The sequence below is a fragment of the Nicotiana tabacum genome, chromosome 11 (assembly GCF_000715075.1).
Source record: "Nicotiana tabacum cultivar K326 chromosome 11, ASM71507v2, whole genome shotgun sequence".
NCBI lineage: Eukaryota > Viridiplantae > Streptophyta > Magnoliopsida > Solanales > Solanaceae > Nicotiana > Nicotiana tabacum.
The window spans coordinates 99349085-99421173 of NC_134090.1; positions in this window are offsets into that span (position 1 = coordinate 99349085).

Genomic DNA, 72089 nt, shown 5'->3' on the forward strand with positions numbered 1-72089 from the left:
GTTCCTCATGGCATGACAAATGCCGTCTTTTCTGCATCTTCTTCATCCATTAGAATCTGATGATACCCGGCATAGCAATCCACAAAAGATCCAATCTCACGCTTGGCACAATTATCGATCAAAATGTGGATATTAGGTAGTGGGAAGTTATCCTTCGGACTTACTTTATTGAGATTGTGGTAATCGATGCATACTCTGATCTTGCCATCCTTCTTCGGCACAAGTACGACATTAGCCAACCAAACATGATATCGAGTGACCCAAATGACTTTGCATCTAACTGCTTGGTAATTTCTTTTTTAATCTTCACACTCATATCAGTTTTGAATTTCCTCAATTTTTGCTGGATGGGAGGAAACGCTGGATCAGTGGGAAATTTGTGGACCACTAAATCAGTGCTTAAACCCGGTATGTCGTCATACGACCATACAAAACATCTTTGTATTCGATGAGTGCTTTGATTAACTCTTCCCGGATCTTTGGCTCAAGATGGACACTTATTTTAGTCTCTCTGATATTTTCTGCGTCCCCTAAATTGACGGCTTCTGTATCATTCATGTTGGGTTTTCTTCGAAGTGAATTAACTCCTTAATAATTTCTTCGAAAGCTTCATCCTCATCATATTCTGATTCATAATCACAATCTACTTCTTGAACTATTATTTCAGAATTAGATTGATTTTTAAGACTGGGCTGAGGATTCCTCATGCATGCCATGTCATTAGAACCAGCGTAAAAAGAACTGTACAGAAAAGAAAAGAAAAACAAAAGAAAAACTATCAGGAATGATAAAGAAAGGGAAACTACATTTCATTGAATGATGAAAGATAACAAGGTTTGCACACTTCAAACAAACTAAAAGATAAAAATCTGGATTACAACCCTAGAATAACCCAGACAAACTGAAGGATAAAAATCTGGATTACTCCTTTCGAATAGGGAGAGGAGTGACCTTCCAATTATTAAGCTTTGTTTCTGGCCCAACGAATGAATTTCTGCGTTGCTAGGACCTTCACCACTTTCCACCATGTTCACACCGTCAAACAACTTCTCAAATCTTTCAATTAACTCCTTATCCAGCTCAATCATAGGACTAAGAATTGTTGTTACTGGGTGACTTCTGGTACCAGACTTGACAAATGATTTGGAAAGACGTGGGACTGGCTTTGGAAGGACCCATGCCTTCTGTTTTAGCTTTCTGGCCCTTCTTATGTCTGCGGCAGTGGGCTTGAATCCCAGACCAAATATTCCTAAGTTTTTCAGGAAGGGACACCGGCTGTATGATGCCTTGCAAAGATGATCCCAAACCTTTATCGAGTACAAAACCATTTCTTCAACATCTCATAGGCCACCATGACCGATGCAGCGGTTATCTTCGAATTTGGAATGTATTTCCCCTCCGGAACTTTCTCTACCAACATCGTGTTAGAAACCTGGTAGACCCATGGTCCCTGGTTATCTTCCACTTCAATGACCGGTACAATGGCATTACTGCGAGCACATAAACTGTCTTCCCCATGCACAACTATTTCTTGTCTATCCCATTCAAATTTGACTACCTGGTGTAGTGTTGATGGGACTGCTTTAGCGGCGTGGATCCATGGTCAACCTAACAACAAATTATATGAAACAGCTATATCCAACACCTGAAACTCCATTGTGAACTCAACTGGCCCTATCGTCAGCTCCAGCACTATGTCCCCAACTAAATCTTTACCTCCGCCGTCAAATCCCCGCACACAAATACTGTTCTTAGGGATCCTCTCATCTTCTATTTTCAACTTGCTTAGAGTGGAGAGAGGACAAATGTTTGTGCTTGAACCATTGTCAACCAATACCCGGGTCACCACAGAGTTCTCACATTTCACTGTAAGGTAAAGGGCTCTGTTATGCTCAGTACCCTCTACAGGCAATTCATCATCGGAAAAAGTAACTCTGTTTACTTCGAAGGTTTTGTTGGCTATTTTTTCCAAGTGATTCACAAAGATTGTATCAGGAACGTGCGCCTCATTCAAGATTTTCATTAAAGCTTGACGGTGCTTATCCGAATGGATCAATAATGATAATAGGGAAATTTGAGCAGGCGTCTTTCTTAATTGTTCCACTATAGAGTAGTCCTGTAGCTTCATCTTCCTCAAGAATTCTTCTGCTTCTTCTTTAGTTACGACTTTCTTTACCAGCGCTGGATTATCTTTAGCTCTTCTTAACTCCTTGGGAGTAAAACACCTTCCCGAGCGAGTCAAACCCTGTGCTTTATAGACTTCTTATTTGACTTCTTTCCCTTTGTACATCACTGTTACCCGTTCGTAATTCCATGGAATAGCCTTGCTGTTGATTATTGGTAACTGGGTTACCAGCTTGATAATAACCCGATCTGCGTGGGCACCTTCCACTATTATGACGGGTTTGCTGGTCGCTCCTGGTACAATCACCTTCACCCCTTCCTGTTTCATTGCAACTTTGTTTAAAGACCCCTTCTCAACTGCCACAGATGGCTCAACACTCTTTTTGCTCGGCTTGAGCACCAACTTCTCACCTGCTGATTGTTCATCTATCTTGACTCCACTAGACCGAATCATCATGACGGTCTGTGATGGCTTCTTGGGCTCTCCCTCCGCATGCACTATTTCAATCATATTTGCCTCCTGGTGGGCTGACATTGGATTCCTGTTTATATTGGGTGCCTCGGGAGCTTGAACTTCAATTCTATTGGTATCAATGAGCTCCTGTATCGCACTTTTCAAGTGCCAACACTTCTCTGTGTCATGACCTGGAGTACCAGAACAATACTCACAACTGATAGTATAGTCAAGGTTTTTTGGAGGAGGATTTGGCAGTTTGGACTGTATCATCCTCAGCATGTCCAACTATTTTAGCCCGTGGAACATACTAGTGTATGATTCTCCCAACGGAGTAAAGGTTTTCTTTTTCTGCAACCTTTCACCCTTGAATGCTTGACTAGGCCAGAAACTTGGTCCGGGAGTGTTTTGGTAGGCTCGTGGATGTGGGTAAGTATTTTATGGAATGGGAGCACGCCATTGCGTGTGGGCAGGAGGTTGGTTGTATGCTTGTGCATGATGGACGAAAAAATGAGGTTCTGGTGGGGGATAGTAGTGTTGGGGTGGATTGTGGTGGTAAGTTTGTTGGTGGGATCGAGGTTGATTGTAGTGGTAAGGTAAGCCTCTAGATCCGGACAAAGTTCCTGAATCAATCATTGCCGCGTCCTCTCTTTTCTTTTTCCCAATCCCTCATATGCCGCCCTGAATAGCCTGATTAGTTGCTTTGATGGCCGAATAGCTCATAATTTTATTCAACTTGAGGCCTTCTTCTACCATACCCCCATCTTCACCACTTCGTTAAATGACTTCCCCACAACTGAGACCAGATGGCCATAGTAGGTAGGTTCTAAAGCCTGTAGGAAGTAATCCACCATCTCACTTTCCTTCATTGGGGGGTCTACTCTTGCTGCTTGCTCCCTCCATCGAAAACCATATTCCCTGAAACTTTCGCTGTGCTTTTTCTCCAGTTTAGTCAAGGACAGTCGATCTGGAATGATCTCAAAATTATACTGGAAGTGACAAGCGAACGCTTGTGCCAGATCATCCCATGTGTACATCTTCCGTGGTCTTGGCGGGTATACCATTCCAATGCTGATCCACTCAAACTCTGACTGAAGTAAGCCATTGACAATTCATCTTTTCCTCCTGCTCTCTCATCTTGCTGCAAAAGCCCCTCAATTGGGCTACTGGATCACCGTGCCCATTGTATAGATCAAACTTGGGCATCTTGAAACCGCCGACAATTGCACATTCGGAAATAGACATAGGTCCTTGTAGGCCACACTTACTTGAACTCTCAATCCCCGCATGTCCCTGAATGATTGTTCTAAGCTTTTAACTTTCCTGAACATCTCTTCATGTTCAGGATTTCTGGATGGTTTATCAGCTTCTATCGGGAAGTCAAAGCGAGGAGTATAGGAATGGGTTTCTGGAGCATTGAAAGTGGGCTCCGAGGGATAGTATTGGTTGTTCGGGGCCTGGAACATAGGCTCGCTAGGAGATTTGTGGAGTGTAGCTGGTGGAGGTGCTACAAAGACAGGAGTTACTGGTGGAGGAGGGTATGGAATTGGTTTAGGGGGTGGAGATTGTGGCGTATGAGAAGTGGTGCCCCGGTAGTGTTGGTAAATGGGAAAGCTCGGGGTCAGATAGTGACAGGATGATCTTGAGACTGAGATGGGGGTGGTGTAAAGGTAGGGTTAGCCGGGTAAGCTGATGGCAGTTGTCCTTTAGCCCATGCCTGATACATTTCGGCCATTTGTTGTTTCAATTTGTACATCTCTTCTTTCATGGTATTGACATCCAACTCTTCTCCTTCTCCCAAAGGATCGATGACACTGGTGTCTACATCTGGGATAGACATGATTATTTCACCTTTGGATCTGGTTTGGTATGGGTGAGTTGCCAGTATGCTTAGGTGAACTAACTGCTTGAATTCTAGAAACAACAACAAAACTTGTTAGTGATTAGAGCTTAACAAATAGGCAACCGCACATAGGAATGCAATGCACCTAGGTAATTAGTCATTTCTATCATGTATTTGCTCGGTTGCTTGTGTCATCCCGGCTTTTCCTTTTTATGACCTTTCCCTTTTATTGTTACTCACGCCTATCTTTTATTCCCTTTTTTTTTCTTTTTTCCATTTTATTCTTTTTCTTTTGGTTGTGGTCTAATCCTATGGAGATTGCCTATGTATCATGACCCCGCATGAATCAGACCGAGCGTAGTTCTGGGGCAATAAAGCGTAAAAATGAAAAATATTTTGGGTTTTTCAATTCTTCTCATAAAAAGGAAATTCTTTGAATTACAACGATTCAAAACTAAAAGACTCAAAAAAGGAAAACAACAGACTCCAACAACATAATGACAATATAGATTCACGAACTAACTTATGGACTCAAACTTCGATAGAAAAAGAAAGGTACAAACTCAAATAAAATCAAGAATACATTGATGCTCCTGGTGCCCGTGGGACATCATTCGGTCTCCTCGCGGGCCTAAATGCGAGATCCCCTTGTAGTCGCTCCAAATTACTCATAACTTGGCAGACGAAAGTCATTACTGCAGCAAAAAAGGTGGTACGAGTCATGTTCTCGCACGCTTGGCACTTCATGGTAATGTAGTCAGCGATGGTTCTGATCCTTTCTCTAATTCTGCCTTTTCCCTGAAGCAACCGCCCTATTTGCTGATTTCGGGCTTCTAACACTTGAGAGTCATGAAGGTGTTGATTTTGCAACTGCTGCATTCTTTCCTCCATCTGAGCCATCAGATCATAACAATGCTCCCTATCAACTTTGAAATCTTTAGCCTGCTTGACTGCCTCATTCTCGAGAGTGGCTATCTTTCTTCTTAGGATAGTGATGGTCCCTTCATAGTTCCTCTTCATCTGTTGCATAAACCGTGCCTGCTCTTCTACCTTCTTTGTCCATTTTGCCCGATTTTTTGCTAGACCAGCTTCAAATTTTTCCAGGTCTTCTTGATACTCGAGGGCTTTTTTTTCAGACCGCTTATGAGTCTTTTATTAGCCCGGCTTCTTTCCGGGTTTCTGGCAGCTATTTTTATCTTCTGGATCTGAGCTTTGAGGGCCTCATTTTCCTGAGCTAGTTTTTTCTTTTCTCCCTTGTCTGCAGCGGCTTGAACACCCTTTTCAAACTGAAGCTCCATGTCTCGCCTTTCCAATTGGCTTATTTTGGCCCTGTACTCGTTTTCTTTGGTCAACCAGTCCCATTGCACCTGTGCCCCATCGGTGAATTGTTGGACATGGGGTCTTTTTGCGGGCCTCTCGGGGATCTGGAATCTTTTGCTGAACCAGGCAATGTACTTGGGGTCCATTTCACCTCTAGCTAAATCTTGCACCATGATCTTAGGTTCAAGAAACCTACATTCATTCCATATCTGGCGAATTTTTCCTTCTGGAAATGCAGTTTTTGGGCCCAGTTCAATGGCATATTTACTCAAATCTTCATCATTGGGAACAGTTTGAAATCTTCATAATTGGCGCAAAACCCTGAAAGGAGCATAAGGTTGGATGCTTCGGATGCCCATTAAGAGGATATAACATACTTCAGCTGACGTGTACACTGCTTCGGTGACAGGAAGACATCCGAATGCCCCCTCAATTTTATGAGTAGTCAAGGATCTCAAATGTTTAAGCCAAGCTTAAGTGCCTTCGGGGAATTCAATACCTGCCACTCGGCTTCCGAATTCTTCAATACAGCTAAAATCGGTCAAACCGTAATTCATGTACCTAACCCGGTGGCAGAGATGTTCTTGCATCCATAATTGTAGCAACAGATTGCAGCCTTGGAAGAACTTTCCCCCTTCCCGACAGATAGTCAAGGCTTGGTAGATTTCAGATAAGATTAGAGGAACTACAATGCTGTTGGCTTTCTTGATTGCAACATCGATCATTCGCACAAGACCTATATCTATATTACCATCTTTTCGCGGACAAACCACAACACCCAAGAAGGCTACCATGAAATCTAAACCCCGCCTTGTCTCCCATTTGTTTTTATTTCCGACATGGGTTAGACTAGTGTTTGGCTCTTCAAAACCTCGGGGGTTACCATATCGGTGATACAAGAACTGGAGCGTGCAATACCTTTTAGATAAATTTTCGTCCTAAATATCCCGATTAATACTCAGCAAATCCAGAAATCTATGGGGGGATACCGGTCTTGGTGCCAATGGATATCGACTTCTAAGGTTTCTATCAAGGCCCGCATAACCCACAACTTCCTCCAATGTAGGTGTAAGCTCAAAGTCGGAAAAGCGGAACACATTGAGAGTCGGGTCCCAAAAAGGTATTAAAGCTTCAATTATGTCCAACCTTGGCTTGACATTCAATAATCCAACGAGGCCTCCTAGAACTTTTACCACTGTTTCTTTACTGCCTTTTCCTAGATTATTCCACCACATACGGAGCTTTAAGGGGATCTCATTAAGGACTGTGAAGGATTCAATTTTGTTTGTGCTCATCCTGTACATTTATTAAGGTGATTATTTTGACCCAAAAAGAAAAAGTAACACCATTTTTTCAAAAATTTCAAACCTGGCTTCGCAAATACGGCCTTTCAGCACTTCGGGTAAGAAGATTTTAAGGCTGTGCCTGCTAACCGTTAAAAATGACCCAAGGTGGCTGTTCTTGCAAAAACAGCTTTTCGGCACCCTTTTGGGGACGTTCGGCTTATTTTAAACAAGAATGTCATCACCCGACTTATTTGTGACACAAATTAAAATTTTGTTGTTTTTGGGCTATTCTTGCAAAAAGGGAAAGTTCGACCCGATGAGGGTTGCCTACGTATCCCACATCCGGTGAGAATCAAACTGGCGTAGTTCGGGCAAATAAAACTATTTTTGAAAACAAAGCTCTTTTTTTATTTCATTTTTCTCAAAAAAAAATTTCGGCGGAGTTTCAGTACTATTTGGACATTGGTTTTTTTTTCAAAACAGGTGATTGACTCACTCAACCCTTATACCGCTATTTTCTTTTCCAACTTTTCTCTCATCATTCAAAAGCCGGTCAACATGTGAACCCAAAGAAAATAAATGCACAAGTAGCACATAAAATATGCATCAGTATGGTCTTTTTAATTTGGGTACACCTGTCCTAGACGGATCCAACCCCTATGTTGAGTCCCCAAAGTCAAATGCACATGATGCAATCAAACGTTCCTAATAGGGATCCAGCATGAGGCTTTGTTATACTAGGTTTAAAACCTGGGTTTATTGTTCTAGACCTGGCTTACCCGAGTGGACAGCTCAAGCCGGGAGGGGGGGGGGGGGCAGCGTACCAGGAATACAGAAGCTTCACCGACTTTGCAACTTGTCCGAACCTCGTTCTAAAATTGGAATGACTCTAACAGAAGAGAAGTCACACAAAGTGCACACTCCCCAAATGATTTATAAGACTCAGAGAGAAGAAGGGTTTTATAGCAGTTTATATACAGTTCAATAATATCAAAGCGGTAAAAGCAACATTTAGCACATTAGGTCCAAACATGTGAATAAAACCAGATAATAAATAAAGCCAAATATAACAATTCATCTAAGCTAGAATTCTAAACCCTGAACCATAAGTTCTGGGTTCTTGTCCCTAGTAGAGTCGCCAGAGCTGTCACACCTCCGTTTTTACACCCCTGGAAGGGAGTATATATGAGAGTTTTTTCCAACTTGAAGTGACAATTGAAACGAGATTATTTTATTAAAAATTCAGAGTTGCCACTTGGGATAATTTATGGTGTCCCAAGTCACCGGTTTTAAATATCGAATCGAGGAAAGATTAATTCTATATTACAGTCCGCGAACACAGAAATCCGGGTAAGGAATTCTGTTAACCCAAGAGAAGGTGTTAGGCATTCCCGAGTTCCGTGGTTCTAGCATGATCTTTCAACTGTTATTATTGGCCTAAAAAAAACTTTTGAACCTATGTGCATTTTAACTTTAAACCACTTTAAATTATTTTAAGGAAGATTCAACGTTATTTAAAACACGTCCTTGGATCACGCCACATGAAATGCACCCGCGATCCGTGGCATATTTTATTTAGTGTTGTTAGGATTTGAATTTGGGTCACATGAAATGCACACCCGAGTTTAGGAAGGTGAATTATTGAAACAACGCACCTAAAGCAACTACGCGTTTGCAACTTTGCGAGGGCCATGGAAAATTTGCTAAATGGCGCGCCTCGATTTCTAAGGATAAAAACATTAAATGAGGACCATGGGTTTTGGGATTTTATTTGGCATGACATGCCTTACATTATTCCAAAGGTGCTTTACTCAACTAAAACAAACTACAGATGTTCATAAGTTGATTAATTCTCCTAATAGCTAATAAAGACTCTCCACGCACAAGTTAGTTACTACAGTTTGAAAGCTACAAATTCACTAGTAAATTAATGCATGCTCCCAGCCATATGATGTTTTACGCAAAGGAATGTGTATGCAAACCAATACTTATTCAGAGGTTAAAGATCTTAAATAGTATGAACAGATTTGAACTTTAACATAGCAATACACGACATTCTATTTAGTATATGTAACTAGCCAAAAGGATTTCCAGAAGCAAGCCATTAGTTGGCAGATCGATAAATTGTGCGGAGCTTGGCAATAAAAAGTCGAGATTAACTGATTATGATCAATTGCTCATCCCTTCCTCTAAAATTTATATTGCTAGTAAGATCTTACTAATTGAGGGAAAAGTTACTGTTTTTACATGTCAGTGATAGGGTTCTGCAATCATTCTCAAAATTTAACTTTATTTTTGCATTGAAACCAAAAAGAAAAATCTCAATCAATATTAACACAAGCTAATGCACTAACCCAACGATTGCGTCTAACACGTGACTTGACCCAAAATATTAATGAGATTCTATCCAAAATGTTTTAAGTAACAGACATCGAACAAAGCAATCCAACTTTCCGTGAACTTATAGGAAAAAATGACAAAAGAGCTTAAATCCAACGAATTTCATTGTTCTTCAACTTAATTATACTTTCATACTTTCTGCTATTAGAATATTAGTATCAACATCTCATCAAATCACCTGCTGCTCATAATATTAAAAATCCAAAGGCAATCACATGAGAATAAGTGAGGAAGTAAAGCATCAATAACATTGGAGATGGACATTATGGACGCAACATATAATCAGTACTTCAAATTAATAACTTAACTGGAACACACAAAGTTATAGTTACATACCAATCTATCAGAAATCAGCCTGAAATCCAAAGACCAAATAAAGGCCAAGGACAATCAAGCCTGAAAATCAGCTACAACTCAGCGAGTGTTTAACAACATTAAACAGTCCTAAATTTCACAATTCACAGCATAGTCCTACTTATACACACCATAATAAATTGATTCATTATGCTAATTGAAACATTTTGAGGACTGAACATTATAAATATAAATGATACTGGATAACAAGAATAAGACTCATCATGGTCATTCCATTTCAAATTCCAATTCCAGACTTCAAATACATTTAGATGATGTCCATAAGGCTGAGTAATACCTAGAAATGAGAATGAATGAGGGTAAGATTCAGCAGTAGCAACAGAAATCAACACACAGTAGAACCAATTGAGCAGTGAAATCAGCTCAAATCAGCAGTGAACCATTATTTCTAACAACAAATCTAAACCAACTTTAAGAATATACCCGAAAAACTTTCAATCAACCAAAAACATCAATAGACCAACCAGAATGTTTCAGCACTAAAATATTTTCAGAAATTAACCAAGAGAATCCAATGGAACATCACTTCTTTAACAGTTCTTTTTTTTACTTCTGACTCTATTAAGCTTTCTTTCTATCTCTGTAATCTTTCAATCCTAAATCTCTTTTGTATTCTTTCAGAGTTTTTTTTCTTTTCAGAATCTTCTTATATGAACTCAGTCTATCTATGAACTCCTTCTATCTCTTTTTACTCTATATTTTCAATATTTCAGAGTCTTCCTCTGTGTATATGAACTCAGTGCCTATGTCTCTCTTACATAGGTAATGGGGAATGCCCTTTGATTCACAAAATGGCCTTTCAACATTTAAAAATTTGATTCTACTCAACCCTTATTGAATTAAATTTTCCGGTAGTGAAATCTAAACCCTACCACTATGGAAGCTTCTCAATTAGGTGACCACTTTAAACTTATACTAATCAATTCTTATCAACATAATTAAACAAGAAGTTAAACCAAACTATTGAACTAATCCTAATTATTCTGACTAAGTGATTAAACGAGATACGATTTCAAAGTCTAAAAACAATCTGATATCCCAATTATACGAAACAAATCCACAAAACCAATCTAAAGAAACAAACAGTGAACAAAAATAATTTATACCATTGGACTGATCGAATTTCAATTGAAATTGACCAAAAAGGAAAATGAGACGAGGAAGACGAATATTAGAATAATACTAATAAAATATAAACATAAAAGCATGACATAAACTCACCGGTCAGTAATAATTGAAAGAAACCTTCGAATCTTCAATTTTTAAACCCAATTTTGACTTTAACTGTGTGTTCTTATCAAGAACACACAAATAAAGTCAAAATTAGCTTAAAGTATCAATGAATCATAACTCTGCAGTTTTAGGTTTGAAACTTAAATTCATTATTCGACAAGTTCTGGTTTGATTCGAGGATAACAGATCGTGGATTAGGGAAGAGGGGAGTGAGGTGGCTTCAGGGTGTTAATTTGGGAGGGATTGGAGGCAGCGCCGCCACAGGAATGCTGTGGTGAATGGTGGCGGCTTCTAGGGTTCATCCCTTTAAATCGAGATTCGAACAGTTCTAAGGATGTTCGAGGGAATTGGAGCAGGGATTTGGGAAGAGGAGGTTGTGATGGTTATGGGGTGTGGTTTTTAGGTGGATTGGGGCCGGCGCCGCCACTGGAGAACGGTGGAAAGGGTGGCGGCTACTAGGGTTACTCGTCTTTGAAGAGACGATGTGAGACGAGTGAGAGGAGGGGGTGTTCTGAGGGGGGTGGGTTCTGTTTGGATAATTACATACTGGGGGTGGAATTGGATCCAGGCCGTTCGATTAAACAAGATCAATGACTTGGATCATTTGACTAAATGGAACGACGACGTTTAAATACATTAGAGACCGGATCGGTCTCTGATGCAAACAGGTCGGGGTCGGATACAGGCGATGGGGCGCGTTTTAGACCATTGGATGAAATTAAATCAATGGCTCAGATGAATGGTTGGTAAACGACGTCGTTTGGATGGTAAAGGGGCGGACCGGGTTGGGACGGGTTTTGGGTGTATTTGATTTGGAGTAGGGATTTTGGCCCAAATCTATTTTCCCCTCTTCTATTTAATTCTTTTCCTTTTTCTATTTATTTCCCAAACTATTTTTCAAAATTAAAATTAAAATCCTCAATTAAATTCTAAAACCCAAATTAGCTTAAAAAATATTAATTAACTCTAAATAATAATTATCATAAATAATTAAATACTAAATTAAAAGAAAATCACAAAATTTGACTAAAAATACAAAGATATGTTATTTTTTGTGAATTTTTTATTTTTGTAAAACACCTAATTATTAATTAATTCCAAAAAATGTAAAGTCAAATCCTAAGTGCAGATGCTATATTTTTTGTATTTTTAATGCATTAATAAAATTAAACATGCACACAAACATATGCAAACAATCAGGAAAATCGCACAGTAATTCCTAGAATAACACATAATTAAAGAAAAGACCTAATTTTGGGAATTCTTTTGGAGTAATTCGTGTGAGGTAAAAATCACGTGCTCACACCACCTTTTTGTCGTTAGCTTCTATCATCTTTTCGCCCAATTCAATCCTCTTTGTGAGGTCCTCGAGCATCTTCATAATAGTGGGGTTGGCCGCTGACTCGTTGTTACTCGATCTTTCCGGTACCTATTCGGTTTGAGGAACCGTTCTCGATGCTGCTGTGCTTGGAGTTTTCTGGTGGCTTTTCAGTTGAGCAATCACCAGTTGTTTTGCCTGTAACATCTAAAAAATAATGTGAAGGCTAACCTCTCGTTCCCGTAGCTGGGGTTTTATGAGTTTCTTGTTGGTTTTCTTGGCGTATACTCCCGTTGGTGTGGGAGCTAATGTTGACGTGTTGGGCGTTGTGTGAGACCACGTCTACGGGAATTGGTTTTGGTGCATCCTCGGAGTTTTGTGGTGGTACACCAACACCTGGAACAACTATACCATTCTCTCCATGGTCCTCAAGACCGTTGTTTTAATGTGCGTTTATTGAGTTAGACATTTTGACCTGAAATCAAAGATTCTTGTACAAGAAAAAGCGTGAAAGATAACTTGTGTTATGTAGTAAACCAACAAGAAAACAATCAATATTATCTTTAGCCCCACGGTGGGCGCCAAACTGTTTACCTTGAAAATGGTAATTACAATTAGATTTGATTTTTTGGTTCTAAAAATACGTAATTTATTTTTATGCTAGTTGTTAGGCAATAGATGCTAAGTGTGAGACTAGAAAGTAAGCTAAGAGCTTAAATGCAGTATGTTAAGGAAATCGAAAGGCTGAGAATCGGGGCCTTGAGCCTGGTTATACGGGCCTCGGGGTCGAGCTAAACATTAGGCTATGACCGGCCGATTGATCAGAGCTCTTTATGATCAATAATGAGCAATAAATGATGAACAATTAATGAAACACAATGAATGTAAGCAATAAATATAAATAATAGAATCAAGAGAGAATGTGTTAGAGAGCAGAGAATGTTCTTGTCTTGAATGTTGTATTGAGTATCTCTCTTTACAAAATGACAAAGGTCCCCTTTATATATGAGGGGGGAATTCCAACATAGTACATACGCATTTATTACAAGGATTTGAGGCTGGTAGAACAATTTAATGCCACGGTACGAGCTTGAACTAGCCTAATAGACTTGGTCAACTTTAGTCGCGTGCCTTGGGAACTTCCCGTTAATCCATTATAGCCACTGATTTGCACTGCCTCGAGGTCGATCATTGAGAACCCTTGGGGTCGAACCCCAAGCTGAACTTCAATCCTTCTGGGGGCAGTTTTTACGAGGTGCTTCAACGATCATAAAATCGGACGCCCTGATTTTTATCGTATATAGGTACCTCATAAATGGTTATTGGCTGGAGCCTTGTGTAAAAGCAGTCGTGTTCGTTGAGTTGTTATTTTCTTTTCCTTTATTTGTGTTCACTGGATTTCAAAGTGTGTTACACTCATTCTACTGTGTCATTATTAAGGCATTCTGCTGTTAGTTGTTGTTTCCTTTCTTACAACAATTACCGTATTATTGTCATTGTCATTATGCGTAGTCCTTATATAGATATCACAATCTGTTATTTTCTACACTTATATTCGTTCAGGTTATTTAGTCCAGTAGGTGTCTTGACTGTTCCTCATCACTACTCCAATCGAGGTTAGTCTGGATACTTGTTGGGTACCGCTGTGGTATACTCATACTATACTTCTGTACATGTTTTTGCAGATCCAGGTATTTGATCGTTAGTAGCTGTGTGGATCATTGCTGTGGGGACTCAAGGTAAATCTATTGCTGCGTTCGCAGGCTTTGGAGTCACCTTCTAGTTCTATATTGCACTGTTTATCCTGATTTCTGAATAGTTGTATTTAGAAGTTGTCTAGAAAACACTCTGTAGAGCTTATGACTTGTACTACCGGTTTTGGGGTTGTAATTTTAAAGAGATTTCTATTTCAAATTGTTAGATGTTATTTAAATAATATTATTGTTTTAATTATTGTTAGGCTTACCTAGTCCCTAAGACTAGGTGCTATCACGATACCCAACGAAGGAAAAATTGGGTCGTGACAAGTTGGTATCAGAGCTCTAGGTTCATAGGTGCTACAAGTCATAAGCGAGTTTAGTAGAGTCTTGCGGATCGGTACGGAGACGTCTGTACTTATCTTCGAGAGGCTACAGAACTATTAGGACAATCTCACTTCTTTCATTTCTATCGTGCGAGTTCATTGATCTCGAAGTTTGAACTTTTATCACTCCATTCTCTCACAGATGGTGAGGACACGAGTTGTAGTTACTGAGGATGCTGCTCTCGGAAGATGCAAAGGCCAACGAGGAGCATGTGCCACAGCTAAAGCACCTACCAGAGTAGCAGTTGAGGAGCCTCTAGTAGCTCCGGTTAGGGGCAGGTACCGGAGGCGCCTGCTGTTACCCCCGGATTTCAAGAGACTTTAGCACAGATCCTGAGCATATTTGGTATATTGGCGCAGGCGAGGTTGATTCCAGTTGCAGCAGTTACTTCACAGACCGGGGGATGAGCTCAGACTCCGTCCGCCCACACTCCAGAGTAGCGAGTTCATATTGGTCAGGTTCCAGGTGTCATGGTGACACAACGTGTGTTCCCAGTTTAGCCCATGGTCAGGGCAACAACATCTGAGGAAGAGCAACTTAGACTTTCATGGTTCAAGAAATATGACCCTCCTACATTAAGTGGTTTGGCTTCAAAGAGTGAACATATTTTTTGGAGGAGTGCCATCACATTCTCCGCACTATGGGTATTGTGGAGACGAGTACATTTCTTTTACTACGTTCCAGCTTAGGTGAGCGGCTTATCAGTGGTGGCAGGTGTATGAGTTAGGCAACCCGACCGATACAACTTCATTTACATAGGTTCAGTTTTCGAAGATGTTCTTGAGAGAGTTTCTACCTCAGTCCCTTGGGGATGCATGGCGCATGGAGTTTAAGCAGCTGTGCTAGGGCACTATGTCAGTATAAGAGTATGCCATTAGATTTAGTGATTTGGCCAGACATGCACCTGCCTTGGTTGCTATAGTTAGTGAGCGAGTCCGTAGGTTCATTGAAGGGCTAAGGCATGATATTCGGTTCAGCATGGCTCGAGAGTTGGAGTCGGATGTTTCATTTTAGTAGGTGGTAGAAATCGCTCATCAGTTAGAGGGCATATATGATCAGGAGCAAGAGAACAGGCGGGGCCAGGAGAGAGAAGGCGGACGAGGTCAAGAGTGAGAGGACAAGGAGGCAAGGAGGCCTCGTAGACCGGAGAGATCCACTGGTCCTTATTTTGGAGGTAGGGTACGACATGGTAGGGGTTTTATGGGTCAGCCAGTTCAGTTTGCATTTCAATCTTCACACGGTGTTTTAGGTGCTCATGGGTCTCAAAGTACCCATTCCACGCAGTTCCTACAGTCGCGTCAGTAGAGAGGTTTCTTTGAGTGTGGAGATACCAGCCACATGGTGAGAGATTGTCCTAGACTTTGGATAAACATGTCATAGCGGGGTATTTAGGCTATGAGTTTTACTCTAGTTGTTGCTATACCTGCACCACCATCTAGGGGTGGACGTCAAGCAGGTAGAGGTCGCCCCAGGTATGCTTTCGATTTGTTCTAGAGCAGAACCATCTGTATTTTGTTACAATTCTTCTTATCAGGGTGAGTTCCCCTATTTGTTGCTCCACCTATAGGTGAGTTCATGACTTAGTAATCTGTTTATGTGTTTGCCCTGTCGGGAGATTCTATGGGTGGTAGCCCGTGTCTATCATTTGTTTCTATTCGTTATTGAGAGTTATGGGACTAGTAGTGAATTCCTGTTTTCTATTACGGTAGGCTTGATGTGATTTCTGAGTATTTTGGTTACGAGTTGTGATTTTGATGCTTCACCGGTGTGGGAGCCAGTGCGTGTTGTAACTTTGTTGACGGAATTGATCTAGTGTAAGGTTTTAGTTGGTTTGATATATATTCTACTTGTGATTCAGAGTTGAGGGTGGGACCCTCACGATTTCGTGTGATTTGATGTGTTTGAACCTATCTGTGTACACCGGTGGAAGTTATATCAGGATCAGATCCTTGTGATTTGTTCATATACTTTTATTTTTCCTTGTAAATTGATTCGTAGAATAGTACTAATAAAGAGTTGTGCCTGTCGGACTTGTTTGATAATTCTCTTATGCGTTTCTCCTCACATATTCAGTCTTTTTCATTCTGTGCTGCTTGAACTTTAGCTTGCGGGGTATGTGCCCACCAAGTTATGACTTGTTGATTCGGGTGAATAGTTATGAGGTATTAATGTTTTCTTGCATCGTTGCCAGTGTTGTGGAGGTTTGAAAACGAGTTCTAATGGATATGAGGCTAATTGCCGGTGCTAGATTTGATTTCGGGCAGCTATTGTGATAAAAAATACTATTACTAGGCATATGTGTGATGTGTTACGTCGTGTGGTTGTACCTTGTCGGTGTAGGCATAAGTTGTTACAGCTGGTGGAGACTGATACCAGGTGTGAATGTAAGAAGCGGATCTTTTGAAGATGAACGGAAGGTGAGAATTTTGACTCTAAGGCATATTGGTATTGGTGGAAGGGGTAAATTACAACTGAGATGGTGTCGTCAGACTTATGTGGATTGGGGTGACATGGGGTAGCCCACAGGTGTATGTTGGATGTGTGCATTCAATGATTTGATGACTTCGAGGCGATTCTTGGCAAGTTCGAGGACGGGCGTTTGTTTAAGAGGGGTAGGATGTAACGACCTGGCCGGTCATTTTTAGTTTTAAGTTCCGTTCGGCAGCATAAGGTCTTTAACAACTTCGTATTATGTGTATTTACTTATGTGCGCAGTCGAATTTAGTTACCTGATGTTTCGAAGTCAAATTGGAAGTAAGAGTTTAGTTTTGGGAGCTTAAGTGATGAGAGTTGACCAGAATTTGACTTTTGGGTAAACAGCTCCAAAATGAATTTTGGATGATTTCTACAGCTTTGTATGGTGATTTTGAACTTAGGCATGCGTCCGGACTTGGTTTGGAGGTCCGTAGGTTAATATGAAGCATTTCAGCGAAAGTTGGAAAAGTTGATGTTTGGAAGATGAAGAAGTTTGACCAATAGTTGACTTTGTGATATCGAGGCCAAAATGCGATTCCGAGAGTTGGAACAGCTAAGTTATGTCATTTAGTACTTTTCTGCAAAATTTGGCGTCATTCCGAGTTGATTTGATAGGTTTCAGCACGAGTTTTAGAAGTTGGAAGATTTGAAAGTTCATAAGTTCGATTCATGGAGTGATTCGTAGTTTCGGCATTGTTTGATGTGATTTGAGACCAGGAGCGAGTCCGTTTTAGGTTATAGAACTTGTTTGTGTATTTGGAAATTCGTAAGGTTGTACATTGTGTGTAGAAACATACCTCAAAGTTGTTTATATGAAGATACTCAAGCTCCAAAAAAATAGTTGTATTAATATATATATGGAGTTTTGAGAAAATTATAGAGGTACTTTAAGGTGGTTCTACGTTGGTAACTAGATGTCAATAAAGGCTATGTGGTTTAAAATGAAGCAAAGTGCAAAAAGAAAGACAAATATGAGTAGTGTTCAAGGAGGGTATAGTCACATGTATCCCAAATGCTTATCCTACTCTTTCCTAAACCTACATTACAAGTTTAAAAAGTCCTTATGGGATTTCCAATTGAACGTTCTTGAATAGGCGGCGAATTAAAATAAGGGCAAGCTTATATTATGATATTTTGTAACACTTGAAATTCTTTGTTAAGGGTGAGTGTCTTTGTACATTTGTCCCTTGTGTAGTTATTGTATATATGGTGATTTTGGGACTTTCTTTCTTGTGAGGGAACATGAATTATGATGGATTTTTGACATTGATATATTCCGAATTGAACATATGTAGTAGACTAATGCTTTTGAGTCACTTCTTGAGGCTTGATTGTTGTCATTTGATATGTTGAAACTCCCGTGCATTCTTGAGATTGTTTTAAATGAGGGAGTCATTTGGTTTAGATTCACATGCTTGAGCGTAATTATTAGTACCAACCAAATCTATAAGTATGATGCTTAATTGGAGAATGTGATTTGTGAATGATGACAATGCTACTTGTGCTTTATATGGTAGAACCTCATTGAATATTTGGTTTTGATTTGCTTGAGGACAAGCAAAAGCTTTAAGTTGGGGGTGTTGATGAGTGGTGATTACACCATTTATTTTAGTCTCTTTCTTTTAGTTTTTATGTCCGTTAATTATAATATGAGGTTGTTTATGGTGTATATTGCTAGATTTTTAGGTAAATAATGCCATGAAGAGAGTTGAATTCAATTGAAGTGGTATTGAGAAAAAAAAAGAGTAAATAAATGCAAAATTCCTTCAGTGATTCCGCATCTGCGGAGCACTGTTCGCTCATGCGACATCGCATCTACAAGTGGAAGGTCGCATATGCGGAAATGGGCTACATTGCACTGGGACCGCATCTGCGGTCAGTAATCCGCACTTGCGGAGTCGCTTCTGCGATGATATGGTCCGCATATGCGGAGAAGGAAATTTCACACATATGTCACATTTGGGATTGGAAGACCACTTTTTGCGGCGTCGCACCTGCGATGATTTATTTCGCAGGTGCAATCAACTGGCTTCAGTTGAGGGCAGTGTTGGCATTTCACATTTTCTCGATTGCAAACCCACAAATACATGACCTAGCTTATTAGAAAGACATATTTGGCAATCTTTGGATATTTTTGACACATCTTGACAAGAGAACACAAATTTTGGAACAAGAGTTCTTGCACACACACTTGGGTCTTGAAGATTTAAAGCTTTTGGTTAAGAATTTCTTATCCATTTATGTTCATTTCTTCATTTTCTTGCTTTGTATTGTATATCTAAGTATGTATTATTTATTCCAACAATTGAATCTTATTTATGGGAATATTCATATTTAAAGTGTGAGTTGAATATCTTGTTGTGTTTATGTATTGAACGATTTTTATTTATTATGAAGTGAGTTATTGTTTCTTTAATTATTCTTGTTCTTTAATGTTTTCAATGGGATTAGCTAACCCCACGACTCGCCAATTTAGTTATAATTTTGGGAAAGATAATTTGGGGTCGAAAAAGATTAATTAACAAGAACTTAAGGCTTTAACCCTCACTTTATAGATTCTACCTAGGGATAAGATTGAACTTCTTGTAGCCATATTTGGGTGTGCTTAATTTCTTAATTGTTTAGAGATAATTCAACTAGGAAGTCTTGTTAGTTGGAAGAAGATAATACAAAATTATTACCCAAGGCTTATTAACATAAACTCGCTCATATTTGTAAAATCGTGAAATACATTGGATCATTATTTGAGTGTAATTCCCTGTGTATCCATGCTTGTAGCCATTGATCATTTTACTTGCTTTCTAGGTTAGTTTACATTTTCGAAATTAGTTATGTTGATACCCAATTTTTTCCTATATATTTTTAATATGCATAAATACTTCCAAAATAGCATATATATGCATATATAAGCATGCACAAGGTTTTTATAAATTTTCTCATAATTTTAAGGATTTAAATTAATTTATTTCCTTCCCTTTTACTCATAAAATCCCCAATAATTATCCCTCAAATTAGTGTTGTGGTGATTTAGTCATTTAATTTCTATATTTATGCCAAAATATGGTTAAAATAATTTTTATGCATTTTTATAATTGCATGTTGTATTTTTAAAGCTAAATTGCATATAATTGCAATATTAGCCCCATTAATGTATAATTACATTTATATGCGTAAAATTGATCTCCTATATTTTTAAAATATTAAATATCTATTTTAAATCATTTTAGTACATGAAATTATTTTTTAGAAATTATTTATCATTTATTATAAATTATATAGGGAAAATTGGCTATTTAAAATATAGCCAGATTTGCATTTCAATTGTAGCCCAATTTAAACCCAACCCCAGCCCAATTTTATATTAAAAACACCCGACCCAAGACCTGAACCCGCCTACCCGACCCAAAGCCATATTAAATCCTGGTCGTTGATCTAAAAGATTCATGACCCTCGTCCGTTCTTACCATTTTTAATTCCAACAACCCCTAACCCTAGCTCATTGTTCAGATACTGCCGCCTCTGTATTCTCTCATCTCCCCTCCTCTCTCAACCACTCAACCTAATCCTAGCTCCTTCAACCGCCGACCTTCTTCTTCGGTCTTCTCCGGTGATCTCCCTTCAACTCCTAAGCCTCCAATGGCTCCTCTATTGCCATGCTCGCCTTCCCTAAGGTCTTCAAGGGCCCTTGGCCACGCCGACTTGCATCTAGGGTTTGCTATTTGTCTGTTCTTAGCTACTTTAGTGTGATTTCAAGAAAAATCATACTGTGATTGTTACGATCCTTGGGATTCTAGACAGGTTCTTTCATCTCTATTTTCTGCCTACATCTTCCAGATCTGTACAATTTTAAATCGATTTGAGTTTGCTTCTTTAGTAATTTACACTGTTCTTAGGACTCTTTTACAAGAATCATCGATTTCAAAGCATTTTCACCTTCTTCTAAAATTAGGGTTTTCGGAACTCCATTTAAAACTTTGTTTAAACTGATCTCTTATGTTTAAAACTTCCATCTCTTACATATTTCGACTGATTCTATGATTTTACTATCTTTTCAACTCGCCTATGTTGAAAGCCCTAATTTTCTAGACTTCTTCGTTTGGTTCTGTGTATTAGCATGACTGCTCGTTTCTTGTTTGAGTTTCTATGACTATCTTGCTTCGAATATGTTCTTACTGAGTTTTTAGCCTAATTTATATCACCTCTATGTGCTTATGTTCATCTTGATTGTTCAGACTTGCCTTTTTCTATCGATAATGTTTAACCTGCATGCTTGCTAGGTCTGGTTATTCTTATCTTCTCTATTTATATGATGAATACAGAATTGTGACTCCCTCTTTGATTGATTCTGGATTCCCTATTTTTTGGGTTTGATTGAAAGACCTTCCTTTAACCCTCAATTTCTACCTCTTCAATTCAAATTAATTGATTCGCCTACCTTGTATGCTGTGGTACTTTATTCTTACTGGCTATTTTCTTAATTAGAATGTACTGAACTTAGCCCTAATTGTTTACCTTATACTTACTGAATTTGAATCTTTCCTTATTAGTCATACACCGATTTCTTTCCTTATCTGTTACTTGTTCCTACCGTTTGAATTAATTCCCTTAACTTAAGGGAGTACTTGTCCTGATTTTGCTCTAATTGATTCTGAGTTTTATAATTACTATGCTACTGTGATTCTTACCTTATTTTTATCTAATTTCGAACTACTATATATACACACTCTCTCATTAACACAAACAGACGAACACATTAGTTCAAAAGCTCTCTCTCTCTCTCTCACTTAAACTTTCTGCTTTCTCTCTTTTGTGCTACTTGCTACTATTCTAAGTTAGCCGGCTGCAAGCCAAGGCTAATTATTGTGCTCTCCTACTCTTTCACTTTTTCTTACTATTTTCTTTACTGGTATGTTCTAATTTCAGTTCAAGTTCCAAAAATAATATGGTTCTTTTATTACTTTAGTTCATCCTGTTTCTAGTTTGGTTTTACTTATGGTTTTGCTGTGAAACCTGCAGTTAATATGATTACCTGATTAGCATGTCATGTACTACCCTTCCTTAGTGTAAACATGTTACCCCCTCTATGTCTGATCAATTTTTTCTGAGCATGTCTGTACCAATTACCTTTGTCTGTTATGTGTTTACAATCATGTGCTTTATGTATCCCCAATCCCCATCACCCCTGTGTGTAGGTTTGTTTTGGTCATGTAAGTATTGCTAATGTATTTTTAGACTCCCTGTTTGATCTACTGTTGTCTAATTATGTAACTCTCTCTTTTCAAAGTTGTTTTACTGCATGACTCTCTCATTTACTCCACAAACTATTTCAAACAAACCTCATTTTTATACTATTTTCTTGCTGAAACCTTTCAACTTGTGTCAAGCACTTTCACTCTATTCCTAAGTCAATAAGTTCTTCCCCATCCAGTATGTGTACTGCCTTGAGATCCTCTTGAGAATCCTCTGAACTCTGGCATACTGAGGCTGGCCCTTCCACACTGCACTCATTCAATTTGGTTATTAAGTCTAGGTATAAGCACTGCTCGGGATCCTTGCGATTCTTAGGGAATTTTGATGAACCTAGACTATGACATTGTCTATGGAATTGAGTCAGTTGAGGCTATTAGAGGCTTTGGAAACTTGGGCCTATCTGTAGGCTCCCTATAGAATAACTTCTTATTTTCTTATTTACTTATGTAATTCATTTATATGGTCTGTAATAATTTATAAACGAATATTGGGGTAACTAGTGAAAAGGGGTGGGTAGTTACATGTTTGGGGGGTAATTTGGGTAGGAACCATGCCTATAGGACTTTACAATTTGCTGTGTTTGCCATTATAAGAAGAAACCATGCCTATAGGACTTTATAATTTGCTGTGTTTGCCTTTATAAGTAGAAACCATGCCTATAGGACTTTTGTATCTTGTTATGTTAGAAATCATGCCTATAGGTCTTAATTGATTCCATAATAGAAATCATGTTTAATAGGTCTTAAATCAGTTTCACAAGTAGATGCCATGCATATAGGATATAATTCAATCTAGCTTCTGTTATAACAAGTGTTTACATGCTTTTCATTTGTCATCATGCCTACAAGTCTCTGAAATCAATATTAAAATTAGATATCATGCCTATAAGGAACAACACCAGGAATTCTGCCAATAGATCTAAACTAGCTTAGTTTTAAAATAAATCAATCCAATTAACGATTAGCTCACTTCTAAACTAGTTTGATTAATGGTCTATTTTCCTGAAATGAGTTCTTTCAAAAACGGCCTCAATTTATCATTAGACAACATGCCTATAGGGATTAAAGAGTCCATTTCAAAACCTGTCTTGTTTCACTATATAAAATGTAGTCATTAGTATTCCGCGTATAGGCAAGCCTGTAAGATGTTTTCAAAACTTGCAATTCTGAAACTGTTTTTGTGACTTAATGTTGTTTTGGTTTAAACAAGCTTTAAAATCAGTAGGCAACTGATAGGGTTATTACTTCTGAGTTTATAAAACAAACTGCCTATTTTCTGTACATTCACTTAGACATCATGCCTTAGGATACTGTTTAACAAAAAAGACTTTATTTGTGTTTGAGTCGTGCTGTTTACATGCCTTTTTTGTGGAGGTAAATTGAGCCTCTTATTTGCTCCTTCCTACTCTTGTTTGCTAAGAGTCCTATCTGTTATTTCTTGTCGCGTTAGTATTTTCACCTTTTAAACCTTAGGGGTTTGTCTAGAACCACCTATAGGTAGAGGTCCTAAATCCCTCCAGGACCATTAATAAGGGACGGGTAATAGCATGCAATAGAGGTCGCTGACCAACACTCGCTTTAAATGACCATTGAGGGGATGAGAAGGGTAGATATGAGATATGATGACTACGCGCTAATGTCACGTGCAACCCCTCATTGTGGAGTGTTTATCGGAAATTGTGTGGGGTGATCCTATAGGCTAACCAACTTAGGACTCCTCCTTTTCCAAAATTCCTTTTTCTGTTTAAAACATTATTTTATACAACTTGTTCAAAAAATCTTTATCTTATTATTTGAGTTATCAAACATGCTTTACTTGCAACCTATTTGATTCAACTATTTATTTGTAATGGACTAATTTGTGAATATAAGTTCGGCTGGGACCCACAGCTATGGACCAAGAGGGGTGCCTAACGCACCATAATCTGTTAGGTGGTGACTCTTCAAATACCCAATTCCCAAAAGGAAATGAGTTATTACCCCCATGAATGTCGAAACCCGAACCTCTCTCCAAGAAGAGAGAAAAGGGGGCGAGACAACATGGCGACTCTGCTGGGGATCTTTTTACTAATTAGTCCAAGCATGCTTTATCCCATATCCTTCTCCCTTATCTGAATTTAATTATCCATTTGTTAAGCATTTATGGTTCTTTATCTCTGAAACTGACTTTTTTCTTTGTTTTCTTTTCCTGTAACCGTCTTTCAATTATTTAAATACTGTATTCACTATTTTCATACGTGAAAATACTTGACTACATGTTATTAATTTCTGCATAAATCATGCTCCACATCATATTCCACTCGTGCATATAAAATCCTATAGCAACGCTTTAATGAGTGGTTGCGCTCTTCCTATTTACTACCCTTAAATTCGGAAAGGCTTATTTGCGGTAAAATCAGATGATCAGCGGTGCAGTAGACGGTTTCGTGCCTTCCCCCTCGAGTTGTTAGCTTGAGCGTACCAGTCTAAAACCCCATAGAAACCTTACTCTGGTTAAATTGTGCATGCATCATGGTCAAACCTAGTCAGGATCAGTTATGTTGTCCGCATAATGATCCTTTAAGATAAGCCTTATCTAAAGTCCATCGGGTTTTCCATAATCCCAATGGATGCAACCACGTTCTGTGCATTAATTTGGAGAACTAAATGCCGATATGTTGATCATAAATGTATAAATAGTCGAGTCCGGTGGGGGTAAGATCCAACCCTTTTGTTTTGCAGAAAATAAGGCACGAGATCCCCAGATCGGTATGATTAGCAACATCCCACAATTGCTGCTAGATTGGTGGGAGGACCTTTCCTCAAGAGACAAGAAGCATGTGAGAAAATACCTGGGTAACCTGCCTTCCTTGCTAGATATTGAGCCAAACAACAAACTGATCGAGCCTGCCACTTTATTCTGGGATAGTGAAAGAGCTGTGTTTTGTTTCGGTAACATAGAAATGACACCGCTTTTAGAGGAAATAGGAGGGCTTGCGGGATTGACTTGGGACAGTCCCGTGCTATTGCTACCAGAAAATCGTACGGGTCGGAGATTTTTGATGATGATGGGGCTGAAGAAGAATGTCGACCCAGTGTGCTTGAAGGACTCCTACATACCTTTCGAATACCTATACGAGAGGTATGACCATAGCATGTCTTTCCGTACTTACCATGATGAGATCTCTCTCACTTCTCTGGGTCACATCCACCGCATAGTGTTTGTATTCATTGTATGCTTTCTAGGCCTGATAGTGTTCCCAATGAAAAAGGGAAGAATCCACACTAGGTTGGCCATGGTCGCCAAAACTCTGATGTAAGGGATTAATGGACAGACATATACCATAGTCCCCATGATCATAGCCGACATCTACAGGGCTCTAGAGCGCTGCCAAAGAGGGGTCAAACATTTTGAGGGTTGTAATTTGTTGCTGCAGTTATAGTTGTTGGAGCATTTCCAAAAGGGTCGCTATCGTCAAGAATTTCCGCGAAGGGCTTGGAACGACCATATTGCCTTCCATCACCCTAAGCAGATGACTTACATTTCAGACAAATTTTCCCAGGCAGAAAGTGCCAAAGAATGGGTAGAATTCTTCGACAGTCTGACCGAGGAACAGGTACAGTGGATGTTTGAATGGTTCCCAATAGACGAGTTTATTATCAGATCCAGGGATGCTCTGCACTTGGTGCTGATTGGGTTGAGAGGGATATAACCATATGTCCCTATGGGAGTTATGAGGCAAGAAGGCAGAAAACAAGTTGTACCAAGGGTTGTCAAGATGAGTCATTTCAGGGTAGATTTTCAAGATGACGACGTCCCTTACAAGTGCCAAGCTCAACACATGTGGCACTGCAAAATTATTATGGAGAAAAACACCGTTGAGCCAGACAGGTATCACACAGGGTGCGAGCCTCTCTATTCGGCATGGTTGGAATATAATCTGAAAGGAATGGTGACACCAGGGACCGGTCGAGGGAACATAATCATAGATGAGGAAGCTGATGCTCAAGTCAAATACAACAGGCTGCGCAAGAGGGTCCATGACTCTAAGAATGAGCACAAGAAAATACATGAGAGGAATGTAAGGTTGATCGAGGAGTGGAAAGAGATGGCAATCACTTCCAACAGGAAACTGGAATATCTGGAACGAGGAATAGTAGAGCTGGAAGGCAAAGTCATTAAGAGAATTGAAAATTTCCAGAACGCTGAAGGAGCTGAAGGAGGACATATGGCTAGAGCCTACTTACTACTGGGACTATGCGAGCTGGGGGATCTATATGATGGAGTCCGGAAGATCGAATATGGGGAAGGTCCTTCTAGGACCAAATAAGCTAGATTTACTTGCTTTTCCTAAAATATAATAAGGCCAAGTGCTAATAGTGACTTAGTTTATTATTATATTAGTGTCATTTTGGGATTCGACTATTTTTATATTATGAAATGAAGCATTTATTTGCATTAAAAGCTCTCCAAGTTTAGCATAACGAGGTTCCAAAATAGGACATGAGTTTACATTTCGCAATATGTATTTAAATACTGCAAACGTTTCAGAATCCTCGCTTACTTGTTATCTTTTGTTTTTCTTTATTTTTGATTATTCCCATCCCCTCAGATTGATTCACTCATACTGGCCTCGTAAGCATATCATACCAGATCTAGAGGCCCTCCACTTCCTCCTTCTCCAAGCAACACAAAGGGCAAAGGAAAGACAAAGATGGACGACTTAAGTGGAATCCGAAAGGAAAATGTTGAGAACACAGAGACTTCAGATGACCGTAGTACTCCATCCCCAAATGACCTGGTTTTGAGACTGGAACAAAAGATTCTGGAATTGGTAGGAAAACTTGAGCAGGTTCGCAACTTGACATATTTGTCACTCACCCTCAATGTCCTCGATATCCATCAACAAAACACAAAGAACGTGACACCTCCTCAGAACACACAAAACCAGCAGGCACAAAATCCTACTGCACCAAATCAATACGCAACCCCACCCCAAAATATCAATCCGCTACTAATACCAACTCCACCATAACATCACCATCACTAATTCAGTACCCACCAACCACCACTTACCACACTCCCCAAAACACACAACCCATTCCCGATCCACAAAACTCCACCAATGACCATCACTACACCCAAGTTCCTGGCACCCACCAAAGCAACCCCATATATGTGGAAACTATACCTATTCTACCCAACCAATCTCCTGTGCACCGGAATCCTCCGAGAAGGACATGCTCATTAAGAACATGGCTAAAGAACTCAAGAAGTTGACAAGCCGAGTTCAAGGTGTTGAAGGATACAAAGGAATATAGGGTTTGAACTATGAAGATCTGTGCATACAACCGGATGTCGAACTAGCCGAGGGGTACAAACCTCCCAAATTCGAAATGTTCGATGGTATAGGTAATCCCAAGGTTCATCTAAGGACCTATTGTGACAAGCTTCTCGGGGTCGGGAAAGATGAAAATATCCAGATGAAGCTCTTTATGAGGAGCCTTATTGGGATGCTTTCTCTTGGTATATCATCCAAAATCCCAAGAAATGGTCCAATTGGGTAAGCATGGCATCAGATTTTATGGACCGGTTCAGGTTTAACACAAAGAATGCACCTGATGTTTTCTACATTCTGAATCTTAAGAAGAAACCTACTGAGACTTTTCATGAGTATGCTACTTGTTGGAGGTCGGAAGTAGCCAAGGTTAGTCCATCTTTGGACGCAGAACAAATGAACAAGTTCTTCGTCAGAGCACAGGATCCTCAACACTATGAAAGGTTGATGGTTATCAAAAATCACAATTTTTCTGACATCAGCAAACTTGGAGAAAGAATCGAAGAAGGAATCAAGAGCGGGATGGTAACAAACTTCGAGGCACTGCAAGACACAAATAAGGCTTTTCAATTAGGTGGCATATCGAAGAAGAGAGATGTTGGGGTAGTAATGGCGGCTCAGGACCCAAAATCTCCACTTACCTATCAAGCACCTCCATATCAAACACCTCCACCTCCATATCAAACACCTTCACCCACATACCAAGCATCATCGCTTACATATCAACCTTCATCTCCCAGATATTCCCAACTAGCCACTGTCTACCACACCTATAATTCCTAACCATCCCACTTCCAATCACCACCAGCTCGCCAACATTATCCAAGACCAAGACCTAATTTCGACCGCAAGCCACCCAGACAGTACACCGCCATTGCTTATCCCATCGACCAACTGTATGAAAGGTTAAAAGCTGCAGGTTATGTCAATCCTGTTCCCACTGTAACATTAGAAAATCCACCCCAATGGGTCAATCCAAACAAAACCTGTGCGTACTATTCTGGTATGAAAGGGTACGCCACTGCTGAGTGCCGAACATTGAAGGATAAGATCCAAACACTAATTGACAACAAAGTCATACAATCAAAAGAAGTTGCACCTAATGTCCGCAACAATCCCCTCCCTGATCACAGAGGTGATGTTGTACATGTGATAGAAACAAATGAAGAATGGGACCCTGAGGGGTCAATCAGGCTTATTCGAGAAGGCGACGACTTTAAGGTTGAAGTCACACTTACTCCCATTGTGGTTCAGACTCAGGCACCAATTGATGTTGAGGTAACTACACCAGTCCCATTCGAGGTGGAAGTGGCTCCGCCCGCAACCACCTCCGTTCCCTTCGAAGTAGAAGTGGTCACACCTTTTACTATGACGGTATCAACTAAACCCCCATTCAACTCAAATGAAATACCCTGAGATTATGTTTCCGAGGCTCGATAGAAAGGGAAAGTCAATATAGAGGAATCTGACACTGCACAAGGGATGACTAGAACTAGAAGAGTCTATACACCTGAACACCTGGGAGGTTCAGGTAAGGAGGCCACTACTAGGTAGCCTATCATTGAGACCGGGCCAGATGATCTGTGGAGGAAAGTACAGGCAAAGAGGTATTCTGTTGTTGACCATCTAAACAAAGTCCCTACTTAGATATCTATCCTGTCACTATTGCAGAATTTAGAGGCACACAAGAACGCTCTGATGAAAGTACTAAGCGACGCTTGTGTACCCAATAACATCACTGGTGGAGAAATGGCCAACATGGTTGGGCAAGTATTAGAAAGTCGTAAGATTATCTTCCACAAAGATGAGCTACCGCCTAAGGGTTTGAATCATAATCGAGCATTGCATATCAAAGTGCAATTTGAAGAATAGTTCATTGCCAGGGTCCTGGTGGATGGAGGTTTGAGCCTAAATATTTGTCCATTAGACACTCTGAAGAAGTTGTACAAAGGTTTCCACGAGATACGGGTAGGAAGCATGAATGTGAAAGTTTTTGATGGGTCCTAGAGGGCCACGATCGGGGAAATCAACCTTTACTTGCAGATGGGGCCAACTTGGTTTGACGTTAAATTTCAGGTGCTTGACATACCAGCCTCATATATTCTTTTATTGGGCCAACCATAGATCCACACTGATAGAGCTGTGCCTTCATACTACATCAAGCAGTGAAGTTTGAATAGAACTACCAGGAAGTAATCATTCACGGAGATGGAAGTAACCCCATCTACACTAGTCAAACCATCTCGGCCATTGGACATACAAGAAGGCTAGGAGGGGAAACCTATCATCACACCGAACGGGTCAATGCCGTGGATAAGGACAAGTGGTGGAGTAACAAAATAGAAAGCATACAAGCATGGTCCGGATATGAATCCGGCAAAGGTTTGGGAAAGAACCTCCAAGGCATCACCAAACTGATACAGCTGAAAAATCATGGTACCACTTTTGGGCTCAGATACCAGTACGCATGGCAAGAGTACAAGAATTGGTCGCCTCCATGGCGTGGACCATATTACCCTCTTGAGCAGCCAGTGCCATGTTTGGAAAAAGCTTTCCACCAGGCCGACACAATATGGGGGACTGCAGAAGAAGAAGCACTAGTTGGGTTGAAGAATTTGTTCTTAGAAGACAAGGACATGGACCGCGGTGCCATAATTGAGGAGGAGGAGGAAGAAGGCCTCACTATTCAGTCTGTGTTGAAGGGAGCTGTTCTCATAAACTGGACCGCTACACCATCCCGAGCCCGCCGAGTCCTTGGGTAGATTTGTAGAATTTACTTCTATAGCCGTTCTAGGCATTTAAAATTTCCTATAGTTTCATTTTAATCTTTACTTGTTTCAAAATAAATGCTCGATTCATCAAGCCGTGCTTTGTCTGAACAATCTTTTTCAATCTTTTAATCAAATGCATTTGCTCTTTATTATTCACTACTATCTTTACGCTTTTTCTCTCCACAGTGTTATTATTACTTTTCCTTATGAACCAGTGATTGTGACATGTAACGATGCAACACAATATGAGAATAGTGATTCAGAGAAAGAAGATAAGATACCCAAGGAAATCATCAGGGAGGTTGAAAATTTTGAAAATAAGCCTAAGTCTAATCTGGACGAGACCGAAGCAGTAAATTTGGGAGACGCCAAGACCGTCAAGGAGACCCACATCAACATTCACTTGTCACCAACAGAAAAGGAAGAGTACATTCGTTTCCTAAAATAATATGAGGACATTTTTGCATGGTCATATGATGACATGACCGGTTTGAGCACTTCCATAGTGGCTCATAAGTTGCCTACTAGTCCCGTGTGTCCGCTAGTAAAACAAAAACTTAGAAAATTCAAACCAGACATGAGCCTGAAAATCAAGGAAAAAGTTACCAAGCAGATCAAAGCCAAAGTTCTCAGGGTGGTTGAGTACCCAACCTGGTTAGCTAACATTGTGCCAGTTCCAAAGAAGGATGGGAAGGTCAGAGTATGTGTTGACTATCAGGATTAAAATAGAGCAAGTCCCAAAGATGATTTTTCACTGCCAAATATACACATCCTGATCGATAACTGCGCCAAGCATGAACTCCAATCCTTTGTAGATTGCTTCGCGGGTTATCACCAGATTTGGATGGATGAAGAAGATGCAGAGAAGACAACTTTTATTACACCATGGGGTGTATATTGTTACAAGATGATGCCATTTGGTTTGAAGAATACTGGGGCCACCTACATGAGAGCCATGACAACCATCTTCCATGATATGATACACAAGGAAATAGAGGTGTATGTGGACGACGTCATTATCAAATCCAAGAGGGCCGCAGATCACATAGAAGACTTGAGGAAGTTCTTCAATAGGCTAAGGAGGTACAATTTGAAATTGAACCCCGCAAAGTGTGCATTCGCGGTTCCCACAGGGAAGTTACTGGGATTCATCGTCAGTCATCGAGGGATCGAACTAGATCCGTCTAAAGTCAAAGCTTTTTAGGAGTTACCACCACCTAAGAGCAAAAAGGATGTGATGAACTTCCTAGGACGTCTCAACTAAATCAGTCGCCTCATAGCACAGTGTCGCGCCCCCTTTTTCTCGCGAAATCGGGTTTATGACATTTGGGAGACAACTCGTTCCCTTTTGGGAATTGGGTTTGAATTGAAGAGTAGCCACCTAATGATTTAAGTGCATTAGGACACTAAGAAAGTTTTGGTTTGAACAATCAGAGATTGGGTAAGGGCTTGAAATTATCTCAAGGGGAAGGTGTTAGGCACCCCTCAAGATCCACTAGTGTGGTTCCCGGCCAAGCTATTGTTGTGACTTAAATGCAAATAAATCATAGGCAAATAAAGGCTTCAAATAAGAGGGGATTTTCATGTAATGGTTACAAATAAACAAAAGTAAGTAAAAGGAACTAAAAGAGTTGATTTTCTTAAAATAATTGGTTTTAAAAAAAAGATTTAAAAGAAACTAAGAAAACAAAGGGAAGGGGGGGGGGTCCTAGGTTTATTAATAATATGGATCACCCCACACAACATCCCGTAATCACTCCTCAGTGAGGGGCTACACGTGATGTTATCGCGTGGTTATCATATCCATATCTACCCTTCCTACCCCGTTAAGGTATTAAAGCATAGATCGGTCTCATTTACTTATTGCATGCTATTACCCGCCCCGATCCTATCAGCCCCGGAGGTACTTGGGACTACTATTCCTAAAAGGGAGGAGAAGTTGGGCTTATTTGTGGTTTCAAAGGTAAAAATACTAAGGCGACAAGCAAATATATATATATATATATATATATATATATATATATATATATATATATATATATATATATATATATATATATAGAGAGAGAGAAGCACATAAGAAAATAAGGCTCAAACAGACCTCCTTAAATTAAAGAAAAGCATATAGTTTAGCATGTCTTACACGTACTGATTAGGGTCTGATTAAACTTAAAAGTTGGGGCAGACTGATTTATTGCATATTTTAGATAAAAATCCCAAATCAGGCCTGCCTACTAGTTGTAGTTAATAAAATCTTATTCAGTTTATAAACTGTTCTATGGCTTGCCTAAGTGTTAGACGAAAACCTATAAGCATTATATCTACTGATTTTAGAAAAGATGAAGTTTACTGATTTTAGAAAAGGTTGTCAGTTATTCAGGAAAGACGAGTTTTAACAAAAGATCATAAATTCTGCAGACATTAGACATTTTTGTTACTAGTTTTAGACTTATAAGCGAGTGAAACGTTTCAGACTTGGTTGATAGTTCCTATAGGTATGCTTTCTATGCGTTGCTGATTTAAAAAAAACCTTTTGGACATAATAAGAATGCAGAAACCCTATAGGCATGACATCTAATTGTAGTTGATTTTCAGAACCTATAGACATGTTCTCTACATGCATATGCAGAAGTCACGATATCTACATGAAAGTGCAGGGTCCCTATAGTCATGGTATCTAAATGAGAATGCTGAAGTTCCTATAGACGTGGTAACTAAATGAGAATGCAGAAAATCTTATAGACATGGCGACTAAATGAGAATGCAGAAATCTTATAGGCATGGTAGCTATATGAAAAATGCAAAAATCTTATAGGCATGGTAGCTATATGAAAAAATGTAGAAATCTTATAGGCATGGTAGCTATATGAAAGATGCAGAAATCTTATATGCATGATAGCTATATGAAAAATGCAGGAATCTTATAGGCAAGGTATCTACCCTTTTTACATGCATGGTTACCCTTCCCTTTCACTAACCAATCCCAAAAGTTATTACAGTCCAAATAAAATAAAATAAAATAAAAACATCAGAAATTGAAAATTACAACCAAGGAGAGCCTGATTCAGACTTCTTGACTGAAGTATGAAGTAAACCAACTCCAAAGATCATGATTTAAAGCCTTTCTCCCACTTGGGTGTGTCAGAGTTCCCTAAGAGTTTCATAAGAACTCCGGGCGGTGCTGACACCCAAATGTATTACCATATTAAGCCAAAGTGCAGTGTGGAATGGCCAGCCCTCAGGTGTCCAAGTTCAGAGGGAACTCAAGGTCCTAAGGCAAGGCTCACAAGAGGGGGGGGGGGCAGAACTTAGGAACTAAGAGGGAGTGTAAGTGCAGAATTCTGAAAGGGGGGAAAGGGAAACAACACACATAGGATATAGGGAATAGGGAGTTGCAAGAGGTAAAAGCAGGCTGGTGGGCATAACCCAACAATGGGAAATGCTGTCACACCCATAAGCCTACTGGAACACATTGTTTAGAGGTTAGGATCCCCTAAGGGATTAAGTTCAATCCATAGACAATAACTTATATATTGCCATGTTTTAAATTGTAACTCAAAGCACATAAAGGGAAATAGGGGATAGGGATTCATAGCAGAAACAAGAAAAAGGAAATCAACATGCTAGTTTAAGTATTTAACTCTGCAAAAGTAGTAAAGTAGACATAGATGCAGAAAGCTGTAAGTAAACACATTGTGGTGATGCTGAAGTTAAATTAGGACATACCAGTTTCAAAGAAACAAACAGGGAAAAGCAGTAGTCTTGTGAAAGTCAGAATGCAGACAAGAAGGAAAAATTCTATTATGTGAGAGTGAGAATTCAGAAGAGAGGTGTGTAGTGTAGTGAAGAAAGGTCGTACCCTTTTATAGTGTAAAAACCAAGTAGAAATAAGGTAAGAAATAATTGAAGAGCTGATTGTCAATCAATTACACAAGACTCCCTTTAGTTAAGGGATTCAGATTCAAACGATTATAAACCAATTAAGGAAAGAAATTAATCAAACACTTTGTGCAAAGTAGGCAATTAGGGGTGAATACATAAAAGTTATTCAAGGACAGGGTTTTTGAAATACACGGTTTGTGCGAATAAGGTAACAGGATCAATTAACAACCAATAAATCAAAAGGGTCTGAGATTTTGTATGAATGAACCGAGTTAAAAGATGGGAAAGGTTTTTAACTTAAGGGAAATCAACTAACAATGGAAAGAGAATCAATTAGACCCATATTCAGAGGGAAGTAGGAACTAATCACAAATTCAAAAGCTACTTTAAAGGGAAGTCTATCATATATAAGGAGCATGCGAACATGTTAAGCATGAAGGAAGACTGTAGTGTCATTGTAAAGTCAGTAGAAAATTCAGTATAGAAACGATTAGCAAAAGGTCAGAGTCATATGAAAGCAAGGAATGGGTCTGAAAGAGTTAGGGGTTTTGAAATAAACCCTAAGTTCAATCAAATCACATAATCAAGCTTGGTGGAACCCCCAAATTATAGAGTTTCCACATTGAATCAAGTATAGAGATGAGAAGGCAAGTAGTTGAAACAGGCTCAGAGGTTTAAAAGTTGAAACCTCTTGCATGCTTCTTTTTCATCAACAAAAACGCATGAGAAAAACATGATAGCAAAGTAACATGCGGAACACAGTAGAAGCACTCAAAAGAAAAACATTGATAGGAACAATAAAAGAAACATGCTTAAGAGATTTTTCAGAAGAAACTTAAACAGGGCTTAATAGAAGGAAAATAAGGAAACTTAAGAACTTAGCAGGAAAATACAGTAGGAGAAACATGCTGGAACATAGTAGACGACAAAAAATATAAGAACACAGTAGAAAAGCATATGAGAGCATAGTATGGAAAACATGATAGAAGAACATACAAGCATGGAGTATATAAAACTCAGTAAAAGATCATACAAGAACGGAGTGTAAAAACTCAGTAGAAGAACATACAAGAACGGGGTGTAAAAACTCAGCAGAAGAACATGCAAGGTAGAAGAAAACATAAGAACATAGTAGAGGTAAATAAACACAAAAGAAAAGGAAAAGAAAGTCAGAGAAACACTTAAGCATTTTCAGAAAACCCTAGATCGAAAATGAAGCGGTTTTGAAAGTAATTTTTGAAAGAAAAGTTAGGGAAATCATTTGAAAACTCAAGGAGAGCATAGATACACAACAGATCTAAGGAAATCGAAGAAAACCTCGAAGGGTTAGGGTTTCAAAAGAACCCTAAAAGTGAGATAGGCTTTGAAAGGTCACCGATCTGAGTCGGAGAGGTCAGAACCAGGCTCAAAACACCATGGTACGCCGGAGTAAGGCCGGCGATGACTCTGGAACCTTGAATTGGCAGAGGTCTGGTTTCAACCCTTTATGGTCAGGCCTCGAATCTTCAGGTATCAGGCGCGTGAGAGCAAGAGAAGGTGAGTATAAGACTCCCACAGCCTGAAAAGCAATGGATTCCGGTGGGTTTCAAGGTGGAGGTGGTGGTAAGAGGCGGTTAGGGTTTGGGAATGTTCGAGAGTGTTTGAGAGTTCAGAGGCGGTTGGTTAGGTGAAATGTTTTAGGGTTAAGGGGGGTTGGTGGATTAAAAAAGGAAAGGAGGGATTGTGGCTGTTGATCAAAATGATCAACAACCTGAATCAAAAGGGGAGCCGGGTGGGTTGAATTAAACGGGTCAGGGGTCAGGTAATTTAAAAATAGGGCCAGGTAATTTGAAATTGCAATTGGGTTCAATTGGGGTGTTGATTTGGGCTAAAATTTAAATAGGCAGGGCTAGTATTTAAATAGCCACTTTTTCCTTTTTTATTTTATAAAAAATAGTAAAATAATTTCTGGAAACAAATTAAAGGTACTAAATTGATTAATAATATGTAAATATTAAAATAAAATACTGGAGTTAATTTTATAATTATGAAAACAATTAAATCTTAAAATAGGCTAAAATTGCAATTATGTGCAATTTAATTTTAAAAATACTCAATAAATTTGTACAAAATGTGCAAAAATTACCTTAGCTATATTTTGGTATAAATATGATAATTTAATAAATGAGTAACCAAAAATGATAATTTGGGAAATAATTATTGGTTTCTTCTGATAAAATAAGGCGATAAATTGATTTAAAAATCTTTTTTAAAAATTGGAAAAATAATAAAACACTTGGACATGCTTATATATGCATACGTATGCTATTTTGAAAGTATTTTGCACATGAAAAATATATAGGGAAAAATTAGATATCAACAACTGCCCCTCTTTACCCGGGAAGGATGAAAGAGTTATCGGTTAAAGATATGATGACCAATTTTGACCGAATGGAATGGTTTGAAGAATTTGACCGAGCCCTGGCTCCTGAGCTACCTACATATCCTTGGTCTTACAGGAATCAGGCCATATGTAGTCCAGGATCCGTTAGAGGAATATGCCGATGGAGATTTTCCAAGAACGGCGCAATGTTTTGGTTGGGTTGGATGGTTAAGGCCTAATGGGGCTGCAGGAACTGGAGCGGGATCCTCCTGCTGAGACAGCCATTGCTCGCCGGTTTACCTGCAAATAAACAATGTATTGTGCTGAAATTTAAACATGATGCAAGTTCCCATCGGACCATGAATGTTTTCTTTGGACAGTTAGGATGATGTCCTCAGACCATGACGTCCTGGGACATGAAGCGTATAATAAGGATTCATAGGCCATGAAATGGTGCTCTCGGGCTATGAGAATGATGCCTCCGAACTATGACGCCTTTGAATAATGATATGCAAAAGATAAAAGGGGTCCTCAAGCCATGGCATGACGTTCTCGGGCTATGAAAATGGTGCCTCCGAACAATGACGCCTTTGGATAATTTGGCGATCTTTCAGCCCATGAGATGCAGTAAGTGGCGATCTTTCAGCCAATGCAAATATAATGAAGTGGCGATTTTTCAGCTGATGCAAGATATAAATGAAGTGGCGATCTTTCAGCCATGCAAGATGTAAATGGAGTGGCGATCTTTCAGCCAATGCAAAATGTAAATAAAGTGGCGATCTTTTAGCCGATGCAAGATGTAAATGAAGTGGCGATCTTTCAGCCATGCAAGATGTAAACGAAGTGGCAATCTTTCAGCCAATGCATAATGTCAATAAAGTGGCGATCTTTCAGCCGATGCATGATGTAAATGAAGTGGAGATCTTTCAGCCATGCAAGATGTAAATGAAGTGGCGATCTTTCAGCCATGCAAGATGTAAATGAAGTGGCGATCTTTCAGCCATGCAAGATGGAGGTAGAACTTAACCTCGAAAGGCAGAATGGTAGCCTTATGCAATGCAGAGAATGCAGATGAAGGGAGAGCTTAACCTCGGAAGGTAGAATGGTAGCCTTATGCAATGCGAAGAATGTAGGTGGAGGTAGAGCTTAACCTCAGAAGACAGAATGGTAGCCTTATGAAATGCAGAGAATGCAGATGGAGACAAAGCTTAGTCTCAGAAGGCAAAATGGCAGCCTTATGCAATGCTGAGAATGCAGATGGAGGTAGAGCTTAACCTCGGAAGGCAGAATGGTGGCCTTATGCAATGCAGAGAATGCAGATGGAGGTAGAGTCTAACCTCGGAAGGGAGAATGGTAGCCTTATGCAATGCAGAAAATGTAGATGGAGACAGAGCTTAGTCTCGGAAGGCAGAATGGTAGCCTTATGCAGGAAGTAAAAATGGCAAATGGCAATAGAGTTTTCTTAGCTGATAGCGAATGCCGGTATCATGATTGCTGGGGATATTGTGCCTGCTGGGGACACTACTGTGAGGATAGCAGTTGCGAGCAAGTGCAACGATTCAGAGAGTTGTATTGCTAAACTGTGTGAGTAATCGTATAGTATATTTGATGATTTTGCAACTTAAATACCTGCATCCAAAGAAAAATTGTGAGTTTGTAAAAGGGAGAAAGGTTAGTTCATATCCCCGTCGGCTTTGCTTGACCTGCTCGGTTTTGATCCGGTGATACCGTATATATCACTGGGGGAGCGTTGCTAAACAAGGCAATTTTAGTAATAAACATGCATGATTTAGTAAAAGCATAACATAAGTACATAATTAAGAATAGTTCTCTTTAGATGAACCGACGATTGCGACGTGGTTCAAGTCATTGCAACTTCTCTTGCTCTAGAATTTTGAGGGTCCTCCTCAAAATTCTGCCCCAGTTTACTGGGGTATTGTTTCTGACAGCTGTTAATGATAAATGGCTAGAATCGACTTCGAAATTTTGAGGGTCCTCCTCAAAATTCTGCCCCAGTTTCCAATAGCGGGGGAAATGGAAATTATATTGGATTGTGACCGAACCCATATGGCTGCCTACGTATCCCCTCTTAAATGGGAATCAAGTCAAGCGTAGTTCAAATTACATCATAAAAGAAAGCATAAAGGTTACACATAGTATCGCTTGACTACGTCTGAATTGATCGGCTTTGGCCAAACTTCTCCGTCCATTTGGGCAAGTATGAGGGCTCCTCTTGTCAGAACCCGATGAACCATGTACGGACCCTGCCAGTTAGGAGAGAATTTCCCTTTGGCTTCATCTTGATACGGAAAAATTTTCTTTAACACCAGCTGCCCCGGTGTGAATTGTCTCGGCTTGACTCTTTTGTTGAAGGCTCTGGACATTCTGTTCTGATAGAGCTGACCGTGGAAAAATGCATTCATTTTCTTTCTGTCTATAAGAGCTAGTTGCTCGTAACGACTCTTCACCCACTCTGCGTCGTCGAGCTCTACTTCCTGTATGATCCTTAAGGAAGGAATTTCTACCTCAGCAGGAATGACTGCCTCTCTACCGTAAACCAGCATATAGGGAGTTGCTCCTGTCGATGTGCGAACTGTAGTGCGGTATCCCAATAAAGCAAATGAGAGCTTCTCGTGCCACTGCTTATGCTTCTCTATCATTTTCCTTAGTATCTTCTTAATATTCTTGTTGGCGACCTCTACGGCTCCATTCATCTGAGGTCTGTAAGCTGTAGAATTCTTGTGTTTGATTTTGAAGGCTTCACACATGACTTTCTTAGTCACTGCCTTGTAAGATGCTGCTTCAACCCATTTGGTGAAATAATCAATTGCTACTAGGATAAACCTATGCCCGTTTGATGCGGCAGGTTCGATTGGTCCGATAACATCCATTCCCGAGGCGGCGAATGGCCACGGCGAGCTTGTTGCATTAAGCTTATTTGGAGGCACCTTTATCATGTCTGCATGTGTCTGGCAGCGGTGGCACTTCCGGACATACTTGATGCAGTCTGTTTCCAAAGTCATCCAAAAGTAACCAGCTCGGAGTATTTTCTTTGCTAAAACAAAGCCATTCATATGTGGACCGCAGGTCCCTGCATGAATTTCCTCTAATAGCCTGGATGCTTCCTTTGCGTCGACACACCTTAATAATCCCAAATCAGGAGTCCTCCTATACAAGATTCCTCCGCTGTGAAAGAAATTGTTGTATAACCTCCGAAGCGTGCGCTTCTGAATAGCGTTTGTGAGCTCTGGGTATTCTCCTTTTGCCAAGTATACCTTGATATCATGAAACCAAGGCTTTCCATCTGCTTCTTCTTCGACATGAGCACAATAAGTGAGCTGATCATGGATCTTTACCGGAATGGGATCAATGAAATTCTTGTCTGGATGTTGTATCATGGATTATAGGGTAGCCAATGCATTAGCGAATTCATTCTGGACCTTGGGAACATGTTGAGTTCTGTTTTTGTGAACCTCTTTATCAACTCCTGTACATGATGCAGATAAGGGAGTATCTTGGCGTTTTTGGTCGCCCATTCTTCTCGGACCTGATGTATAAGCAAGTCTGAATCCCCAATTACTAGTAACTCTTGGATGTTCATGTCGATCCCTAAGATGCAGGCTTCGTACTCGGTCATGTTGTTGGTGCAAGGAAACCTGAGTTTGGCAGACACCGGATAATGCTGGCCGGTTTCTGATATTAGGACTGCTCCTATGCCGACTCCTTTGAAATTTGCTTCTCCGTCGAAAAACATTCTCCAACCTTCATAGGATTATGCAATATCTTCTTCTATGAATGATACCTCTTCTTCAGGAAAATACATTTTTAGGGGTTCATATTCTCTGTCCACGGGGTTTTCAGCAAGGTGATCTGCTAGTGCCTGTCCCTTGATTGCCTTCTAATTTACGTAGATAATGTCAAATTCACTCAACAAGATTTGCCACTTGGCTAGCTTTCCAGTGGGCATGGGCTTTTGGAAGATTTACTTCAAAGGATCTATCCTTGATATGAGATATGTAGTATAGTCACAAAAGTAGTGCCTCAACTTTTGAGCTACCCAAGTCAAAACACAACAGGTGCACTCTAATAGAGAATACCGAGGCTCGTACAAGGTGAACTTCTTATTGAGGTAATAGATGGCCTGCTCCTTCCTCCCCGTTTCATCATGCTGCCCCAGAACACAACCGAACACTCCATCCAATACAACAAGGTAGAGTAATAAAGGTCTACCTGGCTCGGGCGGAACTAAGTCTGGTGGTGTTGATAGGTATTCCTTGATTATGTCGAAAGCCTTTTGGCAGTCATCAGTCCATTTGGGTAGCGACATACTTCTTCAACATATTAAAGATTGGCTCACAGATGACCGTAGATTGTGCTATGAATCGGCTGATGTAGTTAAGTCTTCCCAGGAAGCTCATTACGTCCTTCTTGTTCTTTGGCGGTGGCAGTTATTGAATAGCTTTGACCTTAGATGGATCCAGTTCTATCCCTCGGTGACTCACAATGAACCCAAGTAGTTTTCCGGCAGGAACCCCAAATGCACACTTCGCGGGATTCAGTTTTAGGTTGTACCTTCTCAGTCTATTGAAGAACTTCCTCAAATCTTCCATGTGATCAGTGGCTTTCTTGGACTTGATGATAACATCGTCTATATATACTTTGATCTCCTTGTATCATATCGTGGAAAATGGTGGTCATGGCCCTCATGTAGGTGGCCCCTGCATTTTTTAACCCAAACGACATCATTTTGTAGTATTACATTCCCCACAGCGTAATGAAAGCCGTTTTCTCAGCATCTTATTCATCCATCTAGATCTGATGATAACCAGCGAAACAATCTACAAATGATTGCTACTCGCACTTGGCGCAATTGTCAATTAGGATGTGTATGTTCGACAAGGGGAAGTCGTCCTTTAGACTGGCCTGATTGAGATCCCGGTAGTCGACACAGACTCTGACCTTCCCATCCTTCTTCGACACCGACACGATATTGGCTAACCATGTATGATATTCTACTACCCTGAGAACCTTAACTTTGACCTGCTTAGTGACTTCTTCCTTGATTTTCAGACTCATGTTAGGCTTAAATTTTCTGAGCTTTTGCTTTACCGGAGGACATGTCGGATCAGTTGGAAGTTTGTGGGCCACAATAGATGTGCTCAAACTAGTCATGTCATCATATGACCAGACGAATATATTCTCATATTCCTTCAAAAATTCTGTGTATTCTTCCTTTTCTGACGGTGACAAATGAACGCTGATCCGAGTTTCTTTGATATTTTCTGCATCTCCCAAGTTAACAATCTCGGTTTTGTCCAGGTTGGACTTAGGTCTATTCTCAAAATTTTTAACCTCTTTAACAATCTCTTCCGGTATATCATCTTCTTCTGAATCTATGTCCATTTGTTGCGTTGTCTAGTTGCATTTCACATCCATTGGTTCATCAAGATAGGTAATAGTAATGCTGTATAAGTAAAGTAATGAGAGAAAATAGTAAGAGTAAGATTTGTAAGGAAACCGAAATGCTTTGATAAATTTCATAACTGTTTTTGAACATTGAAAGATCTTATTACGAAAATTCAAAAATTCGAAAGGAAAATCAACTAGTAAAAATAAAAGATAGTGCATGATGATTTGTTCAGCCTTGCTACCCCGAGGTTTTCCGAGCTCTGGTGGTTCTGATGGTCCAATTGTTGAGGCATGCTCCTCGGCTTACATTCTATACGGAAGGGCCTTCCTCCCTCTCCTCCTCGAAAATGACATAACAATCCATGTCATCTTCTTCTAGGAACAAATTCCTCACTGCTTCCAGTGCTTCCTCTTCTTTCGACCCATAGATAACATCGGCCGGCTGGAAAGTCTGCTCCAAATGTGGTATTGGCTGCTCTAGCGGGTAGTATGGGCCGCACCATGGTGGTGACCAGTTATTGAATTCCTCCTAAGTATACTCGTATCCCAGACTGAAAGTGGTGCCATGTTTCTTCAATTTGATCGGCTTGGCGATTCCTTGGAGGTTCTTTCCCCACCTATCTTTCTCCTTCCTCTAATCACTGGGATGATTTGGCGACTATATATGGGATTGCTACCGTAGCCGTGAATGATCACCTCTTGGTGGTTCCACTCAACTTTCATCACTTGATGCAGTATTGACGCTACAGCCCCAGCGGCATGGATCCACGGTCGTCCCAACAGCAAGTTGTAAGATGACGACACATCTATTACTTGGAAATCGACATCAAGCCAGGTAGGCCCCATTTACAAACACAAGCTGATTTCCCCAATGGTGGATCTTTAGGAACCGTCGAAAGCTTTGACGTTGATGGCCCCATCCTTGATCTCATGCAGACCCTTTCCTAATGTTCTGAGTGTTACCAACGGATAAATATTGAGGCTGGACCCTCCATCAATCAGTACCCTAGTGATAAAATAATCTTCGCATTGCACGGTGATGTGCAACGCTTTATTGTGACTCAACCCTTCTGGTGGCAGCTCATTTTCATGAAAAGTGATCTTGTGACTTTCCAATACCTGCCCTACTATGTTTGCCATTTCTCCTTCGGTGATGTTGCTTGGTACATATGCCTCACCCAACACGTTTAACAAGGCATTCTTATGTGCATCAGAACTTTGCACCAAAGCTAGGATAGAAATCTGTGCTAGTGTTTTGTTCAGCTGATCAATGACTGAGTATTCCTTGGCTTGTATATTTCTCCAGAGATCATTGGGCCCAGTTTCAGTGATGGTCGGCAAACCAGAGGCCTACTTACTCGACTCAACTAAATGCTCCAAAGTATAAATCCTACCGGTTCTTGTCATACCCTGTGTCGCAACCGTTTCCTCAAATTTAGCTTTCCCTTTCCTTCTCGCCTCGGCTGTGTAATCCCAAGGTATGACATTTGTATGGAATGGTGTTACGGCCACCATTGCTACTGGGATGGGCACCTTTACTCTGGACGGAGCATGTGTTTTGGAGGGTAAAACCACAACTTCAAATGGTGCGAGTGCATTTTGCTGGAGACCCAAACTCGACCTCAATTGGTGTTGGCGTATTTGTAGGGGGTGGTGCTTCAAACTCAAGTGGTACAAACATGTTTACCTCGACATCCCCAGAAGGCTGAGTCTGGACTATAATCAGATTGAGAGTGACTATTGGCTTCTTTAGTTCGTCACCTTCTGTAATTAAACTGATCGATCCTTCGGGATCCCAATCATCCTCTATTTCAATCATGTGAACACCTCCACCCTTATGGTCTGACAGAGGGTTGTTGCGGACGTTCAGAGTAGGCTCCTTTGCTACAATGATCTTGTTATCGATTAGAGTCTGGATCTTATCTTTTAGAGAGCGACATTCATCAATGGTATGTCCCTTCATGCCGGAATAATATGCACAAGATTTATTTGGATTGACCCACTGAGAAGGGTTTTTAGGGGTTATAGCAGGGATAGGGGTGACATAACCAGCAACTTTGAGCCTTTCTTACAGTTGGTCGATTGGTTTAGCAATGGCGGTATACTGTTTGGGAGGTCTGTGATCGAAATTTGGTCGAGGTCTAGGAAAGTTTTGACGTGTGGGAGGTGATTAATAGTGGGATGGCTGGGCATTGTAGGCTTGGTAGATATGTGTGGATTGGGGATATCTGGGTAAAGTAGGTTGATATGTAGGAGGTGGGGATGATTGGTAAGTAGGTGGTGGAGTTTGGTAAGAGGGTGAGGGTGTTTGGTAATTCGGGGTAGGCTGATATGTGAGTGGAGGTATCGGATAGGCTTGGTATTTGATAGGGTATTTGGCTCTTTGTGCAACCATTACGGCACCTACGTCCCTTTTCTTGAACGTACCACCAGACTGTAAAGCCTTATTGGTAGCTTGCAAAGCTTCAAAGTTTGTAACCATACCACTTTTGATGCCTTCCTCGATCCTTTCCCCTAGCTTGATGATGTCGGAAAATTTATGGCTCTCAATCAGCATCAACCTTTCATAGTACTGCGGGTCTTGAGCCCGGATGAAAAACTTGTTCATTTGTTCTTCTTCTAAAGCAAGTCTGACCTTAGCAGCTTTTGATCTCCAGCGAGTGGCATACTCGCGAAATGTTTCCGCGGGCTTCTTCTTTAAGTTCTGAATGTAGAACACATCTGGTGCATTTTCTGTGTTGAACCTAAACCTGTCCATAAAGTCAGACTCCATACTCACCCAGTTTGACCATTTCTTCGGGTCTTGGATAATGTACCAAGACAGAACATCTCCCTTCAGACTCCTCATGAAAAGCTTCATACGAATCCTTTCGTCTTTCCCTACTCCGACCAGCTTGTCGCAGTATGTTCTTAAGTGGACTCTCGGATCCCCTGTACCATCAAACATTTTGTACCCCTCAGGCAGTTCGACATCTGGTTGTATCCAAAGATCTTCGTAGTTCAACCCTTCAATCCCCTTACTTCCTTCGACACTCTGAATTCGACTAGTCAATTTCTTGAGTTCTGCAGCCAGGTTCCTGATGAGTGAGTCTTTATCATCAGACTCGGGTGTGCTTGAGACAGGTTGGGTGGAGTGTGGCATAGTTTCCACATAGATGGGGGTGTTATGGTGGAAATGGTCATTTGTGGAATTCAGAGGTTCTGGTATGAGCGGTGGAGTATTGCTAGATGTGTGGCATGTATTGCAGTGGTGGTGACAAGCGGGATGGTTTTGTGGTTTTGGGGTGTTTTGTGGAGGCATGGGATTCTGAGCATTTGGAAAATTGATATCTGGAGTGGTGAGGGAAAAAGACAGGTTTGCCAGATTCCGAACCTGATCAAGTTCCTCCTAAAATTTCAATAGTTTCTGCTCGAGTTGGGACGCACTTTCTTTGGAAACCTGAGCACCATTAGTGACCTCTACCCGTTTAGTTGAGTTTTCCTTTCTGGTGTTGTTCAAATCTTCCATCTTTCCTTTATTCCTGCTTCTGATAGGATTAGGAGGAAGAGTGGGTGGAGGGCCCTTTGATCTTGTGGAATATGATGATGATGCTAGAGTACACGAACTAACCTTTGGAGAGGGGAGTAAATAAACAAAAAGTAAAAACAAAAATGTAACAAGTCAGTGAGGATTATAAGGAAAAGATGTTGCGCTATTTAAACACATAGTGCAAGAATGTAAATCGTGTCCTAATTTAGGATCCTCATTGTGCCCGAGGTAGGCCTAGCGACAAATTGATTTGGAGAACTTAGAATGCTAAAAGCCTCATTTTATTGATAAAAAGCAGACGAATCCCAAAATGACACTAAATAACAAGGAATAAAATGTCACTAGTGGACATTGGCCTTATTACATTTCTTAAAGCAAAAAGAAAAGATTCCTATTTATTTGGTCCCCGCAGGACCTTCCTCAGGTTGAACGCTCTCGTTAATCAAATCCTCCAGCTCGCGTAGGTTCAGTAGTAGAAATGCCTTTGCCATGTATTCTCCTTCGTTTGTTTCAACGCTTTGGCAGTCGGTGACTCTCTTCCTCACTTTCCCTTCCAATTCCAGTAGACTGTACTCCAGATATTCCAACTTTTTGCTAGCTTCGGCGGCCCTCTCTTTCCACTCATTGATTTGGTCATTTGATGAAAGACTCCTCCACCAGTCCAGCAAGAGCGAGGGTATGCTAACTATACCGAAGCTGGGGACCTCGTGCCTCATGTTTCTACAAGACAAAAGGGTTAGGCCCTTACCCCCACCAGACTCGGCTAGTTAAATACCAATAATTGGTATAAAAATATTTAGTTCTCCAAATAAATGCACAAAACGTGATAGTGTCCATTTGGGTTTTTAGGAAACCCAGTGGACTTTGGATAAAGCTATCTTAAAGAGTCATTATGCGGACAACATAACTGACTCAGCTAGGTTTGACCATGATGCATGCACAATTAAACAGAGTAAGGTTACTATGGGGGTTTTAGACTGGTACCCTTGAGCGGACAACTCAAGAGGGAAAGGCAAGGAACCATCGACTACACCGTTGATCGACTGATTTTACCGCAAATACGCCTTTGCCGGATTTAAAAGGTGATAATATCGGAAGAGCGCAACCACTCATTATAAGCGTTGCTATGGTATTTGTTTGGCACGAGTGGAATATGATGTTGAAAACATGCTTATGCAATAATTAAAACAAGTTTTCAAGTATTTGCATGTTCATAAAGTAATAATTACAATAATTTAAAACAGTAATAAAAGAGTGCAGTAAAGGAAAGCTGTAAAAGAAACAAGGGAAAGAAACAGGAGATAAGTTAGTTTTTTTTTGCAGTAGAAGAGGGAATTAAATGCTTAAAGGTATTAAACAAATAAGGCACATAAGAAATGTAAAGTCACAGTAATAGCTTGAAATGGTAGAAGCCTAAAAGATATTCCCCAGCAGAGTTGCCATGCTGTCGCGCCCCCTTTTTCTCGCGAAATGGGGTTTATGACATTTGGGAGACAACTCGTTCCCTCTCGGGAATTGGGTTTGAATTGAAGAGTCGCCACCTAATTATTTAAGTGCATTAGGACACTAAGAAAGGTTTGATTTGAACAACCAGAGATTGGGTAAGGGCTTGAAATTATCTCAAGCGGAAGGTGTTAGGCACCCCTCAAGATCCACTAGTGTGGTTCCCGGCCAAGCTATTGTTGTGACTTAAGTGCAAATAACACATATGCAAATAAAGGCTTTAAATAAGAGGGGATTTTCACGTAATGGTTACAAATAAACAAAAGTAAGTAAAATGAACTAAAAGAGTTGATTTTCTTAAAAAAAATGGTTTTAAAAAAAAGATTTAAAAGAAACAAAGAAAACAAAGGGAAGGGGGTCCTAGGTTTATTAATAATATGGATCACCCTACACAACATCCGGTAATCACTCCTCAGTGAGGGGCTACACGTGTTGTTATCGCGTGGTCATCATATCCATATCTACCCTTCCCATCCCGTTAAGGTGTTAAAGCGCAGATCGGTCTCATTTACTTATTGCATGTGATCGCTGCCGACTCGACACTACGCTATGGTAAGAAGAGTGGGTCGCAATAGCTTTTACCCGAATAGAGGTCCGGGATCGAATTTCCATAGGGAGCTAGTAGTGGAGTTGTATTTTCTGTCTAGCCTAGAGTTGCGGTTGTGCTTCTAATGTCACTTCAAACATTTTTTGAGTTTTTGTATTTATAACTACTATTATAAAACTAAGGATTAAAGCTAAATTATGCTAAGAGAATATTGCTAAGTTGTAACTAATGGGTAGAAGATCACTTGGGTCGTAGCATCACCTAGGTGGCTAATTGACGGGTAGATGTTACTAAGGATAGATTGACATATTTGGGAATTATGTTGTAACCGTTGCACAATTGCACCCACTCTCACACCTCTCGGTAGAGAGAGTGATTTTGCCCAATTGAATCTGTCGAGATCAATTGGGTAGGCCAATGAGACCAAGCAACTAGGGTTCAAGTAGGGTGATTACTCTCTCGAGATTTAACCCGTTAATTGGGACTACCATTTCTCATGGGTCCATTCCAGTTCCTTGTTGGGTCCATTTTGGGGTCATAAACTCTCTCTTTCGAGAAGAGTTAAACCCACTAAGCTTGAATCAGTGTTTGCAACCATCAATTCTTGAATAAAAACATAAAATCAACCCAAATAGAAAAGCCCCAATATCAATCCAACCCTAGATGGAAACACCCATCAATTACCCACACTAGGGTTGAGCCACAACCCTAGCTAATGGGTTTAGCTACACATAATTAAAGAAGACACTGAAGAAATAGATGAAGAACTAAACATATTAATTAATTACTAAGAAGAAACTACAATAATCTATTGTTAATGGGAAGCAAAAATGCCATAAAATGGCTACAATATCGGTCTCACTAGCTCAGCTACGTTTCTGAATACAAAACTTTTCCTAAAAATGGTAAAATGTCCTATTTATAGTGGGCTGGAAAAACTGGACAAAAATACCCTTGCGGGGGTCAGTGCGGGCCGCACAAAAGCATCTGCGGCTGGACTGGCTCTTTTGACTTCAACTTTAAGTTCTCTAAACTGGAAGACGCGGACCGCGTGAAAGTGCGTGCGACCGTGTAGAGGATCTGGCGCGGTCCGCACAAACAGGACGCGGACCACGTGGCATGGTTTTGGTCCCTTGCCCAACTCTCTGAACCTTACGAATGCGGACCGCACAAAGCAAGAGTGCGGCCGCAAAGCTTCACCGCGGACCGCGATAATCCTACCGCGGCCGCGTGACTTTAAGCCTGAATATGTCATATCTCTGAACCTGTTAGTGCGGCCGCGGTCACTGTTGTGCGGTCCGCACTAGGCCCTTTCTTCTATAATTCTCTTGGTCTTTGATTCTTGAGAAGGTTTCACTCCTTTTTTGAGCCGATCTTTGACATTTCGTCACTTTGTCGATCAAACCTGCAATCAAGCACAACTTGTGAGCATTTTGGGACTATTTTGTAGCAATTTATATTCAAAGCATAGGCAAGTAGAAGCATAAACACGTTAAAATCCTAACTTATCAACTCCCCCAAACTTAAACCTTTGCTTGTCCTCAAGCAAACAAAATAAGACCTACCCCTTAAAGGAACATCCAAGTAATTCCAGCTATCCTAAACTAAGCTCAACAAACATCAATTGGGACTAACAATTGCCCTCAATATGAATGTATCATTAACACATTTAAAACTTTGAAAACTATGGATCAAGTGTGACATAAGAGCATCTAGAGTTGACACATTTCATCAAAGAGCTTCTCTCAATTACTTTGGTCTTTGTGGAACCAAACTCCCATATCCTCAACTCTCCCTAAGCGAACCTCACCTTTTAAGTATTGACACACAAACCGAGGTTAATGGAATTTCACTCATCTCTCTCAAGAAGAAGGTCACAAGTCCGGCTCTAAGTACCATATGCTTGCCCCTTATGTAAGTATCCACTAATGTAATCTCCCTTCAACTCGAGATCAAATAGGGCTTTTGTGGAGTCATTGTGAAGACTTTTAGGTAAGGGTAGGACATATTTTATTCAAGTGGGTTCAATCTTCCCTTAAGCACTTCTTTTGATTCATTTTGGCACAACTCTCTTGACTCTTTTGAGTTTTTCACTTCTTTACAAGGAGTTAGAGAGACACATTGTCACACTTTCTTATACAATTCAAAACATTTCTCCTTTTTCTACTTTTTTCACACCTTTTTCACTTTTGTTTTCCTTGAGTCCCTTTTTATTCTTGTTCACATTGGACTTTCTTTTTGTCTTTTTCTTTTCTTGCTTTTTCATTGCCTTCCTTTTATTTTGCTTTTGTACCTTTTTACCACTTTGCTTCCTTTCTTGTCTCTCCCCCCAAACTTAGATATTTGCCATTACTCAAGGGAAGATTTGGGTGCCAAGAGAGGGTAATCATTTAGAACGCGTATAGGCTTGTAGCATTGGTTCTTGAAAAAAAAAGGTTTAAGGCTCAAAAGGGTTAACTAGGGATCATCTCATTGGTAGGGTATGGAATTGTTCAACTTAACATTTGGATCAAAGAGAGCCTATAATCACTTCTCAAGTCAAATTTCACCTAGGATTTCGCCTCAACAAACATTCAGGGCAAGTTCTAGACAATTGGCTCGGGACTTGGACTCACATTTCGAATCCTCACCACACACGCTAGGGGGCTGCTAAAGACATCAAGTCGAGGGCCCACCACGACCTTAGTTACGATTCAAGCACACAATGGTCCGAAAAGACCACATGATAATTGTTTGGTCAACGCAAGAGTCTTAAAGCCACAACTTTCACCATCATGAACAAAACATTATGTCTTTGACCATGGGATCAAAGGCAAATGTGCTAGGCCCAAGTGAAGCTTTGCTTGAGGTACCTTTAACTACAACTATCAAAAACAAAAGAAAAATAAAAGAAACGGACTCAAGCCCTTACGAAGGTTGTCACTCCATCTATCATTGGGAAGAGCCACCCGGTTCACACAATACTCCACCCTTGGAAAGAACCGTGGCATTAAGAAAACCAAGGGCTTATTAGAAGCGTCAAAAACAAAACAAGAGGCTACGAGCCTAACTACAAAGCTAAAAACGAAAATATTTTGCGAAAATAGAAAATAGAATGAATATGTACAATGGGGGAGTAGAATATACAATGGGGGATGAATACATATAGAAATGTAAAGTTATATACAACCCAAAATAAAAAAATCAACAAAAACATAAACTAAGAATCTATATATACAGTCATCTAGATAAAAGTAGGGCGCACCCCCACGAATAAAAGCTGGCATTGTCCTCAATGCCAACTATCAACTAAGCATCAAAAACAAAGTAAAGGATATAGGAGCTCCCTAGGCCTGGTCCGTCTGCATGGGATCATCAGTGGTCCCCAAGTCCTCTGTATGTACGGGAACCTCAGACTGGTACCCGATCTCCTACTGCTCAGCTGTTGGGACTGGGGCCTGCTCCTGGACAGGCTGGATGATAGGTGCATCACTGGAGGGGGTCTCCTGGGTCTTCTAGCTCAATAACTGCACCAACTGAACTGGGGAGCTTCCTCTTCTTCCTTGGAGGCCTGGGTGCCTGCTCCTGCTCATGTTGTGGCTGTGGCACTGGTGCTGCTGCTGGGGCTGGATCCCTGAATAGCAAGTCTAAAGGCATCTGGTCTGCCAATAGCTTGTCCACATCAGTCCTTAGCACTTTCATCAGCTCCTTGGAAGCCCTTGACTTCCTCATCTTCTTGTACTCCTTGGCAAGATCCGTCAAAGCCTTGCCATGTGAATCCACCGCCTTAGTCAAGGCGTCCTAAGTACTCATAATCTTCTCCTAATTGTCCAGGAGCTTTTTCAGTGTATCCTCAATGGACTGAGGAACCTGAGCAGTGGAAGGTGCTGAGTGGGCCTCAACTGTAGCAGACAATGTAGACAACTTGGATGTCGCAGCTGACATCCAGTTGTTCAAAATGACTAGTGTCTGGCTCAACTGATGGGCCGTGAAAGGATGAGTGTGGGAAGAAGGAACCCCCAGGCCAGCTGAAGTACTGGGGCCAGTAGAAGAGGAGGGTCCTGGAGACAAATCATCAATAGTGGTGGCAGCAGGAATGGTGGAAGGCTCTGTGGAGGGCTCAACAGAAGACTCTACCGCAACTGGCTCCTCAGACTAGCCAGCTGGGGTAGAAGCAGGCGGCTTGTAATTTTTGTCCTTGGGGTTGTCTGACCCCTTCAAACTGTACCAGGATAACGGAGCCACAGGTTTAACCTTGACATCAAACGGCCTCTTCTCCACCTCCAAGTCCCGGAAATACATAGTGAGGGTGCTGGGAAAAGGGTAGTTCCGATCATGCTCAACCCCCACTGCTGAAATGATGCGGGACATCACATTGCCCACATTGATAGGATAGCCTGCCATAATAGAAGCAATAAGAACTGCCTGGGCAAGTGGAATAGTCTGATCATGGGTAGTCGGGTCGAGCCGACTGCACACAAAGGTCAACCACCCTCTAGCCTCGAAGTTGAAAGTTTTCTGAAGTATTTTGGCCCCTGCTTGTAACCACTCTGGAACTGTACCCAGGATTGATAGGTATGAAGCTAACCACAGACGAACCTCCTCGCGCATTGCTAACTTTTTATTGTAAAGGGACTCATCTTCATCATTGAACCCCAAGTATTCATTCACTGCCCTCCCGGTGAATACCATATTTTTGTTTCTCTCCTTGGTCACCTTAGTGCCCTTCAAGATATGGGCCACATTGCTGTAAAATTCCTTGACCATATGCTCATTCGCCTTCAAACAATTGTCTTTAAAGAACTCCCAACCCACTCGAGCCTGAAACTGTCTATGCACATTGGGGTGTAGGGGTAGAAGGTCTTTGTCAATGAAGCTCCTCTAAAAAATTAACTTCCGTGATGGCCACCATTCCCTGAACTTGTGGAACGCCACCTGGCTGACAAATCGATCTTCCCAAACTTTAGGTTTTCTAGTTATTTCAACACCCCTAACTTGGGGCACACCACTGTCCGGTACCTCATTATCACTATTAGTCCCACCTTCTGCACTCTCCCCAGATACTGAAGCTGTGGGGGAGGTGGAGTATTCACCGCTACCTGCTGCTGAGCCATCAGACAACTCAGAAGGTACACGTTATGGGGCTTGGGAAGTATATGAAGCTGGGACTGCAGGAGCTGGCCCTAAGTCAGAAGAGAGGTCTTGAGAGGGTACGTACTCACTCCCCGATTGGTCATCTATAACAACTTGTTTCCTTGTTTTCAGTTTAGGTCGGGGAGTGAGTTTAACTTGTTTTCCTTTTCTTCCCCGGGAGGGGTCACCTCGGCCGGGTTGTTAGGCACCTCTTCCTTGTTGTTTTACTATTGTCTGCAAGCAAACGCATCTAATATTGTTAGTTTAAGCACAGGCAGTGAAGCAGGTGAATGAATTAAAGTTGTAGACATCAAAAAGATTATTGCAGACACTGCTGCAGATCCAGGCACCGCGGCCCGCTTGCAAAGGAGCGTGACCGCGTTGGGGGTACTGCGGACCACGCAAAGGCGACCGCGGTCCATGTTGATCAAGTGTCAACTAAATTCCCTCTCTGAATCTAAGCACCGCGGTCCGAGTAAAATGGGTACGCGGCCGCGTTGGGCCAGCGCGGACCGCACAATAGTTACCGTGGCCGCGCTGGGCACAAGTATTTCCTCAGTAAATTAAGCATCGCGGACCGCGTGGAAGTGTAATGCGGACCGCGTTAGGGCACCACAGACCACGCTAAGGCGACCGTGGGCCGCACTAGATCAATTTCATGGACTAAGCTAGGGTTTCATGTTTTCTTCTATTTTTGTTCAAATTTTTACCCCTACTTGTCCCTACTCAGTTACCCAATCCTTAGTTACTTTAAACTAACATGAAATCTAACCTAGACTAACAATTCGAAAAAAAATTATGAAGAAAAAGAAGTTACAGACTACTGGCAAGCAAATAAAATGAAAATAAGAAAGTAATTAATCATGAATGCATGAAATGATAGCAGGATTAGGAAGAATGAATGCAATCTATCCAAGCAAGCAATAATTTCGGTGTTGGAAGAAAATGAACAGTAGAATTAGGGTTCTGGGTTTTCAAATCGCGAAAAGTGTAAAATGAGACCCTTGGTCTCTATTTATAGACACCCAGTGGGACCCGTACTCACCTACCAGTGCGGCCGCACAAAAGCGATCGCAGACCGCGCTGGGTTTATTTGTGTGACCCTTCAGTAAGTACCCTACACGGACCACGCAAAAGTGGAACGCGGCCGCGTAAGTCCTCCGCGGACCGCACTAACTTGACCGCGGGGGCGGTGATGAACTTCAGAGAGTCCCTTCTAAACTCATGCCTGTGCGGACCGCGCAAAATGTAATGCGGCCGCACTGGCAACTTCAGAGACTATGCAATTTTCATACTTTGTTTTACACTGCATCAACACAATCCCTGCAACATCTCACAAACAGTTAGCTCAAAAATCCTAAGCTACAAAGATAATCAAAGAGAAAAAAAAAAGACATGGGTTGCCTCCCAAGAAGCGCCTAATTTAACGTCGCGGCATGACGCATGTTACCACCACATCACTTTAGATAAAGAAGCGCCACTACGTGGTTGCCATCGAACTTTCCAAGATAATTCTTAACCCGATGGCCATTAACTCTGAAGACTTCACCATTTTTGTTTTTTAGATCTAGAGCACCAAACGGGGTCACGAACACAAACTTCAAATGGCCCACTCCACTTTGACTTGAGATTACCTGGAAACAGACGTAACCGGGAATTACACAAGAGAACCAAATCCCCAACTTTGAACTCCTTGCCCTAAGAATATTTGTTGTGAAGGTACTTCATTTTGTCTTTGTACAAGGACGAACTAGAGTATGCATGGAATCTAAACTCATCGAGCGCATTAAGTTGTTCAACCCTCAGATTTGCAGCAACATCCCATTCTAAGTTCAACTTCCTCAAGGCCCACATAGACTTGTGCTCCAATTCCACCGGAAGATGGCAAGCTTTCCCAAACACCAACCGGTACGGATACATACCAATTGGGGTCTTGTAAGCTGTCCGATAGGCCCAAAGAGCATCATCCAGTTTTTTCAACCAATCGGTCCTATTAGCATTGACAGTTTTAGACAAGATGCTCTTAGTTTCTCGGTTGGAGACTTCCACTTGACCGCTAGCTTGAGGATGATAGGGGGTGGTCACTTTGTGATTAACTCCATATTTGGCAAGCAATGAATCAAAAGCCTTGTTGCAAAAGTGAGACCCCCCATCACTAATGATATCACAAGGAGTGCCAAACCTTGTGAAAATACTCTTTTTCAAAAATGCTATCACACTCCGGGCTTCATTGTTGGGCAAAGCCACAGATTAAACCCACTTGGAGACATAATCTACCACCACAAGAATGTAAGTGTTTCCACAAGAGCTCACAAAAGGACCTATGAAGTCGAGGCCCCAAGCATCAAAAATATCTACCTCGAGAATCGTATTGAGGGGCATCTCATCCCTTTTTGAAATTCTGCCGGCTCGTTGGCATTCATCACATCTTTTGACCACATCACCGGCATATTTAAACAAGGTAGGCCAATAAAATCCGCAACTGAGTACCTTTGAGGCCGTCCTCGCCCCGCCATGATGGCCACCATAGGGTGAAGAATGGCAAGCCTCTAGGATACTCAATTGTTCCTCCTTCGGGACACATCTATGAATCACACCATCCATGCAAACCTTGAACAAGTATGGCTCATCCAAATAGAAATCCAAACTCCCCGCTTTAGCTTTTTCCTTTGGTTAGAAGAGAGCTCACACGGGATGATTCCGGTAATAAGATAATTTGCAACATCGGCGAACCACGACATTCCACTCATTGACACTGCAATGAGTTGCTTATCGGGAAATGTATCATTGATCTCAAGGCCGTCACAAGGCCTCCCCTCCTCCTCCAAACGGGACAAGTGGTCCGCCACTTGATTCTCACTACCCTTCCGGTCAACAATTTCTAAATCAAACTCTTGAAGAAGAAGAACCCATCTCATCAATCTTGCCTTTGAATCTTTCTTGGTCATCAAATACCTAAGGGTGGCATGGTCGGTGTGCACAATAACTTTGGCCCCCATAAGGTAACGACGGAACTTTTCCATAGCAAAAACAATAGCCAATAACACCTTTTCGGTGACTGTGTAGTTCCTTTGAGCCTCATTCATGGTCTTGCTTGAGTAGTACACCGCCCCCACCACAACGTCACTAGCATCACACACGAGCTGAAATGGTAAGCTCTAATTTGGTGCGGTGATGATGGGGGTAGTTGTCAACTTTTGTTTAAGGAGCTCAAAAGCCTTCATGCACTTATCATCAAAAACAAACTTGGCATCTTTATCTAGCAACTTGCACAACGAGTTAACTACCTTAGAAAAATCTTTGATAAACCTCCGATAGAAACCCGCGTGCCCAAGAAAACTCCTCACCCTTTTGACAGAAGTAGAGGGAGGAAGCCTTGAAATAACCTCGATCTTGGCCTTACCAGCTTCAATTCCTCGCTTTGAGATCTTGTGACCCAACACTATACCTTCTTCTACCATAAATGGCACTTTTCCCAGTTTAGAACAAGGTTGGTATCTTCACACCGAGCCAACACTCTATCCAAGTTTACCAAGCATTCCTTAAAAGAATCCCCAACCATGCTGAAATCATCCATGAAGACCTCCAATATATCCTCCACCATGTCGGTGAAAATAGCCATCATGCAACTTTGGAAGGTCGCCGGAGCATTACACAATCCAAATGGCATCCTCGAGAAAGCTAATGTGCCATAAGGACATGTAAAGGTCGTCTTCTCTTGGTCCTCCGGGGCAATGAGAATTTGATTGTACCCCGAGTAACCATCCAAAAAGCAGTAGAAAGCCCGGCCCACAAGATGATCAAGCATTTGGTTAAGGAACGACAACGTGAAATGATCTTTTCTAGTCACCTTATTAAGCTTCCGGTAATCCATACAAACTCTCTAGCCCGTCACTATCTGAGTCGGAATAAGCTCATTATTGTCATTGGTAACCACAATCATTCCACCTTTCTTCGGTACACATTGCACCGGAGAAGTCCATGAACTGTCAGAAATAGGATAAACTACACCGGCGTCAAGCCACTTGATAACCTCTTTCTTTACTACTTCTTGCATAGCCTCATTTAGTCTTCTTTGATGCTCAAGTGAAGGCCTAGCATCCTCCTTCAATATGATTTTATGCATGCAAAAGGCGGGGCTTATACCCCGAATATCAGCTAGAGTCCATCTGATTGCCCTTTTTCGCTTTTGAAGAACCGCTAAGGTGGCCTCAACCTGCATGTTAGTAAGGCAAGAAGAAATAATAACATGTAAAACAGAATTTGAACCCAAGAATTCATACCTGAGGTGTGGAGGAATTGGCTTCAACTCCAACACCGGTGGCTCCTCAATCGATGGCTTTGTTGGTGGAGTTTTGCGGTTTTCAAGATCTAATGATAGCCTTCTAGGCTCATAAGAATATGAACCCATACCATGCAATGCATTCACGCACTCCACTCTACTAGCATCATCATTGACATCCATATTAAGAAGCACGGCCTCAAGAGGATCTTTAACATTGATCATGGAACTTGTGTCATCCACTATCACAGCTATGACAATGTCCACAAATGAACACACCTCTTTGCTATTGGGTTGTCTCATTGATTTGCAAACATGGAATACCACCTTCTCATCCCCCACTCAAAAAGTCAACTCACCCGCTTCAACATCAACCAATGCCTTCCTCGTAGCTAGGAAAGGTCTCCCAAGAATAATCGGCACTTCAAAGTCCACCTCACAATCCAATATGACAAAGTCGGCCGGCAATATGAATTTATCAACACGGACAAGAACATTATCAATTATGCCCAATGGTCGCTTCATCGATTGATCCGCCATTTGAAGCCTCATTGAGGTAGGTCGAGGTTGCCCAATTCCCAAAGTCTTGAAGACTGAGTACGGTATCAAATTAATACTAGCCCCCAAGTCACAAAGGGCTTTAGAAAAATCCGCACTTCCGATAGTACAAGGGATAGTAAAAGCTCCGGGATCCTCAAGCTTGAGTGCCATTGAAAGCACTATGGAACTCACTTGATGAGTCATCTTAATTGTTTCACACTCCATCGACATCTTCTTTGTAACCAAATATTTCATGAACTTCGCATACCCCGGCATTTGCTCAAGTGCCTCAATGAATTTTTTGAATTGATTGTCACTCTTTTGCTTGCTAACCGTTGAGGATAAGGTGGAGGTGGCCTAGGCAAAGGTGGCTTGGACTTTTGTACAACCGGCTCGGGCATGTCAATCACGTATTCCCTAGACGGGTTCACAACATCTTGAGTCTCTACCTCTGCTTCATCATTAATATTAATCCGCACATCATTGTTCACATTTTGATTAACCACACCATCAACAATCAAAGGTACATCATCATCCCGCAACTCAACATCTTCATCCGTTACTTGCTTATGCATTGAGGCATTCACATCACTGCCTCTCCCACTTCTTGTTGTAACCGCCATCACATGATTATTATTCCCATGCTTCGGGTTCACCACTGTATCACTTGGTAGAGCACCCTTGGGACGAGTGCTCAATGCTTGAGAGATTTGGCCTAATTGCACCTCCAAGTTCCGGATGGATGTGTTATGCGAAGCTAATTGGGCCTCAGAATCTTGGTTCTTTTTCATCATTTGCTCGAACATGCTTTCAATTCTCCCCATATCACTTCCGAACGAACTCGGACCTTGAGAAGGAAAGGGGGGTGGATTGTTCGGTTGTTGGTGCATAGGGGGCCTTTGAAAGCCTTGCCCCCGATTACATTGGTTCCCGCTATTGTTCCACCCTCCTTGATTGTTGTTGTTGCCCCAATTATTGGTATTACCATTCTAATTCCCTTGGTTGCTTTGATTACCCCAATTGTTGTTTTGGTTGTTGTTATTCCAATTATCTCCGCCTTGTTGTTGATTGCCCCAATTTCCTTGAGGACGCCATTGTTGATTCGAAGAGTTGCCTCTATTCCCTTGGTAGTTATTGACATATTGGACCTCTTCGCTTTGATCATCATAGCACTCATTTGAATAACTACCACCATCATTGTTGTTGTCATATTGTTCACAATTACCTTGAGGTTGTTGTCCTCTTTGCTTCCTTTTTAACATAGAAACACCTTCCATTTCATTGACTTGGCGCAGGTTTTGGACTTGTTGCAATTGCACCTTTGCCAATTGATTCATAGTTGTTGTAAGCTCGGCGATGGTTTGGCTATGATCGTGCAATTCCTAGTGCAAATGGATGACTATGGGGTCACCTTGGGGCACATTTTCTCGGCTTTTCCATGCCGAAGAGGTTTCGGCCATTTCATCAAGTATATCACATGCCTCTTGGTAAGAAAGTTTCATAAAGTTCCCTCCGGCCAATTGGTTCACAATGCATTGATTCGTGGTGTTGATGCCCCTATAAAAGGTTTGTTGAATCATAGCTTCAGTCATGTCGTTATTAGGGCACTCTTTCACCATTGTTCTATATCTTTCCCATATCTCGTGCAAAGGTTCCGTTGGCTATTGCTTGAAAGCTAGAATCTCATCCTGAAGAGCTACCATATGACTTGGAGAAAAGAACTTGGCAATAAATTTGTCCGCCAATTCATCCCATGTTGTAATAGAATGATTGGGGAGACTTTCTAACCAATCCAATGCTTTACCCCGAAGAGAGAACGGGAAAAGCCTCAATCTCAATGCATCCTTGGACACGTTTGTCTGCTTGCTACCCCAGCATGTATCTACGAACCCCTTCAAGTTCTTGTAGGCATTTTGATCGGAGGCACCCGTGAAATACCCTCTTTGCTCGAGCAAGGTCAACATAACATTTGTGATTTGAAAGTTCCCCGCCTGGATTCGGGGAGGAACAATAGCACTGGCATATCCTTAATTTGGTAAAACTCTAGGAGCCACTCTCGGCGGTGCCGGAGGAGGGTCTGGAATATTGTTGTTCTAATTTGCATTTACATTGGCATTTCGGCCTCTCCGTGGAACTTGAGGTAAGACCTCATCTTGTTCTATATCCTCTACCTCCTCCCCCGCTATCACATTGCCGAGAGGGTCATTTGTATTAAGAGCCATTGTACCTGATTGATCGACTCAAACAAAATTAGTAAACAAGAAGGAAAGAGAAGCAAAACACAAAACTAACTAAACAGATAGTCAACACCGTAAGCTCCCCGGCAATGGCGCTAAAAAGTGATCGCTGCAACACGACACTACGCTATGGTAGGAAGAGCGGGTCACAATAGCCTTTACCCGAATAGAGGTCCGGGATCAAATTTCCATAGGGAGCTAGTAGTGGAGTTGTATTTTCTATCTAGCCTAGAGTTGCGGTTGTGCTTCTTATGTCACTTCAAATATTTTTTGAGTTTTTGTATTTATAACTACTATTATAAAACTAAGGATTAAAGCTAAATTATGCTAAGAGAATATTGCTAAGTTGTAATAATGGGTAGAAGAGCACTAGGGTCGTAGCATCACCTAGGTGTCTAATTGACAGGTAGATGTTACTAAGGATAGATTGACATATTTGAGGATTATGATGTAACCGTTGCACAATTGCACCCACTCTCACACCTCTCGGTAGAGAGAGTGATTTTGCCCAATTGACTCTCTCGAGATCAATTGGGTAGGCCAATGAAACCAAGCAACTAGGGTTCAAGTAGGGTGATTACTCTCTCGAGATTTAACCCGTTAATTGGGACTACCATTTCTCATGGGTCCATCCCAATTCCTTGTTGGGTCCATTTTGGGGTCATAAACTCTCTCTTTTGAGAAGAGTTAAACCCACTAAGCTTGAATCAGTGTTTGCAACCATCAATTCTTGAATAAAAACATAAAATCAATCCAAATAGCAAAAACCCAATATCAATCCAACCCTACATGACAACACCCATCAATTACCCACACTAGGGTTGAGCCACAACCCTAGCTAATGGGTTTAGCTACACATAATTAAAGAAGACACTGAAGAAATAGATGAAGAACTAAATATATTTATTAATTACTAAGAAGAAACTACAATAATCTATTTAATGGGAAGGAAAAATGCCAAAAAATGGCTATAATATCGGTCTCACTAGCTCAGCTGCGTTTCTGAATACAAAACTTCACCTAAAATTGGTAAAATGTCCTATTTATAGTGGGCTGAAAAAACTGGACAAAAATACCCCTGTGGGGTGAGTGCGGGCCCCACAAAAGAAACCGCGACCGCACTGGCTCTTTTGACTTCAACTTTAAGTTTGCTGAACTGGAAGATGTAGACGGCATGAATGTGCAGCGCGGCCGCGTAGAGCGTCTGGCGCGGTCCGCACAAACAGGACGCGGACTGCATGGCATGGTTTTGGTCCCTTGCCCAACTCTCTGAACCTTACAAACGCAGACCGCACAAAGCAGGAGTGCGTCCGCAAAGCTTCATCGCGGACCGCAAAAATCCTACCGTGCCTGTGTGACTTTAAGCCTGAATATGTCATATCTCTGAACCTCCTAGTGCAGCCGCGGTCACTGTTGTGTGGTCCACACTAGGCCCTTTCTTCTTCAATTCTCTTGGTATTTGATACTTGAGCAGGTTTCACTCCTTTTTTTGAGCCGATCTTTGACAATCTGTCACTTTTTCGATTAAACTTGCAATCAAGCACAACTTGTGAGCATTTTTGGACTATTTTGTAGCAATTTATATTCAAAGCATAGGCAAGTAGAGGCATAAACACGTTAAAATCCTATCTTATCAGCATGTGATGATAGGCTATAATTACGTATTTTAGTCGATTATTACACTCTAGTTTACTGCACTTTAGTTGAGTTTCCGCTTTAATCGCTAATGTTTTGCACTAACGATGTGTTTTATGCCTTGTAGGAGTGATTCCGAGCTATATAGATGTTATGGAATGAATTCAAGTGATTTGGAGCTTTGAAGTCTGAGTAAAAGCCCAAGGAATTAAGTCGGGATCGTGTCAGGGGTCAACTTTGATAGTTATAAATAAACGAAGACTCGAGAGGGTATATTGCGCACTATCTAGTAAAATACACATAACGTTTTGTCCAGAACTCCATTTTGGATGCACAATATATGGTTGGAAACCTAACTCAAAGGGTGACAACTTTCATGTTTTACGCTTTTCCAAATTCTAAACGAAACAGGGTGAAACACGTGAGATTTGAGCCAACACGAACGAAACCGGGAAAAAGGGCCAGTTGGGCGCCACAGGCAGCGCCTGGTGCCACTTGTGGCGCCAAAAATAGTATGTGCAAATAATGGGGTGCCGTAGAGGGCTCCTGGCGCCGGGCTGGGCGCTGGTGACGTGAAATGTGTCCTATTTTGCCCGGGACAAGTTTATTTCGGCCTTAGACCTACCCAACTGATATAAAAGCAAGACTAAACCTATTTTTGAGGGAAGAGACGCCACTTTGGAGTAGATATACACACGGGATCGTGAGGAAGCGAAGAATTCTCAGTTTTCTTCATCTTTTTCTAGTATTTCCAATTGATTCAACACTTATGCAATTGTTTGATTACATCATGAGTGGCTAAGCACCTATTGTTCTGGGGTTGTGATTTAGCCATGAATATTGTTGTTTGATATTAGCTTGACCTTGATTATAATTCACTCATATATGGTTGTTTCTTCAATTCTGTGTTGAATTGCTTAATTGTCTGACCCAGCAGTTAGGTTCTATTTACTATCTATACTATGCTTGGGAAAGCCATGTTTAGATTAGAGAAGAATTGAAGAGAGCATGATCTTAACCCTTAGGGGGAGCGGATTTGTGGTTAGGATAGGAATATACCTAGTCACCGTGCTTAATTAAATATCGTGATCTTAATGCGTTCTTAATAGATTGATTTAATAGGAATATAGGCGTTAATCTATTGAGAATAGGTGAGTAGTACTTCGGGAGAAGGCTATGAGAGCATTTATTGATTAATTAGCAACCATGAGTGAATTATATGAAAGGGAGAGTTAATTACAACACAATACAATTGGTGAATCGATCACAACTCTGGAATACTTGTCTCTACTGAATACACAACAATCATCTCGTTACTTGATAATTTAGTTATTATTTAGAATCGTAGTATCATATAATCATATTATTGGACTTTGTTTTTAGCTGGATTGAATAACAATTTTAGCGAATTAGTGAGTAGTTTACACAAGTCTCTGTGGGTTCGACACTCAACTTATCATTATATTACTTGTCGACCACGTATACTTGCGTGTGCATTTGAGAGCAACAACATGCTATTACCCGCCCCAATCCTATCAGCCCCGGAGGTACTTGGGACTACTATTCCTAAAAAGGAGGAGAAGTTGGGCTTATTTGTGGTTTCAAAGGTAAAAATACTAAGGCGACAAGCAAAAATATATATATAACAAGTATGGGGAAGCATATAAACAAATAAGGCTCAAAAAGACCTCCTTAAATCAAAGAAAAGCATATAGTTTAGCATGTCTTACACGTACTGATTAGGGTCTGATTAAACTTAAAAGTTGGCGCAGACTGATTTATTGCATATTTCAGATAAGAAGCCCAAATCAAGCCTGCCTACTGGTTGTAGTTAATAAAATCTGATTCAGTTTATAAACTGTCCTATGGCTTGCTTAAGTGTTAGACGAAAACCTATAGGCATGATATCTACTAATTTTAGAAAAGATGAAGTATACTGATTTTAGAATAGGTTGTCAGTTATTCAGGAAAGACGAGTTTTGACAAAAGATCATAAATTTTGTAGACATTAGACATTGTTGTTACTGGTTTTAGACTTATAAGCGAGTGAAACGTTTCAGACTTGATTGATAGTTCCCATAGGCATGCTTTCTATGCATTGCTGATTTTTAAAAAAAAACCTTTTGGATATAATAAGAATGCAGAAACCCTATAGGCATGACATATAGTTGTAGTTGATTTTCAGAACCTATAGACATGTTCTCTACATGCATATGCAGAAGTCACAATATCTACATAAAAGTGCAGGGTCCCTATAGTCATGGTATCTAAATGAGAATGCTGAAGTTCCTATAGACGTGGTAACTAAATAAGAATGCAGAAAATCTTATAGACATGACGACTAAATGAGAATGCAGATATCTTATAGGCATGGTAGCTATATGAAAAATGCAAAAATCTTATAGGCATGGTAGCTATATGAAAAAATGTAGAAATCTTATAGGCATTGTAGCTATATGAAAGATGCGGAAATCTTATAGGCATGATAGCTATATGAAAAATGCAGGAATCTTAATGGCAAGTTATCTACCCTTTTTACATGCATGGTTACCCTTCCCTTTCACTAACCATCCCCAAAAGTTATTACAGTCCAAATAAAAGAAAAAAAAACATCAGAAATTGAAAAGTACAACCAAGGAGAGCCTGATTCAGACTTCTTGTCTGAAGTATGAAGTAAACCAATTCCAAAGATCATGCTTCAAAGACTTTCTCCCACTTGGATGTGTTAGAGTTCCCTTAGAGTTTCATAAGAACTCCGAGCGGTGCTTACACCTAAATGTATCACCATATTAAGCCAAAGTGCAGTGTGGAAGGGCCAGCCCTCAGGTGTCCAACTTTAGAGGGAACTCAAGGTCCCAAGGCAAGGCTCACAAGAGGGTGGCAGAACTTAGGAACTAAGAGGGAGTGTAAGTGCAGAATTCTGAAAGGGGGGAAAGGGAAACAAGACACATAGGGATATAGGGAATGAGGAGTTGCAAGAGGTAAAAGCATGCTAGTGGGCATACCCCAAAAATAGGAGATGTTGGCACACCCATAAGCCTACTGGAACACATTGTTTAGAGGTTAGGATCCCCTAAGGGATTAAGTTTAATCCATAGACAATAACTTGTATATTGCCATGTTTTAAACTGTAACTCAAAGCACATAAAGGGAAATAGGGAATAGGGATTCATAGCAGAAACAAGCAAAAGGAAATCAACATGCTAGTTTAAGTATTTAACTCTGCAGAAGTAGTAAAGTAGACATAGATGCAGAAAGCTGTAAGTAAACACATTGTGATGATGCTGAAGTTAAATTAGGACATACCAGTTTCAAAGAAACAAACAGGGAAAACCAGTAGTCTTGTTAAAGTCAAAATTTAGACAAGAAGGAAGAATTCTATTATGTGAGAGTGAGAATTCAGAAGAGATTGTGAATTGCGAAGTGTGTAGTGTAGTAAAGAAAGGTCGTGCCCTTTTATAGTGTAAAAAACATGTAGAAATAAGGTAAGAAATAATTGAAGAGCTGATTGTCAATTAATTACACAAGACTCCCTTTAGTTAAGGGATTCAGATTCAAATGGGTATAAACCAATTAAGGAAAGAAATTAATCAAACACTTTGTGCAAAGTAGGCAATTAGGGGTGAATACATAAAAGTTATTTAAGGACAGGGTTTTTGAAATACACGGTTTGTGCAAATAAGGTAAGAAGGATCAATTAACAACCAGTAAATCAAAAGGGTCTGAGATTTTGTATGAATGAACCGAGTCAAAAGATGGGAAAGGTTATTAACTTAAGAGAAATCAGCAAACAATGGAAATGGAATCAATTAGACCCATATTCAGAGGGAAGTAGGAACTAATCACAAATTCAAAAGCTACTTTAAAGGGAAGTCTATCATATATAAAGAGCATGCGAATATGTTAAGCATGAAGGAAGACTGTAGTGTCATTGTAAAGTCAGCAGAAAATCCAGTATAGAAAAGTTTAGCAAAAGGTCAGAGTCATATGAAAGCAAGGAATGGGTCTGAAAGAGTTAGGGGTTTTGAAATAAACCCTAAGTTCAATCAAATCACATAATCAAGCTTGGTGGAACCCCCAAATTCTAGGGTTTCCACATTGAATCAAGTATAGAGATGAGAAGGCAAGTAGTTGAAACAGGCTCAGAGGTTTCAGAGTTGAAACCTCTTGCATGCTTCTTTTTCATCAACAGAAACACATGCGAAAAACATGATAGCAAAGTAACATGCAGAACACAGTAGAAACACTCAAAAGAAAAACACTGATAGGAACAGAAAAAGAAACATGCTTAAGAGATTTTTCAGAAGAAACTTAAACAGGGCTTAATAGAAGGAAAATAAGGAAACTTAAGAACTTAGCAGGAAAATACAGTAGGAGAAACATGCTGGAATATAGTAGAAGACAAAAAATATAAGAACACAGTAGAAAAGCATACGAGAGCATAGTATGGAAAACATGGTAGAAGAACATACAAGCATGGAGTATATAAAACTCAGTAAAAGATCATACATGAACGGAGTGTAAAAACTCAGTAGAAGAACATACAAGAACGGGGTGTAAAAACTCAGTAGAAGAACATGCAAGGTAGAAGAAAACATAAGAACACAGTAGAGGTAAATAACCACAAAACAAAAGGAAAAGAAAGTCAGAGAAACACTTAAGCAATTTCAGAAAACCTTAGATCGGAAACGAAGCGGTTTTGAAAGTAATTTTTGAAAAGGGAAATCATTTGAAAACTCAAGGAGAGCACAGATACACAATGGATCTAAGGAAATCGGAGAAAACCTCGAAGGGTTAGGGTTTCAAAAGAACCCTAAAAGTGAGATAGGAATTGAAAGGTCACCGATCTGAGTCGGAGAGCTCAGAACTTGGCTCAAAACACCATGGTACACCGGAGAAAGGTTGGCGATGACTCTGGAACCTTGAATCGGCAGAGGTCTGGGTTCAACCCTTCATGGTCAGGCCTCGAATCTTCAGGTATCAGGCGCGTGAGAGCACGAGAAGGTGAGTATAAGACTCCCATAGCCTGAGAAGCCATGGATTCTGGTGGGTTTCAAGGTGGAGGTGGTGGTAAGAGGCGGTTAGGGTTTAGGAATGTTAGAGAGAGTTTGAGAGAGTTTAAGAGTTCAGAGGCGGCTGGTTAGGTGAAATGTTTTAGGGTTAAGGGGTGTTGGTGGATTAAAAAAGGAAAGGAGGGATTGTGGCCGTTGATCAAAATGATCAACGACCTAGATCAAAAGGGGAGCCGGGCGGGTTGAATTAAATAGGTCAGGGGTCGGGTAATTTCGAAATAGGGCCGGGTAATTTGAAATTGCAATTGGGTTCAATTGGGGGGTTGATTTGGGCTAAAATTTAAATAGGCAGGGCTAGTATTTAAATAGCCACTTTTCCCTTTTTATTTTATAAAAAATAGTAAAATGATTTCTGGAAACAAATTAAAGGTACTAAATCTATTAATAATATGTAAATATTAAATTAAAATACTGGAGTCAATTTTACAATTATGAAAACAAATAAATCTTAAAATAGGCTAAAATTGCAATTATGTGCAATTTAATTTTAAAAATACTCAATAAATTTCTAAAAAATGTGCAAAAATTACCTTAGCTATATATTGGTATAAATATGAGAATTCAATAAAGGAGTTACCAAAAATGATAATTTGGGAAATAATTATTTGTTTTTTTTTTCTGATAAAATAAGGCGATAAATTGATTTAAAAATCTTTTTTAAAAATTGGAAAAATAATAAAACACTTGGATATGATTATTGTTACGCGACGCCTTCCTGAGATTCCTTGGAAGGGTGACGTAAGGCTAAGAAACTGATGTCAGTGCAGTTGTTGTCCGCCAACTGAGGTCCCCTCCGTACGCTATACTAGATTGTCAGTGCCGTACGGGAAAACCAATGTCAAGAGCAATTGAGAGAACATGAATGAGAATTGAGAATGAAAGAAAGCTTGATTACATTAATGAAAGCTATTACAGAAAGGTAACACGGTGTCGAGGGGGAGAGACACCAGTACAGAGAATTGTTTGCTTGCTAGAAAGTTTGATTGCTTGATCCCCCCTAATAATACTTAAAAAAAATAAACCAAAGCTACAAGACTAGACTTGATTAAGCTTGAGAAACAAAATGGAAGTACATGGAATAAAACTACTCTATATTTACAATGAAAAAGACTTAGTTTTCTATAAGGCAGAAACATGTCCGTTGTCAGCAACATAGTCTTTGGCATCAGGGTCTGCGCGCGTGGCATTGTCTGCGCGCGCGGCGCTGTTGGCATACGCCTGCGGTTGGGCGCTGGTGAGGGATATCGGTGGGGCGACAGAGGCACATGCGCTCTTGTCACTTGGCGCGACCAAGACCACGGGGCCGTCCGTGGCGCTAGGCATTGGAAGGCTTGCTAGGACGCCACGGGGCGCGCCTAAGGGGTCATGGGGCACGGCTGGAAAGCCGCCCATGACAATAAGCATGCCCAAGGGTATTGGTATTTTTTCAAAGATTTTCAAATCAATTTATTGTCCATTTTTAGCAGTACAAAAATCTCCCAAGTGTTCTCCTCTGCATCACAGCCCTGCCATTTCACCAAGAACTCTTGGTGATCATTCCATGAGGCATGAATCACTCTATCATCAAGGATAGCTTCAACATGCCTTTTCTTGGTTGAATTGGGCCTACTGAGTATTGTGAGCTGGCTCCGTGAAGGATCCTCCGTGTCTTCCCGAAAAGGTTTCAGGAGGCTGACATGGAAGACATGATGAATTTTCCACCAAGCTGGGGTATCCACCCGGTATGCAACTTTCCCAATGCGCCTTTCAATGGACAAGGGTCCAATGTATTTTTGCAATAGGCGAGGGTCATGGACCCCCGCAAATAAGTAACAGTTTGGAATTTTGACCATCGCTTTGTCTCCTACTTGGTATTCAACAAAGCGACGATTCTGATCAGCATGCCTCTTCATCCGCTTTTGAGCCTTGACAAAATAGCTCCGCACTATCTCCAAATTTCGCTTCCACTCTTTTGAGAAGCTAGAAGATCGAGGAGATTTAGACATATTTGGTGCATTGACTGTGTGTGGGAGTAGCGATTGCTGTCCGGTAACAATTTCAAAAGCTCTTTTTTTTTTCTACTAGAGCTCTTTTGTGAATTGAAACACAGTTGAGCAGCATCCAGAAGCTTCACCCAATTCTTCTGCGATCCGGTTACAAAATGACGGAGATATTACTCCAACATACCATTGAACCACTCCGTCTGGCCATCAGATTGCGGATGAAAACTTGAGCTATGACTCAGCTTTGACCCAAGTCACTTAAAGAGTTGGGTCCAAAAGTTACTAGTGAAACGTGAGTTACTAATGTCTTTGGGCAGGCCCCAATATTTGACGATATGAGAGAAGAAGAGTCGAGCTGTATCTTCTGCTGATATATTGTGGGGCAACAATAAAGGTAGCATACTTAGAAAAACATCACCGGATTGCCCAAGGTCGGAGATCTAACAACTATCTTGGTTGTGGTAGATCGGTCCAGGGAAAAACTTTCCCAAGGTCTCTTTGGGATAGCTAGTAGTTCCAAGAGTCCCGCTTGTGTTAAGCGGTCTGACTTGTCTTTCTGGCATACTAGACAAGTCTTCACATACTGAGCAACGTCATCGGCCATTTGAGGCCAATAATATGCACGGCGAAGTAACGCCATGGTGCGTTCTTCACCGGGATGGGCGGCCCATAGCGTATCATGACATTCAGCCAGAAGAGTCCTTCGCAGATCTCCTCCTTTAGGAACATAAAGTTGGTTCCCTTTCACTTTCAGAAAACATCTTCCATGTAGAACTGGCGAGTCTTGCCCTGTCCTACCAAATCAACCAAATACTGTGCAGCAGGATCCTTGATGAGTAAATCCTGTATCTGGTCCTTGATGGAGGTGGCTACTTCGCTCCTCCTTGGGGTGGCGAGTAGTCACACCGATGCTAGATCAGCTCTCCGACTGAGCGCATCAGCAACATGATTGGTCTTCCCACTTCGGTACTCCAGGTTGAAGTGGAATTCAGCTAGGAGTTCCAGCCACCTGGCCTGTCGACCATTCAACTTCGGATGGGTCATGAAATGGCTAACAACTGTATTGTCTGTCTTGACCATGAACGGGGTCCCCAGCAGATAGTGCCTCCAGAAGCGCAAGCAGTGGACGACAACCAATAATTCTTTCTCATGGGCAGCATAGCACCGCTCTGCATCTTTCAGCTTCCGACTCTCGTACACTACATGATGCCCTTCTTGTAGCAAGACTCCACCGAGGGCATAGTCAGAGGCATCTGTTTGTACTTCGAATGGCTTGGCCAGATCAGGAAGGGCCACGACGGGGCTACTAGACATAGACGCTTTCAATGCGTTGAAAGCCTCCGCTCGCTTGGGTCCCTATTCCCAAGGCGTGACCTTCTTGAGGAGTTTTGTCAATGGTACTGCAATGATGGAGTAGTTTTTCATAAATCGCCGATAGAAATTGCATAGACCAAGGAATGCCATCAAGGCGTGGATATCCTTAGGCAGCGACCAATCTGTGATTGCCTGAATCGTTTGCTGGTCCATCTTGATCCGCCCTTCCTCGATGACATGTCCAAGGAAGTCAATTTGCTTTTGAGAAAAGGAGCACTTAGATAGCTTCGCATATAGTTCATGCTCCCGCAATCGAGCTAGGACCTTCTGCAAGTGCATCAGGTGTTCCTCCAATATTTGGCTATATACCACAATGTCATCCAAGTAGACCACCACGAATTCATCAATGTACTCTCCGAAGACTTGGTTCATCAAAGTGCAAAATGTAGCTGGGGCGTTAGCCAAACCGAATGGCATAACCAGGAAATCGTACGACCCATATCTTGTCATACAGGTCGTCTTGTGCTCATCACCCTCTGCAATCCGAACTTGCCAATAACCTGTCTTCAGGTCTATTTTGGTGAACACCGTTGCACCACCCAGTCTATCGAACAAGTATGCCATTAGCGGAATATGGTACTTGTTCTTCACAGTAATTTTGTTTAGAGCCCGATAGTCCACACAGAGTCGTAGACTACCATCATGTTTCTTTTGAAATAGCACAGTGGACCCGTATGGGGATTTGGAGGGCACGATAATCCCTGTGTCTAGCATTTCCTTCAATTGTCTCCGAAGCTCGGTGAGTTTGGGTTGTGACATTATGTAAGGCGCCCGGGCGGGTGGCTTCCCGCCCGATACCAGCTTAATTTCATGTTCCATAGTGCACCTAGGCGGTAGTCGCTTTGGCATGTCTTGTGGCATGACATCTTCAAACTCTAGTAGTAGCTTCTTCACAGGCTCAGGAATGGGACCCGAGGAGCGTTCTACATCTTCAATGTAGAGGGTTTCCAGGAACGTGGGTTCATGTCTTTTGACCCCCTTCTTCAACTGCAAGGCCGAGATGTTTTCAACGGCCATCTTCATGGGCATACACGGGATAATATAGGGCTTGGTCCCATTTGCTCCCATCATCAGTAACATGTCAGCATACGGTACAAGCATGGTGTTGGTTTGCCTCAGGAATTCCAATCCAACTATCAACTCGAAGTCATCTATGATCACCACGCGCATGTTGAATTTTCCTTCGTAAGGGCCAAGCTTTACTGGTACATCTTTGGCTATTCCACCCACTGGCTGGGGAGGTGAGTTGATAGCCTTGACACGGCCTCTACCTTTCCTTACAACTAGACCAAGGCGCTCCACCTGAGTCGGGCTATGTAGTTGTGGGTAGCACCCGTGTCTACCATGGCCCGAATGGTCTTGCCATTCACCTTCATCTCAATAAACATTAAGGTCCTCTCGTGCTTAAGAGGAGTCTCCTCATCCGCCTTCTTTTTCCCTTTCTTGGTGACTGGACATGGGTCCTTCTTCTTACGGATACCAGCACTAGTCTCTGATAATGCCTCAGAAATGGAGCCAACAACTGCATTGAAGGCACCTACTGGTTCAGTCTGATCCGCATCATCTGAGTCGTCATCAATTCCATCATCAAAAGTCTGATGGGTGTTCATCTGTGCATGTGGGAACTCATTGTTACAATGTGGTCCGCCGCAATGACGGCATCCTGAAGGAGGCTTCCTCCCCCGATCATTGTTGTTAGACGCAACACTGTTGCTGCTTATGGAGGGAGCCTTAAGTTTGGTTTAGCCCCGATCTCCCCCACTTCTGCTAGGGTCACCATTGCTAGACTGTCCCCCTTTGAATCCCGCTCGGGCAGGCGGCTGAGGCCTATCCTTCCGAGCTTCCATTTGATAGTCCCCAAGGCATTCAACTGCTTGGATCGCCTTAGGCAGGGTATCTACCCGTTGTCTTTGTAGCTCCATACGGGCATAAGGTTTCAGCCCTTCTAGGACTGTGAAGAGCTTATATTTGTCCCCCATGTCGCGTATGCTTAGCATGAGTGCGGAGAATTCTCGCATATAGTCCCACACGGATTTGGTCTGGCTGAGCTCCCATAGCTTTCTTCTTGAATTGTATTCAACATTTTCGGTGAAGAACTGTAGGCATATGGCTGCCTTCAGTTCTGCCCATGTCTCGAGAGCATCTTCACCGACCTTGATGGCTTCGTATTTCACCCGCCACTAGAGTTTAGCATCGCCCTGAAGATACATGGCAGCAGTTGCTACCTTCTTAGCTTCTTCTAGGCCCCCAACAACATCAAAATATTGTTCGACGTCAAAGATGAAGTTCTCCACTTCCTTGGCATTCCTATCTCCACTGTATGGCTTTGGCTCAGGAATTTTCAGTTTTTGTGTCGTGGAAGTGGGGTTTGCA